Source organism: Chaetodon auriga, chromosome 13 (genome assembly GCF_051107435.1).
Source record: "Chaetodon auriga isolate fChaAug3 chromosome 13, fChaAug3.hap1, whole genome shotgun sequence".
Classification (NCBI taxonomy): domain Eukaryota; kingdom Metazoa; phylum Chordata; class Actinopteri; order Chaetodontiformes; family Chaetodontidae; genus Chaetodon; species Chaetodon auriga.
Genome location: NC_135086.1, coordinates 22,959,149 through 23,021,858, shown reverse-complemented (window position 1 = coordinate 23,021,858; position 62,710 = coordinate 22,959,149). Strand labels below are relative to the sequence as shown.

The window sequence follows — 62,710 nt, the reverse complement described above, 5'->3', positions numbered from 1 at the left end:
CCCTTACGGTTTGACCCGGGAGCTGTAGAATGTGGGGTGGACCCTCATGGAGCGGGGGGCTTTAAGCCTTATCGCTGTGGGACAACCACACCCCCTGGCCCTCGTGGTATGCTGGTGCCTGAGTGCGATGACGATTGGCGGAGGTAGTGTATTGGTCCACAGCGCAGAGGAGGGAGGCTCTGGCTCCGGACCAGGTACGACAGCAGTGGCGGATGAATGTCTGGACAGAGGGGCAGGAGACTTCCCTTTCCAGTGCTGGGAAGAGTGGGGGCTAGAACCCGTAGGCGCACTGGAAAGGTGACAGGCCCGTTGCAGAACTGGTCAGTGTGTTGTGGGCAAACTCTACCCATAGGATTTGATGGCACCGGGAGGAGGGGTTATGTGAGACCAAACAACAAAGATTTCCTGATTCATTCACTCAATTTGGCCATTGGACTAGGAATGAAACCCAGAGGATGAACTGGCCCTGGCTCCCGCCAGGCTGCAGAACTCCCTCCGGAAGATTCATGAAAACTGGGGCCCTCTGTCAGAAACAACATCAACCGGGAGGCCATGGAGGTGGAAGACGTGACGTAGCATCAGTTGGGTGGTCTCCTTGGCCGATGGGAGCTTGGGGAGAGGCACAAAGTCAGCCATCTGGATGAAGATGGTGGAAGTCCAGTAGCAATGTCAAAGGAGATGTGGGACCTGGACGATGCAGAACAGGGAGAGGTTGGAGGAGACCTGCTGAAGCGTGGTGAGAGGGTTTGCATTGGTTGCATACAGGACAGGCATTGACAAGCTCTGTGATGTCATCATCCAAGTAGGGCCACCAGAACCTTTGTTGGAGGAAGTCTTGGGTCCGCTGGATTCCTGGGTGACAGGGGAGAGGCATCGCGAGAAGAAGGCACAGGGATGGACTTTCTGGTTGGTGGCTGACCACTAGGACAGCACTGTCCCTACATCTGAAGCGTCCACCTCCACAACAAAATGGTGCTCAGGGTTGGGCAGTTGGAGAATGGGTGCTGATGTGAACCAGTCTTTGAGAGTCTGGAAGGCCTTCTCAGCCATTGAAGTCCACTGGAAAGTCACCTTTGAGGACACGAGGGTCAAGAGGGAGGCAGCGATGGATCTGTAGCTATGTATGAACTGTCCATAGCAATTAGCGAACCCCAGGAATCACTGTAGCTGCTTGCGGGTGTTGAGAACTGGCCAGGAGGTGATGGCAGAGACCTTGACTGGGCCCATCTGGATACTCTGTCTAGCCAGGATGTCCCCCAGGGAGCGTGGAACTTGCATTTCTCTTGCTGAAAACCTCTCGGTAGTCGTGACACTCGGGTGGCACAGAGGACAGATTGGGAATGGAGCTTGGGGTACGAAGTGCTCTATCCCAGGATGGCACCTGTAGTCCAGTTAATGTGTGAGTTATGCCGTTGTAGCCAAGGGTAGCCCAGGATGAGGGGGATGTGGAATGACCTCAGGATATGAAACTGAATGGTTTCGTGATGGTTACTGGATAGCAGGATTTGGACAGGAGTGGTCTGGTCAGTGACCGTCCCCAGGAGATGACAATCAAGGGCATTGGCGGACATGGGTCGGGAAAGGGGGACACGTTGAATGTCCAGCTGAATGGCCAATTCGTTATCACTTATGCTGGCGTCTGCACCCGGGGTCAGTAGATGTTCCCAGCGTGTGAGAGCCTTCTGGGTGGGGAAGCTTGGAATGGAAGTGGGGGCATTGAGGAAGAGACAAGGACGAAGCGGAGGTGGTGCTCACCAGACCACCTTTAACCTCCTAGGACCTGGCGTCCACATATGTGGACATCACATTTTAGGTTGTCTAGACCACAATACTAAATTACTCAACAAAGTCCGGTGTCCACACAAGAGGACATTATAATGCTAATAATAATAATAATAATAATAATAATAATAATAGGGCTGGGCAAGTAAATGCCTTATTATTGCGCTAACTCATTAATTAAATAAGGCCGACAATTATTTTATCGCACATTAACGCAGTTTTCAGTTGTCTGTTGCTCACTGGCTTTTATTTTGAAAAAGTCTGTTGCGGACAGTTGCGGACATGCATAGGTTGCAGACTGCTGCAGCGCTCACAGGAACCAAAAAAGGAAATAATTCGTGGCTAACAAATATGGAGAAAAGTGCACAACTTTTAGATGGACATTTTTATTTTAAAGTTCTTCCAGATGGCAGAGTCGACAGAACCAAAGTTATTTGTAACCACTGCAAAGCTGAATTTTCGTATCACCGGAGTACTTCCATTCTGAAATATCATCTAAATGCGGTACACACAGTTGATGCTAGCAAATCACTCAATGAAACAAACAGCGGAGCGAGGCTTCGGCAGACTACGTTAGATGCAACTTGTTGGAGAAGTATAGATAAACCAAAGCAAGACAAGCTAACAAATGCCATAGCGAAGTGGATAGCTACAGACTGCAGGCCGATTCGGGTTGTGGAAGACATCGGTCTGAGAGGTGTTCTCAGAATAGCAACAAATGACGGCAGGTATAAGACTCCCTCAAGATGCACCATCACAAGAAGAATACACGAGTTGTATGAAAAAAAGAGGTCTGCAAAAGTGACAGCCTTACAACCTGCACCCTATGTTGCTCTCACTGGGAGTGAGTGGTTATGCTGGTCACTGATAACAGAAAAATGTTTCTGCAGTTACAGAAATTGCCTGTTTAAATGTTATGATTGTGACTCAGGATTTTGTGGGCAGTTTTTTTTTTGTTTGTTTTTTGTTTATTTGTAACAAACAGGATAACATTCATGCCCTGGTGATGGAAATCTCCATCTCCAGGATGATACAATATGCATCTTGATATGTAGGCTACGGTACGATACACTAACGATTCACATGAAGCATCTACCGATTCATTCAGCATGACACGATTTATCTTCCTACTGCGATGCAATCACGATTCAGTACAATCTAATAACAATGCAAATCTGTGCAAATTCAACTCAACTTTCTTGTTCCTTCAAGAACATATGCAGTACCATACTTCGCATCATTAAGAGGTTTATAACAAATGAAGACAGATCACTTAAAGTAGGCTACTTTAGAGGTGTGTTTGTCAACATAAAAAAGTAGGCCTATTTCACAAACAGGCACATAGGCCTCACAGTAGTGGAGCTCAGCCTACAAGGCTGTCAGGAGTCAGGACTTGTCATTAACAATTTAGACTAAAGAGATAAACAGTCAGGACACAGGAGCACTTTCAATAGGCTGCCCCAGCAATGGAGCCAGTGGATTATTTGTTTAACATAAAACAGCCTTTCCTGTCACAAACAGGTCTGTCATAAGATCTACATAAACAACACCAGCCTCGCCATTATCATAACAGCAAACTTAAGACAAATGTCTTTTTTAAGGTTTTTCTTCACGAATACCAACTGATCCACATGTTCAGAGGCAAGTAAAATGCGCTTGGCTGTGACTATGTCACCTGCTGCGCTAAATACTCGCTCAGATGCTACACGTGTTGCTGGACAGGTAGTGCTTTGCCAAAGCTGCAAGTAGTGGAAGATCTGCTTGATATCTCCACCACTGTAACACATCGCCACTCAGGTCTAGAGAAGCCCTCTCCCGATATTTTAAAATTTCCTCCTTAGCTCTCTCCCTTGTTGTCTTTAGTGGTGCTCTCGGAGTAAGAAAGTCCCCAAACATCTGGTCCAAGGCTGTTTTCTTCGCTGGAGGCTCAGGGATGTCATCTAAGGAGTGAATCAGAAGAGAAGGAATTACAAGTTGTGCAGTTATGTCTGTCATTCATTTAACTAAAACAGATAGCTGTTAATGTTATGGCTGTGTTCTGGCTGCTCTGATTTTGCCTCTGTGTCTCTCCAGGGCTGGAACGTGGCGGGGGCGGGGCTGGTCTCCTCTGAGGTGAACGGCGGCTGGACACACCTGTCACCAATCTGGGCTCATCAGAACTCCTTTTTAAGCTGGCTTCCCCCACACTCCTGTGCCAGATGATTCTAGCACTTGTTGCCTGTGTCTCGCCACGGACAAGATCTCCTCGTCCCTGCCACGTTCCTCCAGATTGCTAGCTTTCTCGCTGCCTTCTGTGTGTTTTTGTGTAAGTCTTTTTGGTGCTGGCCTGAGAGCCCTTTTTTCCCCTAGACGGTGATCTTTTGTTCTTGTACCAGCGGTAGCTGAGTTCCCCTCCGGTGGAGGCGTTTTTTGTTCTGTCTGCCTGAGTGCATTATCCCCCCTGTGGAGTTTTTTGTTCCCTTACTGTTTGGCTGTTGAGTTTCCTCCCTCCAGCATTGGTTTTTGGTTATCTTCTGCCTGAGCTGCATTTTCCCATTTTCGTTCAATAAACTGTGTGCGTGATTCCTCTCTGCATCTTGGGTCCTCGCCTTCCTTGCCGGCCCTAGCAGTCAAGTTGTTAACATACAGTAAATGTCATACATACACAATGACCAGGCCTAATAATTAATGACTCCACATTCACATGATCCACAAAATACAGCTCCTAAATATCCTGACTAAACAATCCTGTCTCACTCTCTTCCTTTCTGTGAGTGCTCCTGTCACCTTGTGAGCTGCCTTCAGCCTGGTCTGGCTGTCATTCAGCGTGCCTGTGTCACTGTCACCTGCCTGACCATAATCAGTCTAATACATAATCAGTATTACATAATCAGTATTCATTAATTACTATTACAGAATTGGTATAATACAGATTTTCTTAAACTAAACAAATGAACATCACCATGGATGAATGAATGAATGAATGAATGAATGAACGAAACAAACTTTGTCGTTATACAGTACAGGTATATGTATAACAAGATTTGGTTGGTAGGCCTACTCTCCAAAGTACACTCACCTTTCTCACTTTCACCAGTAGCTCCAACACCTTTTCCACTTTCAGGGCTTTCTGTGAGGCCAAGTTGAGTGGGTGCACGATGCATCTCACGTGCAGACCCACTTTTGCCAAAGCTGCAGCCAGTAGCATGTTCAAGGCGTCATCTGTAACCAAGGCTGTTTTCTTTTCTTGTAATTTCCACCCACGGAAAAGTTCCTTCAGCAAGGCTGCTAGATTCTTCCTTGTGTGGCCCTCGGTAAACTTGCGCGTCTGTAGCACATGGCTTTGCAAAGCCCACTCTTCAACAATATAATGTGCTGTGACAGTGACATACGAGTCTGTAGCACAAGACGTTCAGCCATCAATTGTCATGACGACTGTATGGGCATTGTGCAGTGATTCAGCTTGTCTTGTTTTACTTCCTGGTACAGCTCGGGTATTTCTTTCTCAGCAAAAACCTTCCTGTCTGGCTTATTATACCTCAGCTCCTGGATGCTCATAAGGTATTCGAAGCCCTCGCCCTCTGTAGCACTGTACGGCTGGATATCTTTGCATATTTAGAAGGCGATGGCTTTAGTTATTACCTGGCCGTGGGCAGAGTTTGTGCCCAGCAGACACAAACTCTGCCCAAGGTAACACAAAAAGTACTGATGCTTGCGTGTTGACCAGTGTTGCTAGCACCGTCGGAGCTACTCATAGCATTATGAGGTGAACCTGAGGCATGATTCAAGGGCGAGTTGGCTAATACCGAGGGGGATTTTTCAGCCACTGCCACAGCATGTGGTCGCTTCAGGTGAGTATTCAGGTTGGTCGTGCTGCCTGTGTACTTTATAGCAAGATGGCATATCTTACAAATTGCTTGGGACTTGTCAAAGTTTCCGTCTTTTTTGAAAAATCCAAAGTGACGCCAAACATCAGACTTGTATGTATGGCTAGGTAAACTAAGAATTTGTTCGTTGTGTGCCATGTTTACCGGTAGCCTACTTCAACAGCCTTTGTTTCTTGTTGACTGGAGTAGCCTGCTGTTGCCGGATGTTGATATTCAGTGAGTAGTGACGTGACGCCTATGAATAGGTGAATCAGACTGTGTTTGTCGCTTCGCAACAAATAGTCCGCTCGTGAGAAATGGCTGAGATAATTATGGAAGTGAATTGATTGAAAATAATCATTTAAAAAATATATATAATAGTGTTACGACCCCTTAGCTTGTGATGGTAAAGGGAACGAACATAAACCAGATGTAATTGGTAAAATAAAGTTATTTATTAAACAAAGGACGATTAATTGTCAAACGATACAAAAGAGAATAAAACTTACTAGAGGAGACCGGGCCGAAGGGTGCTGCTCAACACAAAGAAATAAATATAACAAAAAGTGGACTCACTAAAATTGAGTCAACCACTATAAGTGTATAACAAACAAGAGGAGATAAAACCAAACTCTATACTTTACAGGTGTAAAACATAAATACAAAAGAGTCAGCACCCCTGTGCCTAGTGTAACCTAATACAGCGTGTTTTTCCTACCAGGCGTGCGAAAGAGTTACACACACGGGGAGGGAACGGCGGTGGCCGTAACAATAGTAAGAAATCTGATTGTACCGATGCAAAGCTTTTACAAGGCGATGCGTCGTGATTTCAGCCCAGTTTCTATGCGATTCACACCACTGCAACCAATGCAATGCATCGTAGACTCTTGCATCGATGCACTGATTGCGTATAGGATCAAATGCCCATCACTATCATGCCCTGGCAGTGGCAATAAGCTTTAGTTTCATATTTGCCTTTAGTTTTGTATTTGCTTTGATTACATTGTTTAAGTTGAGATTTACACTAAATATTTTATTTAACTGCTACTGTATAAACAAAATGATTATGTTAAAAGTGTTTGCTCAATAAGTCTTATAGCACTTCAGTTCATATGGCAATGCATTTAAAATAAAAGTGCGCTATATACTACTTTTGAATTCATTATTTGGATTTTGCATATATATATATATATATATATATATATATATATATATATATCTTCTATACCGCCTATCCCTTTCCCGGTTGCGGCGGGGCTGGAGCCTATCCCAGCTGTCAACGGGCGAGAGGCGGGGTACACCCTGAACCAGTCGCCAGTCGATTGCAGGGCAACATATAGAGACAACCATTCACACTCACACTCACACCTAAGGACAGTTTAGAGTCACCAATGAACTTAATGAGCATGTTTTTGGTCTGTGGGAGGAAGCCGGAGTGCCCGGAGAGAACCCATGCGTGCATGGAAGGAACATGCAAGCTTCATACAGAAAGGCCCTGCCCCCTGGGGATCGAACCGGCGACCTTCTTGCTGTGAGGCACGCGCACCTGGGGGCATGTGATCTGCAGGCATTATACAAGTTTCCATTATTACCAAGATGAAGTATTTAACAAGACACCTAGGGAAATCAGGTTGATGTCGATTTTTATTTATTTATTTATTTTCAGAATTGTATCCCCAATAGTTAAATTGCTGATATATATATATATATATATATATATATTTATATTTATATTTATATTTTTTTTATATTTATATATATATTTATATATATATATATATATATATATTAATTTTTTTTTCAATTTTGTGACATCTTTCTGTCTCTGCCTTCAGCTTGTGTTGGTTTGGCTTCCTGGTTCAGGAGCCAGTAGGCAGTGGGAAACTACTTCCATCTGGTTAGTTTATGCCTCCGCCTACTTAGGTGGCTTTCTTGTGAACATCTTTGTCCTCTCCTCCCAGGCTTCTACCATCTAAACAGTATAGGATTTCTTGTTTTGTTTGCAGGCACAACATGTACTTCTTTCATCCACACATTGCATTCATTACTGACCTTGCTGACTAAGATTGTTATTATATTTTAAAAGTTCACAAAGTGTCATTTTAGAAACTTGATTACAACGAAGAACCATTGAACCACAAGAACCAACCATGAAGAAATATTTTCTCTGCATTGAAAATGTCTTGTTAGTTACCTAAGAACATTATTGGCCACAAAAGCATAGACGGAATTTCTTCACACCACATTCTTTCTTTACAGAATGTTGGAATCACAGGAGTCAGCCTCCAGTATCTTAAGTGTGACAATGAGTTTGATAGATTTTCTGAACCAGGGGTAAAAAAAGGCATAGATCACAGGATTTAGACAGGAGTTAAAATAGAACAGACATATTACAAAGGCAGCAGATGAAGCATTGAGCATGGTGTCCTGGCCTGTAAGTGCAACACAAAAATATGGACAGACACATATCAGAAACACAACTACAACAACACCAAGAGTAGTAGCTGCTTTCAGCTCAGATTTCTTAGCAGTTACTTTCACTGAACATTGGACAGTGACAGTTGCAATGTGGGACCGCATGGCACGAGCCTGAGACACAGCCACCACAAATACTCTCATGTACAGAACTACAATAACAGTGACAGGACCAATAAAAGACAAAAACAGATCAACAAGTCCTGCAACATAATCAATAACAATCACACACTCTCCAACGCAGGAGTTATACTTGCCTGGTTGTTCCAGGTTATCCTTCAGCAGCAGTATGTGACAAAGAGCAGAACACATCCAACACAGAGAAACACAGATTTGAACTCTTTCTTGATTGACTTTGGTGGGGTAATGTAGAGGATCACAAATAGCCACATAGCGGTCAACTGATATGAGCACCATAGTTCCTATTGAGGCAGAGGTAATAATATAGTCGAAAACATAATACCCAGCACACATGAGGTCACCCAAAAACCAGCAGCCATCAATAAGGACAATTTGAAACAACATGAGGAGGCCCACAAAAAAATCGGAGACAGCCAGAGAGAGGAGGAGGAGGTTGGTGGGCGTTTGGAGCTGCCTGGAGAGATAAGAGGGCAATATATTTATCATTATTTGTTGTATTATTTATTACAGCAGACAAAAGCCATCACTAAAACACAAATACATTATTTAGAAACATGACATTTTTTCTTCACAGTCTGATAGTCACATCTTTCTCTCATGGTACCAGTGGCATGAAAATAATATGGTAAAATGTTTACTTACTTGAAGTGTGAGATGGAGATGATGACCAGCAGGTTGAGAGTCACAGTGAGGAGAGAGATGGAGGACAGTATGATATAAGTGAGCATGGATAAAGAGTGAGGATGCATAGTCTTCCTGCAGGAGGAGTTGAGGAGTTGTGGAAAGCAGAGTTCAGCTTCTTCAAGGGTTTTCATCATCAGGAGGTGGAGACGAGAAGCTGCTGAGCTCTTTCAGTTTTCTGCCTGAAGGGACTGAACATTTCTCTTTTATAACTCTGTCTTTCCTTTTCCATCTATTTCATCTCCCCCTCCCTTACGTAGCTTTCTTTCCGTCTCCAGTGACAATTTCCATGGTGCTCTGTGTTGGGGAACAGCAAAGGTCAGCATGTTATGGAGCCAGCTTTAGATTTCAAGTATACAGATCCTAGTTATTCTGCCTGCTTGCATTCACTTTTGAAAGTAAGGCATATCCTATTCTTGAGTTTGCACTCAAAAATTGAATACAATCTGAAGATAAAAACCTAATTCACATTCCTACTTGCGATGAGTACCAACAGTACAGAAATCATAATTCATGTGTGCAGCCTTGCTGTTGGGCTGAAGGGACAGCACAGGCACTTTTCTCTCATTCTGTTTGCAGGTTGGGAGGCCACACAGTAAGAACTCATTGCAGAATCCCAGACATTTGTGACCATCTGAGATGTTTATTTATTTATCAAATGAATTTTCATTTTTATATTTTTGAGGCATGTCAAAAAATACTGGACATCTAGTGTGCACAAGCACAGCCATTATAAAAAGTATCATATCATAGTATATACAGAAAAACTGAAACAAATTAAGTAAATGAAAAAACACACAACAAGAAATGAAAACAAAAATAAAAATAAATGAAATGAAAAGACAGACAAAAACTCTTAAGACTGAGACGGATCACTTCCCAAGTAAGTGGGGAATGTCTCTGCTCTGTCTGTCTAATCTGTGTCTGTGTTGCTGCACAGTGTGGCCGGCAGGTTTGGACCGACACCCTGAACACACCTGCATGCAATCTGACAATATGTATGGATGTATGGTATGAAACCATACAGTACTGAATATTTTTATTTAATGGAACTATGTAAATATTAAAAAATAGGCCAGAGAGTTGATCCTTGCAGAACTCCAGAAGCTGTTGGGGAGACACTCTGATGCACTCTGTGCAGCTACCAAGTGATGCAAAATAGTCTCTATCTTGAAGGAAGAACTTGAACAAGGACCACATTTTTGAAGAGGCCAAACCAAGCTGAAGTCTGTCTATTAATATATTGTGATCAACTGTATCAAATGCAGCAGCGAAGTCCAATAACATGAGGAAAGAGACTTCATCAGATTCCTGATGAGATTAATGCCATTCAGTGTTCTGCCCCTGTCAGAGTCCCCTTCCTTAACTAGACAGACAGATAACTTCTTCAATACACTCTAGACAATAAATGATGGATTTATTGCATACCACCACTTTTTATTGTCAGTATGAGAACTAATACTGAAATGAAGGAAAAAGAAACAGTGAGTGTGATAAGCCTCATTAAAATGCTTTTGATAGACATACTTACAGACAGGTTGTAGATGCCTGACTACACAGTTCCACAGCACTACTCAGTAAACTCAGAAGGAAGCATTTCAAGGCAGCATTGGAGGAGTTGAGTTGCGCCACGCGAGGACTGGGCTGCCTGTGAGTGCTTTGGGGCTGGGGAGGGGCCCACGGAAGCACACGCTGCTCACTGAGAAGAGTAAGAACGATACACGCTTACATGTCAGATTCTCCAAAAGTCTCCAATAACACAAGAAAAAGTCACTAGATTTGTCACCAGTCATTTTTTTTTTTTTTTTTTTTTTGCAAAAGAGTCACTAGAGGGTTCTGAATACTCACTAAATAAAGCGACAAACTCGTATAGTTAGCAACACTGGTTGGTGAGTATATCCACAACAGCAACCAGTGTATGTACATTATTGTTCTATGAATTAATGATCTGAGACAGGAATGATTGTCTTGCATTTTTCAGGTCTAAATATTATTTATGGTGAGTCTATCAAAAAGTTTGCTCAGCTTTTCGACACATTGTTTTTTATTTTTACTTTGCGCTGTGGGGTATACATCGTTACTAGAATGCCTGCCAGGGATCTTACATTCAGCAAAGCCAAATGTATTTTGTTATGGGATGGTTAAGAGATTGGCGTCTGTTTGCAAGAAAGAACAGGTTTAATCATTTTACAAACTGAGTTGGATACACCCTATTACCAGTATCTCTAACAAGGACAGGAATCTTCGCTATCATATGATCTGGACTCACTCACACAGAGTAGTTCTTTGTAAGGGACTTTCAAACAGGAACCTGAGGAACCTAAGCATTCAGAGATTTTACTTGATTGTACAGCAAGATCAACGTTCATAGATAGCAGAGAACGCCCCTGTAAGTTGGATGAAAGTGATCAGATTTGAAAAGGTCTGTTCTATTAAAATTGTCCATGTAAATAACATTTTTGGTAATGCAGTAGGCTTTTAGACAGATTTGGAGATGACATATTGTCAATCTCTTTGCCCATTTTTGGATTACCTGGGAGTTTGGCTCATCCTGGTGTGTTTAATGGCACCAAGCAAAGTAACACTAAAGTACAACCAAGTAGCAGACCAAGGCCCTCCTCGGTCTACTACTTCATCCATTCTTTCGCATTAGTTACGAATCCATTTTCAGAAACATGAGGAGACACTCAGCAGTGACCCCCTGCTTTCCTGCTACCAAAGTTTTGGATATTGTAGAGCAGATCCCCAGAGTTTTTGATAAATTTGCTAAACAGGTTTGTGCCCGCTGTAATGATGTTCCAAACAGGATGTCTGAAATACTAAAATACAACTTCAGCCGTCTTCTTGATACATTTAACACCAGTGGCCAAACTCTGGCCCAATTCTTCTCCTCAGAGGAGGTTGCAAACAATTTAACAGGATCTTCACACTTGTCCATTATATAATGTCCTATAATACTGTAATATAATTAATACCACCGGCAAGTGACTGTGACCAGAGCCTTAAGTATCCACAATTAAAACCCAACTGGGACTGACTCCTTGCAATACCTTAATGTTAAGGCTGCCTTGTTTAATATAAGGTCACTGACCAAGCAAATGACTTTTAGTATAAGAATTAAAAAAATAAATTAAAACAACCATTTAAGATAGAAGTTTAAATAATGATTTAATAATGATTATGATTAATAATGAAGTTCGTGACTATAGTCAGCTGAATGAACTGTGCCTCCCCTATCTGGATTTTGCAAGCAACATAATACGGAACCAGTTTTTTTAAGGGTGGTTACTTTGGCAGCAGATTCTAGACACTGCTATGTACGTTTGCTCTTTGACCATAGCACAGTTTTTGAAACCACTAATCATACTTGGCTAATAACTAGACTTAAGAATTGGGTGGGCATTTCTACAAAGGCCCTTGCATGGTTCCCTTCCTATTTGTCAAATTGGACATTTTATGTCTTGGTGCATTTATCTATTCAGCTGCACGGACATGTAGCATACCTCAAGGATCCATTAATGCAGCATTGCTATTCTCTCTGTATACGCTACCATTAGATCACATCATTCACCACCATAACATCTAATTTTACTGCTGAGCAGATGGTACACAGTCATATCTCTCCATTAAACCCTCTGAATGCAACAAGCTACACACATTGCAGAGCGGTATAGCTGAGGTGAGACACGGGATGTCACAAAGCTTTTTGCGGTTAAACTCTGACAAAACAGAGGTGCTTATCATGTGCCCTGTGCACCCGACTTCAGACAGAAACCAAACACTCTTCTCATGTCACCTCATTTTAGCCTCCTTGCACTGGTCATCAGTTTCTTTTAGAATCCATTTTAATATCTTATTCATGACTTACAAGGCTGTACATGGTCACGCAGAAAAGTACATCAATACATGTACATGAGTACATCAGCTATGGACAGCCAAGACCCACAGTGAGATTACGTCCACAAGACGGCTGTGAAATGCCTGGTTTGATGTAATCAAGACCTGTGGTGAATCAGTACCAGTGACAACCACAGAAAGCAGAGAGAGAAAGACACCAGACAAAGAGTTATATTAGAGCTTCGTCTTGATAGACTTCTTGTCTTTATTCTACTCTGTTTTTACCTAGATAATATTTTATTTTTGTGGTTTTATGCATTGTCTTTATTTTTATTTTCATCCTTATTTCAATCTCATTTAACATTCATTTTTATCCGTTTTTATGTTGATTCTGTCTCTTTTATCTAAAGCACAAATGCACTTGGTGCATGTGATTTAATTCTTGTAAAGCACTTTGAGCTGCAATTCCTGTATGAAAGGTGCTATACAAAAATAAAGTTTATTATCAGTGATGTCTTGTGTGATCTGTTAGATCTGCTGGGTTAGGCCTGGGTTCAATCTGTGGACAATTTTTCTGCTTTTAAATCTTGTTTTTTAAGTCCTGCCATTTTTTTTCTTCAGATGATACAGATATGTTGTGCAATCACTTGATTTTAAGTTTACCTCAAGTTCACCTTAAACATTTAACTTTGGTTCTACTGTTTGGATGATTTATTTATGAATTTCTTGTACATTGTCTGTTAATTGCATGCTTGCATTTTGTGTTATGTTTTTGTTTTTATTTTCATGGTTTATATGCTGTCTATGAAAAGCACTTCATGCTCTGTTCCTTGAACAGTGCTATACAAATAAAAAAAAAGTCTTCTTCGTCTTACTATTATTACTATGTGTTGTATTCCATTTTTTGTGGAATGAAGGTTTGCATCATAAGTTGATGTGTGGATATTACATCACATGTTTACTTTGGAACATGGATGTTTTTGTAACACCTCTGATTGGAATGATCCCTCTGAGATGAGAGTTTGTAATCATCTGACATTAATACAAGAAGGTGTGAATCGTTGACGAGAGAGATTTGTAAGGGACCATTAACTACATGTGGATGTTTGTTTTGTTAAGCGCTTGACGCAAACCAAGTCTCGTGGGCTTGGATCAGTCAGGTAGAGATGAGTGTATGTGTGTGTGTGTGTGTGTGTGTGTGTGTGTGTGTGTGTGTGTGTGTGTGCGTGTGTGTGTGTGTGTGTGTGAAAGAAAAATAGATGGGGAGAAGACAATAATGTAGCACAACACAACACAGAGTATAGTGAATTCTTCTTCTTGTACCTCCAGACCCGGCTCAGGACAGGTTAGGTGGTCAGAGGCTTTCCCATGAAAAGTCAAGTTTCAAGTTCTTTATTGTCATATGCACAACAATGACAGTAAATCAGACATCGGCAATGCAATTCTTAAGTCTCCAACAACGGAAAGCTTGGAGGGGACATTGGCAAAGAATTGCTGAATTATAGTCAGTGAACTGCGTTTTCAAATATGAGCTCCAGGTGGGAGAGGGCAGAGTGAAGGAAGCATGACCAACAGCCTACAAGCTGTAAATATATGTCCTACCTAAGTGTATTACAGAAAGACTGATGGAGTATGGTATTTTGTGTTACAATTACAATTACAATTAGTCATTTGGTAGACGCTTTTATCCAAAGCGACGTACATACACTCTCCGATGGCACAGCATCGGGGGCAGTTCTGGGGTTCAGTAGCTTGCCCAAGGATACTTTGGCATGTGGACTTCTCATGTTTATGTACATAATCACTGTGAGGTATGTTGTCAGGATTGTAAAAGTCGTGAAGTATGCACCAGGGATGTTACTGGCTACTAACAGGTTTAAGATGTTATCATTTTGATAATCTTGGATATGATCACAGCGATGGCCCATCGACCTCCACACACTTCAAACTGAGCATGAAGCACAGCTTGACTTCAGCCCCTGTTCTGTTCAGTATTTATGGTTCACTTTCAGATGAGTATTATATGTCATGGCTGTGGTCTCGAGTCATTGCGTCTCCCTGATACTGTGCTTTTTCCCCCCATCTCACTCTGCAGGTTGGAGCAGGAGAGAGAGGCGGGCCGAGTTACTCCAGGAGCGAGCTTCACGAGACGCACCTGCACCTCATCAGTTAATCAGCTCGGCTTCTTAAGGCACCTCATGCTCATCTCCTGTGCCAGACTGTTCCCTTTGTTCCCCGTCGCATGCAGCTTGCTGCCGTAGACTCTCTCGGCTCTAGTCCCGCTCCTCCCGTCTCCAGTGCTCTCTTCATACTGTTAATTCTGATCATTGTTGTTTTGATACTTTTCCCATTGTGGTGGTTTTCTGTTCTTACTCGCTTGTATGTGCTTTCCCTGGTTCAGGTGATTTTTGTTTTGTACTTTCGCCAAATAAATCCTGATTTTCTTTGTCTCCGCAACTGGGTCCTGGCCTTCCTTAGCACAAACCGTAACATTATAAACAATATTCTAGCTATCTGTCTGCATTTACGTGTCACATAGATTCTCATCCAAACACCAAGCCAAGGAAGCAGACTCACAGGTGTCAAAGGATGTTTCAAAAGATGCTTATGTGGATGAACATTTTTTACAATGTATTTTGAAAGAACCGTCATCCGCTGGGGAACAGCGAAGAACACACTGTCACAGCATCAGAAATGACGTGCCTGGAGGACAATTCATTTTGATATTTTAATTTCATCATCTCTGCCCCATAATTGCTAGTTCGTCTATCTCCTCTCTGGCTACATTTGTCACAGTCTGCCAGCTCTTTACCTGCTGCCACTCTCTCCCTCATCTGCACACATTTCCACACTGAGCTGGTATAGACCATAGTCTTTATTCACAACAGTTCCCTCATGAGCAAACACTTGGTGATGGTGGTGAGGAAAAACCTCCAATAGACAAAAGAAACATGGCAATTCTCCTTCACAGTCTGAAACTACATCACTTCTGTCTGTCAAGCCACCAGTGTTTGGTGATAAAATGATAAAATGTTTGCCTACTTGAAGTGTGAGATGGAGGTGATGACTAGGAGGTTGAGAGTCACAGTGAGACAAGTGATGGAAGACAGTATGATGTAAGTGAGCATGGACAAAGAGCGAGGATACACGGTCTTCCTGCAAAAAATAAAGGCACTGTTCTGTTTTCAGGACAGCCATGATCAGGACAAGGAAGTGGGGGGAGAGCAGATTCTGGTTATTGTAATGGCAAGAACCTGGTTATACACATGACTTATGGATATGTTCAAAGTTCTTGAAATAAACAGCCGTGTTCTGCCATGTGCCATTGAGGTCAGTGGTTTTGCCCTGGGAATACTGTAACAATCAATTTATATTTTTCAGGTAATTTTGTGAATGAGGGCTACCGTTATCCATGTTTACCTTCATTTTTTTGCTTTCACAGGACTTATCAGATCATGCAGGTGTGTGTGCTAATTAGTCTTCACTCTAAAATGTGTGCTTGTGCAGGTGAGTTTGTGTGGTGGAGATGTTGTGATTAGCACTGTTGTCTCACAACTGGAGAGACTGGGGTTTGACCTCCACTGTGGCCATATTTCCTCTTGCTTGATAAAGGTGCTCCTGCCATCACCCCTCACCAAAACGCTACTTTTTTGTCTCCATATTACAAGTAACCGTGAATCCCTACCATTGCCCTTTATCTAAAAATGGTAATTAGGGATTTAAATACACTGAAGCACTGCTTTTTAGCAAAAGTGAACACACAAACTGTCTTTATAATGTGTCTGCCTTTTGTACTTATTTCTACTTCTATTTCCTTTTCCCTTGGTATGAAATTTTTTTTTTTATTAGGGGTCATCCACGAACAATACAGTCATTAATTAATTAAGTCTCTTGTTTATAAAACTCCTCATTTTTTAGTGCATTATTGTGTGTGCCAGCTTATTCTTGGTGCCATGTAGTAACATCCTTTATACGATCATGTGTTTCACAAAATGTTTAACTTCACCCCATCCTTCCTTGTGAAAGACTGAGCCAGGAACAGGTCCGTTTGGAGCTTTCCCAGTCTTTTGTTGCTCCTGTCTCAACTTCTCTGAAACATGCTACTGAAATCAAATTAAGAATAAGCAAATATTTACAAAAGTCAATGAAGCTGATGAGATAAAACATAACATAACATAACATAACATAACATAACGTAACGTAACGTAACATAACACAAAAATATATTCAATCCATTAGCATTATATTAACATTAAATATATTACCTTTTTGTTTGCACTGTTTTTAATTGAGTATACCTCAAAAAAGGATTAGAAAATGATCCCATTCTGTTTTGCACAGTGTCCCAGTGTTTTTGGAATTGGGATTGTATGGGGTCATTGTTTCATATAGCAGTTTGCCTATCTTATCTTTTTGCCTATAATATTTCAGATATTATGTGTTGGATGATTCAGAACTTAAATAATAACTCTCCACAGTTTGACATATCATTACTATGCTGACCTCCTAATCCCCTAAATGCTCTGGCATAGTCTGCCTACGTATCTTAGATCAGTGTGTAGACTACTGTCATTGTACTCCTGCTCTGCCTTTTATTGTTTCTTCTTTATTCTTTGTAATGTGGCATATGTATAATATATTTTGTATTCATTTAAACTATTATTGAATGTCTGTACTGTAACATATATAGTTCCACATACAGAAAAACATAAAAATAGAATTGGAAAAAAGGAGATGTGCTTTTATTTTATTGTCCGTTTTCTCCTCCATGTTAATTTCCACACCAAGATTATGAGTGGGTGTATGTGTGTTATAATATTTATAACCAGCACCATTAGTAAAAAGAAAGACTAACTGATAAGGCATTTGGTTTTGAAAGAATACTTATCTAAACTTGAATTCACACTGTATGTGAAGCAGGGTTTATGACTAAAACCATTCAGGGTGCTGATATGTATCACTGAAATTCACATAGTATTAAATTATATTTCACCGCTGTAACAGAAAAAGTGACAGAAATGATGAAAAGGTGACAGTGAGGCTTATGGAGACTGACTCATTCAAAGATATTCCAGTCACAAACCATGAAAGGTACACCTTTTTCAGTTTTCTCACATATTTAGATTTTGTAATTTACTGTTTCAACAATGTGAAGAAATATGTTCTCTGCATTAAAAATGTCATATGAATTACACACAACATTGCTTCATAGGATGTGGGTCTAAAATATGCCGTAAGAATGTCTTCACACATCACATCATATTCTTTCTCTACAGCATGTTGGTCTTACTGGAGTCAGCCTCCAGTATCTTAAGTGTGACAATGAGTTTGATAGATTTTCTGAACCAGGGGTAAAAAAAGGCATAGATCACAGGGTTTAGACAGGAGTTAAAATAGAACAGACATATTATGAACGCAGAAGATGAAGCATTGAGCATTGTGTCCTGACCAGTAAGTGCAACACAAAAGTATGGGCAGACACATATCAGAAACACAACTACAACAACACCAAGAGTCCTGGCTGCTTTCAGCTCAGATTTCTTAGCAGTTACTTTCACTGAACACTGAACAGTGACAGTTACGATGTGAGACCGCATGGCACGAGCCTGAGACACAGCCACCACAAATACTCTCATGTACAGAACTACAATAACAGTGACAGGACCAATAAAGGACAAAAACAGATCGACAAATCCTGCGACATAATCAATAACAAGCACACACTCTCCAACGCAGGAGTTATACCTGCCTAGTTGCTTCAGATTATCCTTAAACCGCACACAGTGAAAAATTACTGAAAATACCCAACACACAAAAACACAAATTTGAACTCTTTCTTGATTGATTTTGGTGGAGTAATGTAGAGGATCACAAATAGCCACATAGCGGTCAACTGATATGAGCACCATAGTTCCTACTGAGGCTGAGGTCAGAGTGTAGTCCGAAACATAATACACAGCACACATGATGTCACCCAAAAACCAGCAGCCATCAATAAGGACAGTTTGAAACAACATGAGGAGGCCCACGAAGAAATCAGAGACAGCCAGAGAGAGGAGGAGGAGGTTGGTGGGCGTTTGGAGCTGCCTGGAGAGATAAGAGGAACATATACTGGTCATTATTTGTAGTATGAATTATCATCCCAGCAAAAAAAAACACAAAAACATTACTTACTTGTAGTGTGAGATGGAAATGATGACTAGCAGGTTGAGACTTGCAGTAACCAGAGAGATGAAGGACAGCACAATATATATAAGTATGGCTAGAGAGGGAGGATGCTGGGTCTTCCTGCATGAAGTATTGAGGAGTTGTGGAAAGCAGAGTTCAGTTCCTTCTGTCATCTCCATCATCAGTGAGAGGAGGAGATGAGAAGATCCTGAGCACTGGCAGCTCTCTGATGGCAGGTTTCTTTCAAATACTGAATATGTTTTCATCATGCTCCTCCTTCTATTTTTTATTCCTGCGGGCACCGGGGGTGTGTCCTCCACCATGCCTTCGGTGCCTGCTGCTTGAGGAAAAAGGCCTTTCTGTGTGGAGTTTGCATGTTCTCCCCGTGTTCACCTGGGGTATCCTCCACCACCTCGTGTGCAGTGTCCTGCATGTACATGTGTGTGACGAATAAAGGGGAATGTCTCCCCCCGATTCTCTCTTCTCTTCTCTTCTCTTCTCTTCTCTTCTCTTCTCTTCTCTTCAAAAAATATCTGGCATAACAAATTAAGCATTGTTGGATATGTAAGGTTGTATGCAAATGAAGAGGGCAGTGTGCCATGTCTACAGGGTCTGCATCTTTTTTACTGTACATCCAGTCACAGTGCCATGTATGCAGAAAATAAATAGGATTACCTGTGAGGAAACATGATTGCTTTGTTGCACTTTTTCTAGCACACTTTAGGCATTCTTTTTTATATGACTTATAAAAGTATGGTAAGTCAGTAGCACATTCTCAGCCTACTGACTAAATGCATAGTTCAAAATCCATTACAGTATAATGAAACTGTCTGTGACTAAAACATTTGACTAAAATTGAACAAAAACTGGATTCCATGGACTAAATCTTGACGAAAACAAAATAAAGATAGATAGATAGATAGATAGATAGATAGATAGATACTTTATTCATCCCCAAGGGAAATTCACAAATTCAAGCATATTCCACAAATTTAAAGTAAAAGGCATGCAATAAATAATCCAAAAGCACAGCAAGCAAAGAATTAAAAGTTAAAAGTAAAAATGTGCAGTGCAAACAGAATGCAAATTAAGATGCATGTTGAACAGAGTGTTGTACAGATTCCATTAAGAACATTGAGGACATTAATGTTTAATGTCCCTGGCCTCTCTTCTCCACAGGGGTGTAGGTTTTCTTTTGATTGTTTTGGTTAAAAGTGGAGCTACTGAGTTGAGAGTGGACTTCAGTTTACTGTTGAAATTATCAACGATAACATCACAGGGTTTGCAAATTTGCAGCTACTTCAGAAGTTAGGTAGCGCCTCCTCACTGTTCTCACCGGGGCCTCTCGCTGGTTAAAACTGGTGATGTTAAAAAACACACAGTAGTGGTCAGACACTGCCAGATCGACAACAGAGGGCACACCAATGGACAGGCCACGGGTTATGACCAGGTCCAGGGTGTGTCCTCTGTTGTGAGTTGGCTGTGTGACGTGCTGCTTAAAATCTAGATAATTTAAAAGATTTAAAAATTCTCTGGATATTGGATCCGAGGTGTCATCAACATGTAGATTAAAATCACCAGTTATTAAAATCTTCTTGTAAGAGGTGTGAATGATTGATAAAAGATCTGAAAAGTCACTAATAAAAGAGCTAGAGTGATGGGGCGGTCTATATACAGTGATGCAGAGACTTGGAGGGCTGCTAAAAACAAAGGCGTGATGCTCAAATGATGTGTACTGTTAAAAGACACTTCAATAGAATTCAGTGTGTTATTTGAGATTGAAGCAGGTCTGCCTCCTTTCCTACGCCGTCTAGTAGAAAACAAAAAAATTTAAATTTGGTGGGGAAGCCTTGGTGAGAACAACAGGTGTGCCAGTGCCAAGTCATGTCTCGGTTATAAGAAGACAGTCTAACTTATAATCTAGAATCACATCATTCATTAGAAAAGTCTTGTTTAAAAGAGAGTGCACGTTCAGCACTGCCACGTTAATGTTCGTGCTGAACGTGGGCTCATTTGGGGTGGGGGGGCTGACTGTACCGCGGACAGTTTACAAAATACATGTATTGGTGTAGTGTAAGCAAATCATGCAGCTTAACATGGTGAGCAAAAATTAAAGCTTCCTGAAGAGAAAAAATAGAAAAGTACGTTTTCTGAAGAACGACATCAAGCTACTCAGCATGACTATGAGCAGCAATAAAAGACTGAGAAAACGACAGAACGGAAATACAACTGAACACGACTAAAGACAAAAGAGAAGACTAGAAGGAAACTCAGAGGACAACAACTGTAAGAGGCAAAAGAAAAACTCAAACTAAGCGTCTGCTGCGCGCTACAGACAATATAATCGCCTCAGGGTGTGTCTAATCAATAGGCCGTCACGCATGTGGGATGGTTCTCAGGCGCGCGATGTGGTTTCACCTTCCTTCCATTAATTAATGGTTCATACAAGGGGCTCATCTGCTTCTCACTATGGTCAATCAGATATATTTTAAATGATCAGTTTTCAAAGACATTTCAACATCGTTCACAACATGCGTCAGACACCTTGGATGAACAATGACAACATTCAACAATAATCATGATAACATTTTCTAATACTCATCCTAATATACATGATGACTAAGGGTATAACTTAATTTAGCTTAATATGACAAAGAAATAAAGAAAGGCAGATTATATTTGCCGAAATGATTAGCACTATTATCGTTACTACTAATAACTGTCTCATGTCAAGCATATACAACCTAACTGCTACGAACCTCTAGATGGCAGTATGGTTCCATGGTAGAAACTCAGACAAACTTTTTAGGAGAATTAAAATCACAGTTTTGTCATTTTATAAGCTAGAAACACCGGAAAAACATTGATAGCATACAGATTATGGGTTTAATACTGTAAGAAGATCCATAGTTAACTCAAACACATAGATTTCATTATCCTGGTGTGATGGGAAAAGAGGCACACAGTCATACAAAAACAGTTTGCTTCAGGCTCGGGAGAGAAGGAGCCCCGCCATGGGTCCCACTCCGAGACCTCTTCCGCCTGCTGACGACCACTTCGGTCCAGGGGGTCGCCTTGCTTGGAGTGGAGCAGACAGTTTGATGACAGGAGGAGGATGGATCCCACACAACTGTGTGCCTGAGTGCAGAGGTGGTGTTCTGTGATGCGGACTCACCAGTCTGTGAGGACTCCAGCCAGCTGGTCAACGTCGGGAGACAGGACCTGAAGGTGGCCAGCAGGGAATCCTTCCTCTGCAGCTCCCTCTGACATTCATTTATTGTCCTCGAGAAGGTCAGTGATCTTTTTGTATGCTTTTTTTAGCAGTTGTTCCACCTCTCTTGATGAGAGAGGTGACACTAACACTCAGCAAGGAGCGTGCACAGTCCCTTCCTCCTCACCGACCCCATGACTGTTCCACCAACCTGGTGACGCCCTTTGGGCTCACCAACTTTCCTGCAGTGTTTCAGGCACTGATTAATAATGTCCCTACGGACTTTCTAAATCAGTTTGTCTTTGTCAAAGTGGAGAAATGTGAGTTTCATACTAACACCATCTCTTTTCTGGGGTTTGTTATTCAGGAGGGCAGCCTGAAGGCTGATCCGTAAAAGATCAGAGTGGTGGAGGAGTAGCCAGTCCCAGAAACCCGAAAGGGTTTTGGGGACTGGCTGTTAAGCTAGCACTGGAGGAATGGATACACTGGCTTGAGGGGACTGAGCAGCCATTAGTGGTGTGGACTGATGACAAAAACAGCCTAAATCAAACTGGCCAAGGCCCAGTGGGTGTTGTTCTTCAGCAGGTTTAACTTTTCACTCACCTACAGACCCGGTTCCAGGAATAACAAGCCTGATGCACTGCACCGCCAGTTTGCTCTCCCAGGCTCTGAGGCCAAACCTGGAATCATCACTCCCGAGGATCGAGTCACCGCAGCTCTCTCTTGAGAGATTGAGGGGGTGATTAGAGAGGCCCAGCAGCACCATCCGGATCAAGGTAATGGACCCAAAGACAGACTGTTCATACCACACACTGTTTGTTCACAGGTGCTGAACTGGAGCCACGCTAACCTCCTGGCCTGCCATTGTGGAGCCAACCATACCATCTCGCTGCTTAGGTGGCACTTCTGGTGGCCATCACTTGAGGCTGATGCTCATGAGTATGTTGCTGCCTGTACCACCTGCTGCGAGACCTGCCTCACATAAAGCACCGGCCGGTCTCCTCCACTCGCTGCCCACACCAGGGAGACCCTGGTCTCATATTGTGGTCGACTTTGTCACTGGATTACCACCATGGGAAGCATTTGCCAAAGCTTTGGGGGCCAGAGTCAGTTTTACTTCTGGTTTCTATCCACAGTCTAACGGGCAGGCAGAGAGGGCAAACCAAGATTTGGAAACGGCGCTATGGTGCCTATGTACTGACAACTCATTGGAGTGGAGCTCCGAGGTCATCGGTGGCAATCCTGCCTTTACTTCTGGTGGACGTCAGACGACAGGGCACAGGACTGAGGAGCACTCTTGGGTGCTGCATACATTCATTCTCAACTCCACCCTTATCAATCCATCGGGGGGGGGGGTCTCTACACCTGGCCTGCTCTGCCTCCACAGGTGCACACCTGATGCACATGACACGGATTAAGGCACAGGGTAAAAGGGGAGAGCTCTCTCTTACCTGTTGCTGGATTGTCCTGAATTCTAGGTGTTGTTGTGATTCCTACAAGTGTGAGTACTTGCTACACCATCGCCTCTTCTCATGAGTTTGCTAATGTCTTTTCATGAACTGCCACTTATAGTGTGCTTTTGTGTTTTAGTTGCCTGCCTGCCGTGTCAGCGTGTGCCTTGCCTCTGACTCGTTTCAATGGAGTTTCCTTAGTTTTTCCCTCCTTCTTTCCCTCCACTCATTTTAAGTGCACTTTTGTTTGCCACATTACTTATTGAAATAAATATTGTTTATTATCTTCAATTCCTCTGGTCTGCATCCCTGGGTCCAAACAAATTAGGGCGTTTGGCCTAACAATAATATCATCAATGAAAAGTTTTTTGAGTTTTTTTTCATTGGTGCAGCCTTGGCAGCATGGTGAATTTCGATGTTTCACTATGAAACAAAAAGTTAATAAGATAAGATGAGATAAGACTAAATGGATCCTGCACTGGGGAAATGTACTTTTGTTATTATTGAATTCAGTGTTGTTGTTACTCAAATACACACAGTGCAATCTTACCTAAACTTCACATTTGAGAAAAGCCCCAGCCTGAGGGCATCTACATGCCAATTAAGAGTCATAAGCATTTGTCTTGTCTGACAATCATCATTTGATTCACCTGAAATGTTCATGGTGTGGTGTACACTTGACACACTGTATAATGTATAATTAGTGGGTGTTTTCTGTTGCCATTGGAAGTGATATTGAAATCCTCTGTGCAGCGTCCAAAACACATGAAGATTCAGAGCTGTCCCCTCCACTTGGTGTCCAGTATTGAGGACGCAGTTGCTGCAAAGCCTGACTTGTGAGGGAAGGTGTGAAGATCCTTTCATCACTGCTTGCAGCTTTAAATGGCTTTGTTTTCACAGGTATCAGCTGCTGGGGTTCTTTCACTGCTGTCTATGCTAAGAGCTTCATCTCTGGACTTCAGATATCTGATATTCAGCCCTCAGCCCCTGCTAAATTTTGTTAAGATTCTGTAGAGGTCTTGAGCTGCAGTAAGTGTGAACACATCACCACTTGGTCGTGGCACTGCAGAACACTGTTGTGATGGTGCACCTACTTTTGCGCTGTTTGCGGGCCTAAACCTTCCAGCAGTGACAGGTTCCAGTCACTCGGTTAACAGGTGCTGTACCACTGATGGTTCAGCGGTGTAGTCTTATCGGTCAACAGCCATGGCCTTAAGTTGAGAGCACTAATGTGTTGGTGTATATACAGTTTCTGATCAGAGACTTGTAATTAAGTACTATTATTATGCAATTATTTTGGAGGCCACTGTAACTCTTTGTGAAGTGCGTGGGTATGTGTTGGGTTGAGGACATAAGCAATGTATCAGACTGCACAGCAGAGATCTGCAGCTCATGGGCTGAAACTAGGGCATTTCAGCCTTTGCAAGCCTCATTTCACGGAACAGGGCTCTTCCCAAAGCTATGGAAATTTGAGGCAGGGTTTTCAAATTTTTGTCAATTTGAGGCAGTTTTTCAGACACAGGGCTCATCACACACTCTAAAACAATGTCAAGACCAGACCAATTCCTCAGCAAATCTTGGTGCCTGATGAAAGTGTACATTTTGCCCATGGTGATAGAGATACTGTGAAGGAGGAGGGACTTCAGAAGATAAAAATAGCAGTTGTAGGGTAAAAAAGGACTTGGGGATGAAGTGGATGAAATGGAGAGAAGAGATAAATCAGCTGTATAAGAGCTTTGGTCACAAAGCTACCAGAGCTCAGCAGCCTCTCCTCTCATCCTTTTTCTCTGAATCAGAATCAGAATCAGAAAAAGCTTTATTGCCAAGTAAGATTTTACACATACGAGGAATTTGTTTTGGTGAAGTTGGTGCATGACACCAACTGATGATGGAGACCCCAAAAGAAAATGAACTTTGCTTTCCACAGCTCCTCAACACCTCATGCAGGAAGCCAGAGCGCCCATACTCTGGGGTTGTGCTTATTTACATTCTGCTGTCCTTCATCTCTCTGCTCACTGTGACTCTCAACCTGCTGGTCATCATCTCTATCTCCCACTTCAAGTAGCAAAATATTTAATCAATTTATGAATGTGATACATAGAAATTATATTTTCTATTACAGATCTGTCTATATATTGATTTATGTTTTTAAACACTTATATTTTACTTATGGATCATGTCTGCTAAATATTATAATGGAATTGTGATTGATACTACAAACAGTCATACATATGATGACCCTCTTTCAATCCAGGCAGCTCCATACCCCTACCAACCTCCTGCTCCTGTCCCTGGCTGTCTCAGATTTCTCCGTGGGCCTCCTGATGCCTGTACAGATTCTCTTCATAGATGGCTGTTGGTTTTTCGGTGACCTAATGTGTACTCTGTATTATATTTTAGACTTCATTATTACTTCTACCTCAGTAGGAACAATGGTGCTCATATCAGTTGACCGCTATGTAGCCATTTGTTACCCTCTGCATTACTCCACCAAAATCACTGTGAGAGGAGTTACAATCTGTTCTTGCCTTTGTTGGATCTGCTCCGTTCCATTCAATAGTCTTATAATGAAGGATAACTTGAAACAACCAGGAAGGTATAATTCCTGTTCTGGAGAGTGTGTGATTGTCATTAACAACATTGCAGGAGTTGCTGACCTCATTTTGACCTTTATTGGTCCTGTCACTGTCATCATAGTTCTGTATATGAGAGTATTTGTGGTGGCTGTGTCTCAGGCTCATGCCATGAGGTCCCACATTGCAGCTGTCACACTTCAGCGTTCAGAGAATGTGCTCGTTAAGAAATCAGAGTTGAAAGCAGCCAGGACTCTTGGTGTTATTGTAGTTGTGTTTCTGACATGCCTTTGCCCATATTACTGTTCATCACTTGTAGGCCAGAACACCTTGTTTGGCATTACATCTGTGCCCTTAGAGACTTGGTTGTTCTATTTTAATTCTTGTTTAAACCCAGTGATCTATGCTTTTTGCTACCCCTGGTTTCAAAAATCTGTCAAGCTCATTGTAACCTTCAAGATACTCCAGCCTGACTCCTGTGAGGCCAAGATACTGTAGAGACTGTGCAGGCATCGTTTACAAATCCAAACATCTGGACAAAAAATATTTTCATTTGCACTTTAAAGTGCATGTTACAGAAATCTGCAGAAAGTTTGTCATTCTCTTAATTTGCTATTATATACAATAATCACAATAATCAATATGTGAGTAAATGCAAGGCTGATACCCAATAAAAAAGCACTGAAAAATTATATTTGCCTACATTTGCTACTTAGACAAAGCAGAGTGTGTTGCTCTCTGACAGAGCCAGGCACACACATACATATACAAACACAACTCTTTTGTACAGAGTTTGCTGAAAGTTGGAGCTACAGAGATGGCCCACATTTCCCATTAGGCTGCGCTGTACAAAGTAGTTTAAATTTTATGTTTTATGTTCCAAAATGCAAAAGATACTTTTTGTCAGTGTTTGTAATGTGTCTGTTCAGAACATGGTGGTTTATGTTGGTAATGTAATTTTTGTGCTGTTTTATAGTTTTAACCATGAGTGAGGTAACTGTTAAATGTGTTGAAAGCTGTATTTACTAAATTTTGAGTTTTTGTTCCCTTTGTTGAATATCATTAAATGGATAACATTGCTGATAGCTCCACAACTTTTAATTGGAGCAGCTGTGTTTTACTTGACATAGTAAATTTAAAATATTAAAACTTTCCTGGTAACGCATTTACAAAAAAAGTTGGGATGCTCAATTGAAAACATTACAAAGACAGTATACGTAATGTTTTGCCTCATCAACTTCACTAATATTTGCAAATATCTGCTTAATCTGAATTTGATGCAGCAACACATTTCAAACAAGTTGGGACAGTAGCAACTAAAGACTGAGAAAGATGTGGAATGCTCAGTGCTGTTGTGATCATATGTTTGTATGAAGGATATAAATACATTGGCTCTGGAACACTGTGTAAACTGTTGTCCGTAAACACAGCTTGTTTGTATATGACTGCAGTTTTTCACAGCATCGAAATTTTTTGGAATTGGAGTTGTATTGTATCGCTTTTGTAAAACGTTGCACTGGTGTCCACAGAAGGACAGTTGCTAAATTAACACTTAAATCTTCTTACAACCATATTATTGTGTGTTATATACAATTTATTCAACATTTATATAGTGCGTATTAATGCTAAATAGAGTGACTTAAATCAGTGGTTCTCAACCTTTTTTGGATAAACGCCCCTGTACTCAAAGCTTACACCTCTTGCTGCCCCCCATCAACGAGTAAGCAGCTGGAACCCCTGTACATTGATATTTTACTGGCCTATTTGAGATGTATCTGCATTCATAGCCACTGTATCCCTGTCATTAAACACAGTTTGATAGTTATTATAATTCAATCAAATAATACTGTAAATGTATTGTTAAATGTAAAATTAATGAAGGTTACGCTTTTTTAATGGTTGAACATATATTTATTATCAAATTCCAACATTAATTAGGCTCCTTCGCTGATCTAACTTGAGGAACCAATCACAGTTGAAGATAATATGTGTGTGGGAAAAAAGAGACCAGAAAGTGAAAACGCACGCGGCTCTGAGTGAGAAGCAGCTGAGGTGGTGAATGACTGTCACTGATATAGAAACGCCCCCTATTTGCAGCAAAACAGCCCCTCAGCTATCTTGCTTGTAGCGCCCCCCGACGTTCTCTGAACGCCGGCCCCATTGAGAAACCCTGCCATAAAGGAATGGTGCGACGTTCTGAGGAATAAATATATTCACTTTGTCCCTGAGAGTCAGGTGATGAGATCAATACCCAGCAGCCAGTTAGCTGAGCTTGCACTCATAAAAAGTGGAAAAAAGGGACACAGTCAGACAGGCCAAGAAATAGAACTGCAAACAACTCCCTGCAACAAGCACAACCTGTTGTTTTGACATCTGGAGCAACTGGAGCCAGGAGAGAGAGCTCATGCGGTGGGAGATCAGCAGCCTGAAAGTCCAGCTGCACGAGGCCATGCTTCCACGTGACCACGCTGCACAGCAGGAAATGGAGAGCCAGAGAGGTACCGGAATGAAAAATCAAGACAATATGGATCGGCTGACTGGTGACGCCTTTCATTCAAACTGCAGAACATGATGGAAGCCAACGCCAGTCTTGAAAAGGAGATCGAGGCATTGAAGTTGGAGCTCTTTGCCGAAAAGCAGTCCGGTGCAGCGGCTGAGGACAAACTTGAGACGAGCACTCGGAGTCTGAAGGCGCAGCTCTCAGACAAAGACAATGCACAGCTTGAGGCTGATGGTCTTGATCAGCTGACCAAGGCCATTTCAATCAAACTGGAGCAAATGAGGGAAGTGAAGGACAGCCTTGAAAATGAACGTAAGGTAGCAAAGGTGGAGCTCCTTGCAGAAAAGCACACGAAGGAAGCAAACGCCAGCCTTGAAAAGCAGATTGAGGTGTTGAAGGTGGAGCTCCTTACTGAAAAGCAGTTCCGTGCAGCAGCTGAAGACAAACTTCAGATGAACACTCGGAGTCTGAAGGCACAGCTTTTAGACAAAGACGCTGCACAGTATGAGGCTCTCATAAGAGTAGAACAGCTGCAGAAAGAGCTGATATTTGAGAGTGCTGAAGCTCAGAGGCTCCAGAGGAACGTGATCAACTTGGAGAGAGCTCTACAAAAAGAGACCGAAAAGGCAATGGAGAGCATGGTAAGATGTCAGGCTTCCCATCAAGCAGAGCTGGACAAACACAGGACAGAGGCCCAAAAGATCAGAGCAGCTCTGGAAGACACAAAGAGTCTGCTGAAGGCTGAACGCCACCGCTTAGAGCAGGAGAACGCTTCCTGTCTGGCTCAGAAACGTGAGAATAATAAGCTCATGGCTGCTCTACAGACTCTGCAACAGGGGTGGCAGAAGGAGAAGGAATTCCTCTTTCAGACCATCACTGGCCTCCAGCAGATGATGCAAGAGAAAGGACAGCAGTGGGAGTCAATGGAGAGATCCATGAGGTCGCGAGTTGAAGAGCTCGAGAGTCATGTCGCCAAGTAGAAGAAGAACAACAACAACAACAAGTGGTGGAGAATCTTCAAACGGCTGGCTCCGGACGTTCAGAAGGAGTGAGACTGAAATGTCTTCACTTTCTGCAGCAACACAATCAGCTGCACTAATAATTACTAAAATGAATCAGGCCAAAAAAGATAAAAAATAACCAAAAAATACAAAAAAAAAAAAATTGGATTAAAGAAAATAAAAATAAAAAAAACAAAAACCAAATAAAAATAAGCAGAAATAATGGTTGTTTGTTTGTTTGTTTGTAGGTCAGTTGAAGAATTTTTAATTGTAAAATGTTCGTGTAATGTTCAAAGCTTTGTGTGATCGAGATAAAAAGGTGGTTTAAGAGTTTAAGGCCAAGTGGCTTCATTGATGTCACAGCAGAGAGAAAAGAGCACAAAGCTGGTTGAAGGATTCAGCTTCCTTCACACACACTGTCAGTCTCTACAAACACAACACGCTGGCGGCTGTGCTCCGTTCTTGTTTTCTAATTCACATGCAGGGTTGGATTCAGTTCCCTCAGTGCTTTAACATTGGAAGCATCATCAGTCAGCTCTGAATGCAAAATACACATGTAGAGCACCATTTTACAAAGTTAAAGAGAAATCTTCAAATTCTGAGTGTGACTTACAGAATATTAACAAAATCCAACTTTAGAACTCACATACAGGAAATGAAATCTGTGCAAAACAGTTCAGTTTCAGTTTTACCCTGCTTTTTTCTGGATCGATCCAGCCACTTTATCGTGAAAATTCCCTGTAAACAGAAAGGTGGGCTTTATGGAGACACTTACCACATATTTTTCAAGCAAACAAAATACTAATACTACTAATACAGATGAAGACGTCTAAAAAAATCACTGGTTTAAACTAAGGTGTTGCCTTTTGACTTTGCCAGCTTAACTGTTGATCCAAACAACTTGTTAACAGGCAGAATTTTCATGCCTTAGTGTCGGCTACAGCCCAGCCCTGAGGTTGTCCGTCTGTCCCATTCTTGTGAACATGATATGTGAGGAATGCTGTGGGGGAATTTCTTCAAATTCGGTAAAAAAAAATTTCTTGGACTCAATTTGAAGTGATTAGATTTTATTGGTAAAAGGTCAAAGGTCAAGATCACCTCCATGCTTTTCTCCTTAACGCAATATCTCAGGAGGAAGAATGCGTTGAGGGAATTTCCTGAAATTTGGCACAAACATTCACTTGTACTCAAGGATGAATTGATTAGACTTTGGTGTTCAAAGGTCAAGGTCACTGTGACCTCCGTCCAATTCTAGGCAACATGATATCCCAGGACCGCCTTGTAGGAATTTCTTGAAATATGGCATAAATGACAATTTCACCAGGTGCCTAATAACTTACAGATAAAGATGAGAATGAGCTTTATATGGATTTGTATCAAATTTATTGAAATTTAAAAACTGGAATATCAAATTTTCATACGCATTCTGAACATTTGCTATGGCAACTTGAGCTCATGTGCATCCTGTATTCATTGTTGATCCTTTAAAAATCTGTTCAGCTGTGACAGATTCCATTTATTGGACGTGATTTAGAAAGGCTCACATCAGCAGAGAGAGTAATAAAGATACTGTACAGAGCGAGGGAGGAGGGACCCAAGTTAGACAAAATCTTAGAGAAGGGACAAAAGAGCTGGATAAATTATAAAAGGTCAGCATTTGTCAGGACAATTACAGAGGTCGGCAGCCTCTCCTCTCTCTGGCAATGGAGACTTTAGAGGGAACTGAAGCATGCTTTCCACAACTCCTCAACGCCTCCTGCACGAAGCCGATGCGTCTTCACTTTGAGGCCATGCTGATTTACATACTGCTGTCCTTCATCTCGCTGCTCACTGCAGCTCTTAACCTGCTGATCATCATCTCCATCTCGCACTTCAAGTAGGCAAATATTTCATGAATTTACAAAACTGGTAGTGAGCAATGCAATAATCACCTGATCCGAAACTGTGATGAAAACAGTCCTTTTTCCAAAAAATGTTTGTGTTTCAGTCTTTGCTCAATCTGCTGTTATCTGAATGACAATTCATACTATAAATAAATTAACTGCTGTAAATATATTAATAAATATATTGCTGGTCTTCCTCCACAGGCAGCTCCATACCCCCACCAACCTCCTCCTCCTCTCTCTGGCTGTCTCAGATTTCTTCGTGGGCCTCCTCATGTTGTTTCAAATTGTCCTTATTGATGGCTGCTGGTTCTTCGGTGACCTAATGTGTACTCTGTATTATATTTTAGACTTTATTATTACTTCTACCTCAGTAGGAACAATGGTGCTCATATCAGTTGACCGCTATGTAGCCATTTGTTACCCTCTGCATTACTCCACCAAAATCACTGTGAGAGGAGTTACAATCTGTACTTGCCTTTGTTGGACCTGTTCTGTTCTATACAATGGTCTCATAATGAAGGATAACCTGGAACAACCAGGCAGGTATGTTACTTGCTTGGGAGAGTGTGTGATTGTTATTGATTATGTAGCAGGATTTGTTGATTTGTTTTTGTCCTTTATTGGTCCTGTCACTGTTATTGTAGTTCTGTACATGAGAGTATTTGTGGTGGCTGTGTCTCAGGCTCGTGCCATGCGGTCCCACATTGCAACCGTCACTGTACAGTATTCAGTGAAAGCAACTGCTAAGAAATCTGAGCTGAAAGCAGCCAGGACTCTTGGTGTTGTTATTGTCATTTTTCTACTATGCCTCTGCCCATATTTTTGTGTCACACTTACAGGCCAGGACACCATGCTCAATGCTTCATCTGCTGCCTTTGTAATATGTCTGTTCTATTTTAACTCCTGCCTAAACCCACTGATCTATGCCTTTTTTTATCCATGGTTTAGAAAATCCATTAAACTTATTGTTACACTTCAAATACTGAAGCCTGACTCCTCTGAAATGAACATACTGTAAAAAGACACTATAAGGTGACTGAAATTAGACGTTTACTGTGTTGAGGGAGCTGTTTTTGTGTTGAGTCAACCGTTTAATGGACCTTAAAGTCAAACCAAATAAATTCAATATACTACAGATATGCGGTGCAGTAAGTAAAGACTTTCTCCACAAGAGAACAATTATTTCTTTACCTTGAGTCAGTGACTTATAAAGTCTTAATATTTTTTAAAAGTGAGAAAAGGCTTATTCCTAAGTATTAAGAAGTAATAGTACATGCAGAAGAAGTAATAGTACATACAGATTGTGTCATGCATTCACTATTCCTACATATTTCTGTATAACACAATCTGCATTACCCTCTGCTACTAGATTGGTCAGTTTTGTGTCAGTTTTACATATTCTGAATAATTCAGGCAAATATTAATAAAATCAAATTATGTTGTAGCTATGATCGAATGTCTGTTTGTCTTTCATAATCTAATCATGCATGAGTCACGTGGTCAGGTGTGTTGGAGACTTTTCCCCCTGACAGCACTTTCAAAGGCCGTGTTAAACATCACACACTAGGTATATTATTATGATTGACATCTGTGAATAAATTAGCATCATTATTTAAATTGTGTTTTTAATGGGATTTTCCATACTGCAGTACAAAAAAAAACAAACAAACAAAACAAACAAACAAAGGTAGAAAAATGGAAAATTGCAGAAGAAAATAATGAATACATTGCTGCATCACTAGTACAGCACACCTTAACACAAGAATTCAATGAGAGAGGTGGATGGCACAGTATGGATTTTGTTGCTGGTCAGTTTCAGCTTCAGTGATCCAGAAATGGTTGCAAAATATCTGAACTTTCTCCATATGCAAAACACCAGTGAGCTCAGTTAACAAGGTCTTAAACTGAGGCACAGTATCTGACTTCTAGAGCCTTAAAATCACTTTCTTTGCGATTACTATTGTGTACATCATAGTGCAAGACACCGCATTTAGGGACAGACAGTGCAGTCTCTGAATCAGGTTCAAACAAACACTGGTACATGTCTCAGCAATAATACATACATACAGTTGTGGGCATGTCCAGAAAAGGTGGGTCAGAGAACCTTCTGCAAATTTACATTGATCACATAGAAAAGAAAAGGCAGGAAAGATTCTGTGTAGTTTAGTTTTTGAATAATGACGCCCGTGCATCACCTTGACTTTGATTCATTGATGCCTGGCATCCATAAAACAGGATCGGATTCTGCTGAGGTCTTACTCTCAGACATCATCCCAAACCTGTATACCCACCTCTTCCTTCCAGGCATTTTTCAGCGAGTGTGCGGCATAATTCACTTGTTCAGAAAATATATTTACAAAGCCTGAAACCAGTTTTTGGATTCATGTGGGCCTAACGCAAGCTTATCATATCATTCTTTCTTCAGGAAGGGACTCAAAGTTGGGCACACACTGATGAACATAATTCCTAATTTTCAAGTATCGGAAGAAATGTGCTGTGGGAAGAAAGAACTTGTTTTTAACTGAGTAAATGAGGAAAATTGTTGGTTAATACACAAATCTTTCAAAGTAACAATAGCTTTTAGCCTCCAACTGTCAACAGACACATCTAAGAGGGATGGGGGAATGCATGATTGCAATATACTGGGGTATGAATAGAAGTATCTGGTAATCTACAGCCTCTGTTAATTTGCTGCATATTTCCAAGCAATTCAAAACGATAAATTTATCCACCTTAATACTTATTGGTAACCTGGGTGCTGAGAAATCAAGTGCTGTAAGAGAGCTGTTTTTGACATTACTCTTTCAATGGTAACCCAAGGGGGAATCAAGGGAGATGACAAAGGTCCATACATTGGCTGCCCAATAATAATGCAGAAAGTAGGATAGTCCATCTGTCCCACTTGGTTTATGTAAATGACTTTTTCATATTCTGTGAGCTTTAAAGCCCCAGATAAAAGGCATAATTATTGAGTCTAATGATTTAAAAAAAGATTTTGAAAAAGAGACCATTTTGAAGGCATTCTACAGCCCATCATAACAAGAGGAAGGATTTTCCATTTTTCAATGTCTCGCCTCAGTTTTTCCACTTTCTCAAGGAAGTTCATCTGGAAAATTAGTTTAAGGTCTTTTGGAAGAACTGCTCCAAGGTAAATCACTTAATCTAAGGGAGGTTATTCAGAAATCAGTACCCAGTGACATAAATTCACCCTTCTGCCAATTACTTGTATATTCTGAAACTTCACCAAATGACCTTATAAGATCTAGCAAAATAGGAACACACTGCTCAGGTCTCTTTCGTGTGTTGGGAAATGTAATGATTCACATTCCTCAACTGAATGGATTCAAGAAAAGGATGATTCCTAATCCTAATGGCAAGGGTCTTAATGGCGACTGCAGAGAGCAACGGGCTGAGAGGGCAGCCCTGGCACACCCCACGATGCAATGAGAATGACACTGATAAATTAGGATAATTTTTGACAGACTTCTTTTTAGACATTGTTATCCAGTTATTCCGGTAAATGGTAGATTAACACAAACTACAACAAACTAGCTAACACAGCGATAGCACAAGCAGCTTCAGGGTTCTGTGGCGAATGTATGTAACAGTTTGTGGTCTTTGCATTTTTTCTGCTCTCTCAGCTTCTCGGTTGGATTTCATGAATTTTCCAAATCAAATCTTACTAAGAGGGTTTTTGTGTTACTGTGGGGTTTATCTGAATAAAGTTTTATCATACTCCAAGTGTGTTTTTAGGAAATGCATTCCATGCTGTGATGTTCGTAATAAGGCTAAGACCTTGATTGAAATCATCAGGACGTCTGAGTTTTTGTCTTAAGACATCAGACTTCCAATCATATTGAATTAATATTTTCAATGTATGTTTTCAGTATGGATACTGTAGTGGACTCAAATGTAGAGAACACCGTGCATTAGCCGATCTGCATAAGTATTTCAATCAGGAGAGAGAAGTGAGACAATTGTTTATTACACAGATGATCTATGAAAAATAGTCAAGTCAGAAGTCATTGGCGCTGAGACTCATCAGCCAGATCCTGCTGATGAGGCTGATTAATTGATGAATGAAGGTGTGTGCAATTGGATGTGATGATTTGATGAAAACAGCTATCTGAATAGACAGCTCCAGACAATGACAACAAGGAAATGATGAGTGTGAATGCAGGATGGTATGAGAAATAAACTACAGGCCTAAGCATGCCAAAGAATACTCTGACTAACTGAACGTTCCCTAGAGCTTCATTTGTTTCACTGTACATAACCTCAGAGGATGTTGTGGCCATAAGCAGCTCCACAAAACACATACACATACATATACACACAAAAACTCACACAGACACATGCATGCACACATACACATACACAGGCGTGCGCACACACACACACACACACACACACACACGTTAATATGACCCACTGGGCTCTGAACAACTCTGTGTGTGACTCCTCCTAATGGATGTGTACTTCTCTGGCTAAGAAAGTTTTCACACCTGCTTTAATTGGTGTCACATGATGACATCACTGCAACCAGAGATGTTACTGTACAACAAAACAAGCTCTCAGATTTTTTTTTTTTTTCTTTTTTTTAACTTTGATCTTAAGGGCTTCCTCACAATTTGGACCATTGCAGAGAACATCCCAATTATAATGCTGTCTCCTGTTACTTCTGACTCAAGGGTGTGATCCATTCTGGACAATGTCACAAATCAGGTACATTCAGCATTGGAGCTTTTCTGTAGTTTTCACATTGAAGCATAATGAAGATCTGTTGACTCTGCCTGTGCTGAGTTAATAATGTGACTGACAGAGCAGAACTTGTCATATTGGAGCAGAACTCTGCAAAGCATTCTATGTCCATATATATTATACACACGCACACACATTTTGCAACCTGATCCTTCTTATCCTTGATGAGTGCCTGTATTAGTTCATTGACTCATTTGCTCTCGAACACTTTCAAAATGTGTTCACGAGACACAGTATTGAAGACCTTTGTAAAGTTAATGAACACCACAGTTTGTGGCTTCTTTTCTTGCATGCTCAGCGTTATGACACCTGTCATGAACATGAATACTAATTCATTCACTGTAGTTAGGATCACTGAGAGGCAGTGTGCAAGACCAAAATCTTCTCGCAGTCCACATAATAACAACTTTCTTCTTTTGCTAATAAGTCTTTTATCTCCCGGAATTTCATCATGACCAACAAAATTGCCTTTTTTCCTGGAATTATTCTGTTGAATGTGCCTCTCTCACTGAACATTTTTACTTTCCAATACCCAAGTTTAACAATTCCAAGGAGCGGCCTTGCATTGATACAAGAAATGATTTTAGATGTTCTCCAGTCTTGCTTCATCTTTCAGAATCTTGGTGTTATCTTAAATAATGAATTACCCATTTAATGTGTATTAATCTACAGACCCCCTCTATCTACATTGGGTTTTATTCAGGAATTTTCAGAACTTCTATCTGCTATTATTTTACAGTGTGACAGAGCTCTGGTGATTCCTGGTGATTTTAATATTCATGTTTGTTGGCATAATTCCTCCTCATGTATGTCTGATTTTATCAATCCCAGCCATTACAAAGGAAATACCTAACCTTGTGTTTTTCCATCGTGTCTATGTGAGTTTGATTTTGCATATTGTCTCTGATAATATGCAATATGTCACCCGTTGCAGGGCCCTCCGAGTGGAAGGCCCTGCAACGGGTAGTGAAAACCACCCACATCACTGGTTCCCAGCTAAATGCCATCGAGGACTTCCAATGCAAGCGGTGTCTAAGAAGGGCTCACAGCATCAGCAGAGACAGTTCCCACCCCAACCATTGGCTGTTTGCCCCCCTACCATCTGGTAGGAGGTTCAGGAGCCTCCGTTCCTGTACGAGCAGACACAGGAACAGCTGTTACCCCGCTGAACTCTGTCCCCCATACATAAATATATCATATTCACCCAGAGCCTGTGTTTTGGCTTTTAAACAGGACGCCTAGGCACAGTCTCATACGCGTTCTAATGCGCTTTCAAACATGTTCTTGGGTTACTTACATGGGATGAATTGTTGGTTGAAGGTCCGGGTTGGTTTGCAGCAGGTAGAGTGAATGAATGAATGTACGAGTGAATGTGTGCGAGTGTGCGTTCATATAAACAATGAGACGAATAAACTTCACATGCATGTATCAAAAAATGGCACCGCTCAAAATGCAAAGTAACTCATTCAAGAATGTCAAACAAAGAATAAGGATTAAACGCATTAAACCCATGCGAGTGTCGAGCGAGCGGTCGAAAACTATTTCTGCTCGGCATCCTTCAGCACCCCGCACCTGTGCCTACTTTCCTTAATGAGACGTGCGTCAATGACGTCAGCTTAACTCAAAATGCAACGCTTTGTAGTTCTTTACAACAAAACACAAAAATGGCTCCTACAGCCTGGTTCTGCTTGAGGTTTCTGCCTGCTAAAAGGAAGTTATTCCTTGCCACTGTCGCTAAGTACTCACTCATGAGGGTATTGTTGGGTCTCTGTAGCTAGAGATTATGGTCTGTACCAACTCTATATGGAAAGCATCCTGACACAACTTCTGATTTGGTGCTATATAGATAAAATTGAATTGAACTGAACTGAATTTAATTATAAACTGCATTTTGGAAATATATCAAGTTAATTACTGTATTTTCATAGCCTTGTGGGCTGGGAGAGCGAGCCCAGAGCCCAATCCCTACCCTGGGTTCAAGGTCAGACTGCACGATATCGAGTCACCCATAAATTCCATGCCACAGTCAATAACTGTCCACTAACTTCAATTTTTTTGAGAGGTCCTGCCTTCACTGTCAGTCTCACCCTTCTGTCCAGCCTCCTGGTCGCCCTCCTCCATGACCTCCCAGGTGGTTCCAGACATTTTTTGTTATGTATTCTAGTAGCCATTATTTGTTTCGCTAAAAACAGGTATGCCAACACTGCAACTTTGTTCACTTTCTGCTTTGTCAGGACAAGTCACAGCACAGCATGGCTCAAGTTTAGGCTCTCTTCCACTTTGTCAGTGAACAGCCCATTGCAGCACTTGCATTCCATCGTGGTCCTTGCATTCAGACTGATGTTCTATCTTAATTATCTACCGGTAAATGGCAGTGTGTCATAACAAAATGAACATGCATGGACTGACTGTTTCTGAATCTTAGACACTGCCATTACAAAATTTTATGTTGCAATTGGTAGTGATATATACTCTTATTATCCAAAAATTATTTTGTGAGTGAGAGATGAGTAGATCACAATTGACTGGACACCACTGTCTTAAAAAGTGTCTGTCAAAAAATATACAATATTAAAATAATAATCTAATCACAGATGTCAAGGCCATAATAATTAAAAAAGAAAAAATCTGACACTGCTTAATTTTCAGGTTCAGTTGACAGATGGCAAAGTTCTACCATAAGGCCTTCGACATTATCAGCTTAACTGATAGAACTCGTGTAATCAGCTGACTGTTCATTTCTTGATGTTTCCTAATGGCGCATTTGGACCAGATTTTGTTCCCCATTAATTTCCATGAGCATGAACATACCTGCCTCTTTCGCTTTGCTTTGATTATTTCAGACTTTGCTGTAAACCAGAAAGAATATGGAGGAGTGGTGGATTGGAGCAGAGTGGATACCAATTATGAATCAGTTAGCGTTTTTAAAATTTTGATCAGAGAGGAGACATAATATAGTATATGAAGATATATGTAACATGTGGTACACGACACAGGTTGCTGGATGAAACGTAAGATGTGTGCTAAAGAACTCTCATGTCTACGTTCCTTTCTTATCATCCTAACATAACATGGTTTCAGTGTTCTTTGTTCACAACAGAGAAAAAGTCAGCTGAGAGGTTGTTTCATGGAGATCCCATAATATTCATTTATTTTGCAGCATTGCTGATTACAAGGCTAAGTTAAGCTAATGGACAGTGCACAGCAAGTGAGCAAAAAAAGAAGTGAGCAGCCATGAATCGGTTTGAAGTGCTTCTACCACCCAGCTTCAATTTCACAAAGCCAGAGGAGGGGTCCAAGTGGATCAGAAGATTTTCTGTTAAGGGTTTTCAGTGTCAGCACATGTACATTGAATGAAATTACTGCGGTAATGTTTCTAAGAAAAACAGATTGTTTTGGTCTAAACTGGTCATCAGGTTGTGTCCTTAAATTATATATTTTATGGACGTGTCTGATGAGCACTTTTCCCCAAAGGAAATCAATATTTGATGCATTCACATTTATAATGACACACAAATATGCAAAATTAACACATTTGGAGGCAAAAAGAATCTTCAAATATGAATCAGATCTTTTTAAGAATGACTTTCTATTACAACTAATGTGCGATATGATGTATTCTCTGGCTCAGTAAAAGAAGATGATCTTATAACCTATGTTATCGTCAGTACTGATGAAAAAGCTGTCAGGCTCTGGTTTGGGTATTGACACTCATTGACATGCATTGGTATACATATACACACACACAACATAAAGACAACAGCATTTTCACTTACCCACAGTGTCTCTTTACAGTAATTTGGCCTTATGGGAGTCAGGCTGTATTATCTGAAATGTAACAATAAGTCGAGTAGCTTTTTTAAACCAGGGGTAGAAAAGGGCATAGATGACTGGGTTTAGACAGGAGTTAAAATATATCAAGTAAATGACAAAAGTCTCAGTTGAAGAGCCGATCAAGATGTCATGGCCTGTGAGAGAGACACAGTAATATGGAGAGTAACACATCAAAAAAACAAGAACAAGAATACCAAGCGTTCTGGCTGCTTTTATTTCAGACCTCTTAGCTTTGATAGTCCTTGAACGCTTGAGTGAGTCATTTGATATGTGTGACTTAATGGCACGAGCCTGAGACACGGCCACCACAAAAACTCTCATATAGAGAATTATGATGAGAGTAATGGGAATAATGAAGCTGACAACAAGATCAACAGCTCCTGTAATGTTGACCACACATTGTCCTTTGCATGAATTATACCTCCCTGGTTGCTTCAGGTTATCATGTAAAAGGATAATGCTATAGAAAACGGAAAATATCCAACACAGGAAAACACATATTGTAACAATTTTTTGAGTGACTTTGGTGGGGTAATGCAGAGGGTCACAAATGGCCACATAGCGATCAATGGATATGAGTACCATGTTTCCAACAGAGGCAATGATTATAGTGACAGGTAACAGATAATACAGTGCACACATGAAGTCACCCAGGGTCCAGCAGGTCTCTGTCAGGAGTATTTCAACTGGCATCAGCAGAAAGCCCACAAGAAAATCTGAGAGAGCCAGAGAGAGGAGGAGGAAGTTGGTAGGAGTGTGGAGTTGCCTGCAGAGAGAGAATAACATCATTGTGAACACTACCACCAATATTATTAACAGTAGCTGTGCAAAAAGCACTAATGATTAAAAATCACAATAATTTAAGATAGCAGCCCAGCAACCAGTATACACTGATCTCAGAACTAGCACATGTGCAAGGCTGAAATAATTTCTTCCTGTAAATCTAAAAACAGTGTAACAACAAGGCTATGTGCCTGAAGTGGGAGATGGAGATGATGACCAGCAGGTTGAGAGCTGCTGTGAGAAGAGAGATGAAGGACAAGAATATGTAAATAAGCACAGTGTCAGAATGAAGAGGCTCTGGTTTCCAGCAGGAGGTGTTGAGGAGTTGTGGAAAGCAGAGTTCAACTCCTTCCAGTGCCATCACCAGATAGAGCAGGAGGAGACAAGCTGTTGAGCTCAGATGGCTTTCTGAGAAAAGCTCTCTGACATACTGACTTATTTCTATCCTCTTTTCCTTTCCTAAAATCCCGCCCACATCTGTTTCTCTTTCTACAGCACTAACTTTTTTTTTCAGCAAAATGACACTGTCTTGCTCTGAAATGGCTTAGTGAATTGGAAGCACGGCTCTGCCCAATCATTAGGTGTGGTCATCCTGACCCTCTTAGCTAGTGCTGACCGACTAAGTGTAGCACTGGTCAGCCATCCCTCGACAGCTCCTGAGTAGCCGGGAAACCAGGGAGGCTGGGCGACTGTTGGAAGGAAGCACATCCCAAGCTCAAGCCTACGGTTCATCACCAACCACGTCATGTTACTCAGAGGTTCTCCCCACTCACCGACAGACCCGCTGAGAAACCAACACTGAGTATCGGCTGCTCCATTTTGAGTTAGTGTTAGTAAGTTGGTGACACCAGGGACCATAGCCAAATGCATTCCAGGGGCCAAAGTGGGCGATATTGAATCTAATTTGAAACAACTGCTGGCTAGCGATCAGCGTAAATACAGTATGATTGCTATTCACATCAACGGCAATGACACTAAAATTGATGTGGAATCGGTGTGTACATATGCATAGACAGTGTCCGACTCTTCTCTGGGCCCCAGCCAAATCTGACAAGTGATGATATGTTCAGCTGCATGTCATCATTCAGTCACTGGCTGTCGAGGTACTGTCCAACAAATGATGTGGACTTCATAGATAATTGGAAGACTTTCTGGGGAAGACCAGGTGTGTTTAGGAGAGAGGTCATCCATCCCATTTGAAATCCGATTGAATTTATTAGTTAACCAAACCAGTGACAACTCAGAGTTGAGACCAGGAGGCACAGCTGCAGTCCTACACGCTTCTCTGTGCTTCCTTTATTTATAGTGTACTTAAATTTATAATGAACATTACTCAATGTGTCTTAGTTTATGTAACTTTAAAAGCCATCTCCCCTGGGCCTGACCATGAGGCATAATCCCCCTTTCCAAGAAATGTTGTAGTCTCGATTTTGTGCACTCTTTTGTCTCTTGTCCTGCCTGGATTTGTCCTCCTCCCTCTGTTTTCTCCCTTCTCCTCTCGCTGTCCTTCTCTGCAGTGCTGGAGTGTGGAAGGAGGCGGGGTCGATCTCCTGGCCACTTTGGAGACACACCTGAGCAGCATCAGCTCATCAGCTGCTGGCTACTTCAGCCAACTCTTCCACCTGCTCAGTGCTGGAAGATTTCCTTGGTCTGCTCACATGTGTCTCACCACGCTGTCTGTCTTGCCTCCTTCCTTGCTTCCAGCTCCAGTGTCTCTTGAGTTCTTTAGTTATTATTTTATTGAACTGTTTTTCCCTGCTAAGGTGAATTTTTGTTCCTAGTGAAACTCTAGTTTTTTTTCCCATTAGTGGTGATTTTGTGTTTTTCAATAGTTATTCCCTTAGGCTGCAGTATTGTATTTTTAGTTAAGTCCTTTTGTAGCCTACTTTGTCTTTTTCCCACATTGTGGAGATTTTCGTTGCTCTGTTGTTTGAACTTTGAGTTTTGATAATAAACTTCATCACTCAGTCTCTGCATCCTGGGTCCTTGCTGTGCTTTTGCCACACAAACCGTAACAAGAAAGTCAGTAAATACATCCAGGTTTTCTGTTATTTAAACAATGCCGCCAAATCACTTATTTCAGTTTGAAAGTCCACTTGCTGTCACGATCATGGATGACAGATGCGACTCATTTAGAATCAGCTTTGCAGGTTTGTTGCATCTAGCATTACAAAGATAACTTCTACTGTTTGCCCTTTTGAACCCAAATCCTAATGGCCTGCACCGTTGCCCAATCCACCATGCCTCTTTGAACATTACATTTGGCCAGACTTTTAAGTTTTTTTTAAGGATCAAAGATGATTTTGATCCCGCAAATAAAAAGGGTCTCAATATCCCTTGGATCTCCACAGCCCCCAAGAGCCTGTGCCCCTCGCAGTGCTCCCCCAAGAGCACTACGCTTTCACCCAAACCCAAATTTAACCTTACCCTAATCTTAACCCAAGTCCCTAAAATTTAATAGGTTACATTATGGCAGTGTTTCTCAATTCCGGTCCTCGGGCCCCCCTGCCCTGCATGTTTTAGATGTTTCCCTCCTCCACCACAGCTGATTCAAATGATGGGCTCGTCATCAAGCTCTGCAGTGGCTTGATAATGAGCCCATTTGAATTGGAGCAGGAAATATCTAAAACATGCAGGGCAGGGGGGCCCAAGGACCGGAATTGAGAAACACTGCATTATGGGAACCTGCATTTTGTACCCACAAGTAAGGCAAGTTCCTACAATGCGACTGTGTAAACAGATTTACAACTTGAGTAATACATGGGCACACACAGACACACGCACACACAGACACACACACGCACACACACATGCACACACAGACACACGCACACGCACACACACACACACACACACACACACACACTCAGTCATTAAGACTTCTCACATTTAATTTGTCTCTGGACAATGAACAACTCTCAGTGTGTAGCCCATTACTTGCTCCTAATGGATGTGGATGGCTAAGAAAGTTTGCACACCTGCATTCATTAGTGTCACATGATGACATCAGTGCAAAAGAGAAAAATAAACTCCAACATGACACAGCGTCCTCACACCAAAACATGATGCAATCATTGCTGAAGAAACAAATGATTCATCAATGTAAACAGATACTTTGTTTAAAGATTATAACCCTTAAATCTTTGTGATGCAACCTCAACACATCAACTCATCATACATCGATCATTGCACACATCATTGCTTAGTGGGGCAATTCATCCAAATCACACAGAAGATTTTTCATTTAGGCCGAGTAGTTTCAAGCCATTACGACAGTTTTGGTGTGATTTGTATAGGTGGTCAGATAATACAGTAGATCAATACAACAGAGGTGAATGCTATTTTGTGACATTTCAAAAACCTAACAGCACTGTGTCTTCCTGCATAATCCACACTTCACTGTCTCACTTAGAAATGATGACCGTCTGTCCACAATCCTGAGTAAACAAGAGCAGCACAAAGACGATCCTTATCTCATAATTTTGAGATGCTTATCTCAATTCAGAGAGAAATATGTTGTGATTATGAGTTACAATATGTTGCAAAATCTTTTTTTATTTGGCAGGCAGAGTTTTAGTTAAACGTTACTGACATGATATTTTTGTGTGGAGAGTGTGGAGAGCAGTTCCAAACCTGTGCTTGAGATTTGTCTTTTATCAAAGGCAGCTTACATTTGACAAACCACTTAATTATATTACCAGTCTAAACACTACTGGTGACTTTTTCATCAGCATCGCATCACGATGGAAACCTCTTGGATCAGAGTTTTCCTGCCGTTATTATTGGCTCTGTCGTAGTCACGGTAAAGTGTATTTTGCGTATAGATGAGAACTTTGAGGCCATAATCCTGCAGCCCGTTTTTAACATACTCTGTCTATGGAACAAGCCAAATTACTTTATTATTTTACTACTGTATTTATCTCCAGAGCCCATAACAGATATTCTAGTCAAAAGTGTCAACGTATCAATCAAAATAGACTGAAAGCAACCTGTGTTAATCTCTTATGGCCAGTAAATGTGAAGGTATTGTGGTTGACTGCAGCAAACAACGTGGACTTCATAGATAACTGGCAGACTTTCTGGGAAAGACTTGCTCTGATTAGGAGAGCAGGCATCCATCCCACTTTGGACAGAACAGCTCTTGAAATCTGATTGAATTTATTAGTTAACCAAACCAGTGACAACTCAGAGTTGAGACCAGGAGGCAGAACTGCAGTCCTAAATGCTTCACTGCGCTCCCTTTACCCACCATGAAAACTCCATGAAGACTGTGTTTATATTAATTACATCAAAAGTAAAGTTATACATAAAACAATATAATAGAAATTAACACCACCACTGCAATAGTTGTAACATTCTGGATTGTGTCATGTTGTTTCCTGTTTTATTTTGTAATATTAACCTCTTGTGTCGTTTCAGTTTCCCGTGTTTTCCCGCCTTTCATCAACCACACCTGCAGCCACTCACTCACCTGCCCCTGATTATGACCTTCCCTGTGTATATATACCCACCAGCTCCTCATGGTTTTGCCAGATTGTCTTTGTTCCCTATGACCTAACTTCTAGCATTAGCTGTGCACTTCCTAGTGATTTCGAACCTTGCCTGTTCTTTTTCTTATTTCAAGGATTGGCTTTTTCCCTGTCTGTTTTTGTTAGCCTTCTTGGATTCCTTGTTTTTATTTTGGCTTTTTGGATACTTATAAAGACAGTGATTTTTGTTTGAACCTCACTCTGTCTCCTGAGTTTTTCTCTGCACCTGAGTCCCAGTTTCTCCAGAGTTGTTACAATAGTACAAGATATGAGAATTAGATTTGGACTCCTTAACATCAGATGTCTATCTTCTAAAGCTGTACTAGTAAATGTGTTTATATTAGACCATAATATTGATTTATTTTGTCTGACTGAAACCTGGCTGTGTCATGAAGAGTATGTTAGCCCAAAAGAAGCTACTCCCCACTGCAAATTAATGCTCACATTCCTCGAGGCAGCGGCTGAGGAGGTGGAGTTGCAGCCATTTTTGACTCAAGCCTTTTAATCAATCCAAACCTCAACTCAGTTGTAACTCAGACAAAGCCTTGTTCCCAGTCTTTCACACCAAACCTGGAAAACACTGCAGGCAGTTTTATTTGTTATAGTGTATCGCTCTTTGAGTTCTCTGAGTTTCTATCGAGTTTCATCCTTAAAACAGATTCTTATTATTAGGGACAAAATTCATCACCTCCTGCCGTCAGGAGGTACTAATTTATTTTCAAACACTGAAACCATAGAAATTGTTATTAAACCTGTTGTATTTTCAGACCGTTTTTCTCCTGTCGCCCTTCACCAACTAATGTAAATAATTTCTTCATCAAAATCATCAACCTATATTTTAGACCCCATCCCAACTAAGCTGCTTAAAGAAGTTTTACCTTTAATTGGCTTTTCTTTATTAGGTATGATCAACCTGTTTTTATCAACAGGCTACGTACCACAGTCCTTTAGAGTAGCTGTAATAAAACCTCTACTTAAAATGCCTACTCTTGATCCAGGGGTTTAAGCCAACTATAGACTGATATCCAACCACCCCTTTCTCTCAAAAATGCATGAGAAAGCTCAACAGTAATGTGACTTTCTACATGACAATAGTTTATTTGAGGATTTCCAGTCAGGATTTAGAGTGCATCATAGCACAGAGACAACACTGGTTAAAGTTACAAATGCCCCTCTAATTGCATCAGACAAAGGACTGGTCTCTGTACTAGTCTTGTTAGATCTTATTGTTGCATTTGACACCACTGACCATGGTATCCTATTACAGAGACTGGAACACTTCATTGGTATTAAGGGAACTGAACTAAGCTGGTTTAAATCCTACTTTTCAGATAGATTTCAGTTTGTACACGTTAATGATGACTTAGCAATTTTAGCAAATTCATCGTGAACATTACTCAATGTGTCTTAGTTAATCTAGCTTTAAAAGCCATCTCCCCTGGGCCTGACCATGATGCATAATCCCCCTTTAGAAGAAAGTCAGTAAATACATCCAGGTTTTCTGTTATTTAAACAATGCCGCCAAATCACTTATTTCAGTTTGAAAGTCCACTTGCTGTCATGATCATGGATGACAGATGCGACTTGTTTAGAATCAGCTTTGGAGTTTTGTTGCATCTAGCATTATAAAGATAACTTCTACTGTTTGCCCTTTTGAACCCAAATCCGAACCTTAACCTTACCCTAACCTTAACCCAAGTCCCTAAAATTTAATAGGTTACATTATGGGAACCTGCATTTTGTCCCCACAAGTACGGCAAGTCCCCACAATGCGACTGTGTAAACAGATTTACAAATTGAGTAATACATGGGCACACACAGACACACGCACACACACAGACACAGACACACAGACACACAGACACACACACACACACACACACACACACACTCAGTCATTAAGACTTCTCACATTTAATTTGTCTCTGGACAATGAACAACTCTCAGTGTGTAGCCCATTATTTGCTCCTAATGGATGTGGATGGCTAAGAAAGTTTGCACACCTGCATTCATTAGTGTCACATGATGACATCAGTGCAAAAGAAGAAAATAAACTCCAACATGACACAGCGTCTTCACACCTAAACATGATGCAATCATTGCTGAAGAAACAAATGATTCATCAATGTAAACAGATACTTTGTTTAAAGATTATAACCCTTAAACCTTTGTGATGCAACCTCAACACATCAACTCATCATACATTGATCATTGCACACATCATTGCTTAGTGGGGCAATTCATCCAAATCACACAAAAGATTTTTCATTTAGGCCGAGTAGTTTCAAGCCATTAAGACAGTTTTGGTGTGATTTGTATAGGTGGTCAGATAATACAGTAGATCAATACAACAGAGGTGAATGCTATTTTGTGACATTTCAAAAACCTAACAGCACTGTGTCTTCCTGCATAATCCACACTTCACTGTCTCACTTAGAAATGATGACCGTCTGTCCTCAATCCTGAGTAAACAAGAGCAGCACAAAGACGATCCTTATCTCATAATTTTGAGATGCTTATCTCAATTCAGAGAGAAATATGTTGTGATTATGAGTTACAATATGTTGCAAAATCTTTTTTTATTTGGCAGGCAGAGTTTTAGTTAAATGTTAATGACATGATATTTTTGTGTGGAGAGCAGTTCCAAACCTGTACTTGAGATTTGTCTTTTATCAAAGGCAGCTTACATTTGACAAACCACTTGGATTCTGCATCAGTATTAAATTACCAGTCTAAACACTACTGGTGACTTTTTCATCAGCATCGCATCATGATGGAAACCTCTTGGATCAGAGTTTTCCTGCTGTTATTATTGCCACGAACTCCCCATTAATCTAACCCACTTCAGTCTCTGAAGTAGTCACAGTAAAGTGTATTTTGCGTATAGATGAGAACTTTGAGACCATAATCCTCATATGCTCTATGGAACAAGGCAAATTACTTTATTATTTTACTACTGTATTTATCTCCAGAGCCCATAACAGATAGTCAAAAGTGTCAATGTATCATTCAAAATAGACTGAAAGCAACCTGTGTTAACCTCTTATGGCCAGTAAATGTGAAGGTATTGTGGTTGACTGCAGCTTTTGACAAAAAAAAAAATAAAAACAAAAATGCATAGACCAACATAGCTGGTGACCAGCTGATCACCAACTCATCAAAAGCAGTTAAAGGATATTTTAGTGCATAGTTTTGATAATGTTTCCTTCAATTACCTGAGTTTGTCTGGCAAACAGGGTGGTTCCCTGCAAATCTTGGTTCACCTTCACCTGCTCCCAGCGCCAGTCAGCCACCACAGCTGTAACCGATCCACACTCATCATCCACAGGATAAAAACCCAGATCTCCTCACTAATCATGCAAGTATGTTACTTCATAATCAGTTTATCTCCCAGGTCCAGTTTTTGATCACCCGAATCATGGTGGAGATTTAGCAAAACCGTTGCAGGGATTACAGAGTGCAGTCAATAACTCCATTGAGTCCTGCAGTCTGGCTGCCACCACAAGATGGAATGATAATGCTCTCCAGGGGAATTTCTGGGATACATGAACAATTGAAGGATGAAATTGCCATTCGGGGTGAACCTGCTAATTTCGGTGCTCTTGTTTCCCTAGCTTTTTGAGTGGATGCTCGGCTGCGTGAACACTGCAATGAACAGTTGATAGAGTATTTGTGATGGCTGTGTCTCAGGCTCATGTGATTCCACGCTGCAGCTGAATGTAGACGTAATTAGTGCTGATATGATCATAATAAATACATTTTAACCAAATTTTGAGAAGTTCAGTAAAAGAAACGAACAAATGACAACGAACGAGTTAGAACGAATTACATTTACATAAACATTTCCATTTATTACTGCTATGTGAGTATTAGAAGTTGATTCAATCAAGATGAGGAGTAGGTGGTGGCAATTCCCCAGTCAGGTGTGATTATACCATTGCAGAGGAAGTGGGTGAAACAAGATGATGGAATGAAATGAGCATCAGTCAAACCCAAAATGGTGAAAAACAACATAGAAACATGTTAGCAATATGACATTTATGTTTATTTAGTGTATTAATGTGAGGAGCGTTACACTCTCATCACTCCACACAGATACAACATTTTCATCAGCAACATTCAAGTTTTTGTTTGTCAGCCAAGTGTGAAAACTTGTTTTTTCCTCAGGTTTTTATACGTTCAATTTGAAAACACACATAAAAACTGGTGGATGGAAACACACCTATTGGGAGACGAGATCAGCCCTGTGTCATCACAGATAAATGCCTGCACCTCACCAGGTGCTCTGTCCATGTGGCAGGGTGAATTCTGAGTGTCATAAGAAAAAGCAAGATGGCATCACCTCTCAGATCTGTCAGGCAAAGAGAAGTGTGACATTCTGGATGATCAATCCCAAAGGCCTCTTTGGATCTGCCATGGCCATAATGCATAAATAGTGAAAAGGAAAGTAGGAGAAGCAGAAGACCGCCATCAGTGACCCATATACCTCAAACACACCTTTGCCCATGTAGTGGTGCAGCCTGTCACAGGTGCAATCAAGTTACCCAGCCTACCAGCTCCAGCCATACCCAGTCTAACATGGCTCCATGGTTGAGGAAGCCATTCATCCCAGCAGCAACGCAAGGAGACCTGCAAGCGCATTCATACTCACATGCAGGCGAGAAAAAGAAGTGGGACACTTTGCCGCCAGCTGTCAAAGTGGGGGGCTGCCCCCCCCCCCCCCCAAAAAAATACATAAATAAATGTGCTTTTTTTTGACTGCTGAAACTGTTGCAACATTTCATAACATTGTCAGAATATTATTATTATTATAAAAAAAAGTGGTTTAGGATGCAAAGAGACAGAGAGACAAAGAAAACTCAAAAAGAGATTGAGTATACAATAAAAGTATGACGTAAAGACAGAGGGAGGAGGGACCTCAGTAGATGAGATGTGAGAAAACATGAGCTGTAGTGTGGAGGGAGCAAAGAGTGTGGAGAGTGATAAAAGAGCCATGTGACAGAGAGTTCTTGCCAGAAAACTGCCAGAGCTCTGCAGCTTCTCCTCTCTGATGATGGAGACCATGGAAGGAGTTGAGCTCTGCTTTCCACAGCTGAATGCCTCCTGCAAGAAACCTACAAAGCCTTACACTGAAGCCATGCTGATTTATGTCCTGCTTTCCACTATCTCTCTGTTCACTGTGGCTCTTAATCTGCTGGTCATCATCTCCATCTCCCACTTCAGGCAGTTATAATAATCTCAAATGTTGTTTATATGACTGATGACATTGTTTTGTTCTATTATATAAGTTTGTACACTTAACGATTTACAGTGTAAACAATTTTTCATTGCCATTTCCCTCTTGAATTTAGACACACTGCTGCATTACTTGATGTAAAGAAACTAATGAAGTTATTTGTTATGGCCATATGATTTCAATATGTATAGTGATGGCATTCTCCTTCTCCAGGCAGCTCCATACCCCCACTAACCTCCTACTCCTCTCTCTGGCTGTCTCAGACCTCCTCGTGGGCCTCCTGCTGATGCCAGTTGAAATCATCTACATAGAGGCTTGCTGGTTTCTTGGTGACATTCTGTGCACTCTGTATTATGTTGTAGACTACATTATTACCTCTGCCTCAGTAGCCAACATGGTGCTCATATCAGTTGACCGCTATATAGCTGTTTGTGACCCTCTGCATTACTCCACCAAAGTCACGAAGAGAAGAGCACAAATCTGTGTTTGTTTGTGTTGGGTTTGTTCTGTTTTCTTTAGGATTCTTCTTTTAAATGATCACCTGGAACAACCAGGTAGGTCTAACTCCTGTTTTGGAGAGTGTGTGGTTGTAATCAGTTACATTGCAGGAGTCATTGACCTTGTTTTCAACTTTATCATACCCATTTCCATCATCATAATTCTGTATATGAGAGTATTTGTGGTGGCTGTGTCTCAGGCTCGTGCCATGCGGTCTCATATCGCAGCTGTAACAGGCCAACGTTCAGGGGCAGTAACTGTGAAGAGAATGGAGATGAAAGCAGCCAGGACACTTGGTATTGTTGTAGTTGTGTTTTTGTTTTGTTTCTGTCCATACTATTACCCGACACTGGCAGGTGAAGACACGTCCATTGATGCTTCATCTGCAGCTTTTGAGATCTGGCTGGCTCATTTTAATTCCTGTTTGAACCCTGTCATCTATGTCTTTTTCTACCCCTGGTTCAGAGAATCTATAAGACTCATCCTGACACTTCGGATATTGAAGTCTGGATCCTGTGATGCTAAAATGCTATACTGACATGCAGGGGTATTTACACTTTGTCTATAAGCTGAGATGTTCTTTATGAAAGGAGAAATACTTTATGACATCTTGCTCTTTCATTGCATGATGTATACTCCATGTGTATACACATTAAAACCTTGATTAATCTTGGTCTGTATTAAACATTCTGCTCAACTTTCATCATGGACATCCAGATATACACACTGAAGTTTATTGAGGAGACTCAACAGGTCATGTACAGTATCTTAATATACTTTGATAATAATCGCTGAGACATGTAATCATATGTAAACTGAATCTTCAATCTGAGATCAAAAAGGATTATTTTATTTGTATGTCATTTGTAATAATGATGTTATAGTAGCCAGAAACATACAGTAATATTAAACCTATTGTTGGTATTAGTTTCACACATTCAGTCCAAAGAAATGAAATGTTCATGAGTATTTTCTGCTTAAAAACAGAAGCCTGGGGTGCCAGGGTAGCTCACCTGGTAGAGCGTGTGCCCCATGTATTAAGGCTATGTCCTTACTGCAGCATCCTGGCTTTGGTTCTGACCTCTGGCCCTTTGCTGCATGTTGTCCTGTCTTTCCTCTCTGTCACTCTCCTTTCTATAAATAAAGCCAAAAATACAATCTTAATAAAACCAAAAAAAAAAAAAAAAAGGCCTAGTTTATCTTTGTCGAAATGACAGTTCTTCAAAAAAAAAAAAACAGTACCATATTTTTCAAATCATAAAGATATAAATAAAATAATATATGCTTATAATACAATAATGACATTTTGGCTATAAACTGTTTTGGTTAAATATAATCTCTGTTGTCTGGCAACTTCAAGAACATAGTCCAATTGGTAGTTACCAGAGAACCAAGTCCATTACTGATCAGTGACAGGAAGCACTGAGGGAAGCTGAAATGCTGAATGTCTGTTGTTTGGAATCAATAATATTATATGAAAAATATGATGGCTGCAGGAGCCAAAACAGGAATCAACTGGAGTAGAAATTGGGAAAAATAGCACGAGTAAAGGAGCACAAAAGGCGCGAATAGCAAACATGAAAGAATTATCCAATATGTAGGATCACTTTTACAGCGTCATTTGGTGGACAAACTAATTGTATAACCAAATCTGACTCTTTGAAAGGGTGCTCAAGAAGTATATAAGGTGTCTGATGAGAGATGTAAACCCCCAGCATAATAGACACATGGATACTTGTGCACAGCTGATATATGAATGAGCTACTGATGGTGAAGAATGAATGAAACGGCTGAACTTAGTCAGTGGATGGAGGCACAACTTCATTATTCACCCTATTAAATGACAATGTCCGAAATCACTCCCTTGTTCGTGACACTGAATTACGATTCGTCCCCTTGCATCATGACTGAAAAACTGGAAAACAGGTTTTTTGCCACTGACCTTGTGTCAGTGTGGAGAGGACGCAGAAGCAAGAAATACACAGCATCCTAATCTTTAGTACACAAAGGCAAAGCAGCAAATCATGATTTCTAAATCAGAAAAGGAGAGAAATCAAGTTCCCCATTCAAACCTGGGTATTGCAAAGCTTTCAGTGTGCATATCCAAAACAACTCTCTTTGTAAGAGCCTTTTTAATCTGTCCATTGAGTTTTGAGTTTTCTATACAGTAAAACGCCATGGTCAGCCTCTTAATAATTTGGAGCCATGGGGTGTTGGGGGTTGCCATTTCCTATAGCATGTTTATGGTCAGTCCTGATTCAGTTTGCGATTCATCCAATATAACAACAACTACATCAGGGTTCTAAATTAACACCCGCCAACCCGCCAAATGCGGGTTAAAATTCATATTGGCGGGTGTAAATAAAAACTTACTAGCCAATTTGGCCGGTAATGCATTAGGCAATCATGTCAGTCAGAGCCGCTCTACACTTCTCGGTCATTTGTCCCCCTGACAGTCCGTCCTACATTTCCCATGAACACTGTCGTAATGCTACGTGATGACGTACAAGACGCCCATTGGCTGTGCGCAGGCACACTACAGTCTGTAGTGCAACCGGCGCGAGAAACCACGGAAACGCAAACACAAAGAAGAAGAAGAAGAATGAACGGCGGCATATGAACTGTAAAAAAGGAGACTGAGCTAGCTAAAAGTAAAAAGTAAAGTTAAACTAAATGCGTGGTTGGGACAGATGTCTGGGGGCGAGAAGAGGAAGGAGGCAGGGGATGAGAATGTCGATAAAGCGTGCGAAACGAAGAAAAGAAAGTTTAACGCTAAATGGCTGACAGGTCGTGAATGGCTTGTGTTTGATCACGAAAATGCCGTCATGTTTTGTAAGGACTGCCGCATGTACATGAAAGAAAAAAACAAGACGAATAATTTTGTGGTGGGGACTAATACTTTTAAAGTCGAGGCAGTAAAGGACCATGAGAGTGCCCGAAGTCATCAGGAGAGCCTAAGGAGTCTGCAGTACTGACTGCTGCACTATTTGTGTTTTCTAGTTGTACATACATAATTCAATTTATTACCAATGCAATTTTTTGCAAGTGTTTAAGTCATGGCTGTTACTTATATATATTTCTTATTAAAGAAGGAAAGCAGAAACACTTTAAGTTGAAAGGAAAAATACATTTTATTAGGAATGTAATGATACTAAATACTTACTGGAAAAATGTCTTCTATAAAATAATTAATCTGACAGCATTTTTTGTTTGTATAAATTAAATGTTTGCACTTTCTGTGTATATTTTGTTTCATGTGTTGTACTTTCTGTGCATTTTTCATGCCAACAATGTAAATAAAATGATCAAATGTATTCAGTGGCACTCATAATCTCTTATTTTCACCGGGAAAAAATTTGGCTAGTGGAAATTCTGATTGGCTGGTAACTTTAGAAGGTCACCAGCCACATTGGCTGGTGATCAAAAAAGTTAATTTAGAACCCTGAACTACATGGACATTCAAGTCTGTAGACCACATACAAGGTATTGCAGTTGACAAATGACTTTGTTATATTGGCCTCACATGGGTCAAATAGTGGCAGTGGCAGCTAGCCGTGGCACTTCCCTCTGTAACTTGCAGCTTCCATCACAGCAGAGGACATGCCAACAGCCTACCACAGTTACTGTCACTGTTTGTGGCATCTGCTAGTGACACGAGGAAGTTTTCATGAGCGTTATCATTCATCAATGTTGTATTAGACCCACTACAAGTGGCATTTCCATGATGTGATTTTTGCTAGCTGCCTCTGTCGGTATTTGACCCACATAAGGGCAGTTTCCATGGGGACACAATCGTGGAGGCAGTCATCATATAGAAGTTGCCATTGTTTCATCTAAACTGGATGAAAGTAGAAGGTGACTTGAATTCAAAAAGTTAACTTAAATTCAACCATTTATAGTTTTTCTTCTTTTTATCTGACCCAAAGCTAATTCCTTCCCCAAAGCTAATTTATGCTTTGTAAAACCTGTTGATTGATCACCAAAGGACACAAGGTTTACTGGCATTAGTGGGCTGACTATGAAATTATATTGCTGGATAGATAATGAACTTGGCTCTGCTTAGTAATTCTAAGTAAAGTGTAGTGACATGTCAAGTTGTACTGTGATGCATTCATGTGCTGCGGGAAAGTCAATTGATGTGGCTGCTAGTTAAAAAGTAGCCTTTATTTTGAAGGTCCATCCATCCATCCATTTCCACCCGCTTATCCAGGGCCGGGTCGCGGGGGCAGCAGTCTGAGCAGGGACGCCCAAACTTCCCTCTCCCCGGACACTTCCTCCAGCTCATCCGGGGGGACCCCGAGGCGTTCCCAGGCCAGCCGAGCGACATAGTCACTCCAGCGTGTCCTGGGTCTTCCCCGGGGCCTCCTCCCGGTGGGGCATGCCTGGAACACCTCCCTAGGGAGGCGTCCAGGGAGCATCCGGTACAGATGCCCGAGCCACCTCAGCTGACTCCTCTCGATGTGGAGGAGCAGCGACTCTACTCTGAGCTCCTCCCGGGTGACAGAGCTCCTCATCCTATCTCTAAGGGAGTGCCCCGCCACCCTGCGGAGGAAACTCATTTCAGCCGCTTGTATCCGGGACCTCGTTCTTTCGGTCATAACCCAAAGTTCATGACCATAGGTGAGGGTAGGAACGTAGATTGACCGGTAAATCGAGAGCTTCGCCTTTCGGCTCAGCTCCTTCTTCACCACGACGGACCGAAACAGCGAACGCATTACTGCTGCCGCTGCACCGATCCGCCTGTCAATCTCACACTCCATTCTTCCCTCACTCGTGAACAAGATCCCAAGATACTTAAACTCCTCCACTTGAGGCAGGATCTCTCCCCCAACCCGGAGGGAGCAAGCCACCTTTTTCCGGTCGAGAACCATGGCCTCGGACTTGGAGGTGCTGACTCTCATCCCAGCTGCTTCACACTCGGCTGCGAACCGTCCTAGTGCACACTGAAGGTCCTGGCTCGATGGAGCCAACAAGACAACATCATCCGCAAAAAGCAGAGACGAAATCTGCCGGCTCCCGAACCGAACCCCCTCCGGTCCCTGGCTGCGCCTAGAAATTCTGTCCATAAAAATAATGAACAGAACCGGTGACAAAGGGCAGCCCTGGCGGAGTCCAACATGCACCGGGAACAGGTCCGACTTACTGCCGGCAATGCGGACCAAGCTCCTGCTCCGGTTGTACAGGGACTGCACAGCCCTCAGCAGAGGGCCTCCAACCCCATACTCCCGGAGCACCTCCCACAGAATGACGCGAGGGACACGGTCGAATGCCTTCTCCAAGTCCACAAAACACATGTGGACTGGTTGGGCAAACTCCCATGAACCCTCAAGCACCCTGTGGAGGGTATAGAGCTGGTCCAGTGTTCCACGGCCGGGACGAAAACCGCATTGTTCCTCCTGAATCCGAGGTTCGACTATCGGCCGGATTCTCCTCTCCAGTACCCTGGAATAGACTTTCCCAGGGAGGCTGAGGAGTGTGATCCCCCGATAGTTGGAACACACCCTCTGGTCCCCCTTTTTAAACAGAGGGACCACCACCCCAGTCTGCCAGTCCAAAGGCACCATCCCCGACTGCCACGCGATGTTGCAGAGGCGTGTCAACCAGGACAGCCCTGCAACATCCAGTGATGCTTTGCCACCGAGGAGCTTGCAGACTACCTCAGTGACTTCAGCCCGGGTGATGGACGAATCGACCTCCAAGTCCCCAGACATGACAGTGGGATTGAGGAGATCCTCGAAGTATTCCTTCCAATATCAATATCCCCAGTCGAGGTCAGCAGCAATCTTCAGCTTGACGGTATCCCTTACTTCCGGTGTCCACCACCGGGTTCGGGGATTGCCGCCACGACAGGCACCGGCGACTTTACGGCCACCGCTATGGACGGCTGCATCAACAATGGAAGTGGAGAACATGGTCCATTCAGACTCGATGTCTCCAACCTCCCTCGGAATCTGGTCGAAGCTCTCCCGGAGGTGGGAGTTGAAGACCTCCCTGACAGCGGGTTCCGCCAGACGTTCCCAACAGACCCTCACAGTACGTTTGGGTCTGCCAAGTCTGTCCCGCTTCCTCCCCTGCCAGCGGATCCAACTCACCACCAGGTGGTGATCAGTTGACAGCCCAGCCCCTCTCTTCACCTGAGTGTCCAAGACATACCGCCGAAGGTCAGATGATACGACTACAAAGTCGATCATTGACCTCCGACCTAGGGTGTCCTGGTGCCACGTGCACTGATGGACACCCTTATGCTTGAACATGGTGTTCGTTATTGACAAACTATGACTAGCACAGAAGTCCAACAACAGAACACCACTCGGGTTCAGATCGGGGAGGCCGTTCCTCCCAATCACGCCCCTCCAGGTATCACTGTCGCTACCCACGTGGGCATTGAAGTCCCCCAGCAGAACGATGGAGTCCCCGGTTGGAGCACTTTCCAGTACCCCTCCCAGGGACTCCAAGAAGGCCGGGTACTCTGCACTGCCGTTTGGCCCATAGGCGAAACAACAGTGAGAGACCTGTCCCCGACCCAAAGGCGCAGAGAAGCGACCCTCTCGCTCAGCGGGGAGAACTCCAACACATGACGGCTGAGCTGGGGGGCTATAAGCAAGCCCACACCAGCTCGCCGCCTCTCACCGCGGGCAACTCCAGAGTAGAAGAGAGTCCAGCCTCTCTCAATGAGTTGGGTTCCAGAGCCCGAACTGTGCGTGGAGGTGAGTCCGACTATCTCTAGTCGGTACCGCTCAACCTCCCGCACTAGCTCCGGCTCCTTCCCCCCCAGCGAGGTGACATTCCATGTCCCCATAGCCAGAGTCATTGTCCAGGGTTTGGGTTGTCGGGGCCCCCGCCCACGACTGCCACCCAAAACGCAAAGCACCGGCCCCTTCTGGTCCTTCCTGCAGGTGGTGGGCCTACGGGAAGGCGGGCCCACGTCGCTCCTTCGGGCTGAGCCCGGCTGGGTCCCGTGGGCAAAGACCCGGCCACCAGGCGCTCGCCTGCGAGCCCCAACCCCAGGCCTGGCTCCAGGGTGGGGCCCCGGTGACGCCAATCCGGGCGACGTGAACATCCTCGTTTTTTTACTATCCATGAGGGCTTGTGAACCGCTCTTAGTCTGACCCGTCACCTAGAACCTGTTTGCCTTGGGAGACCCTACCAGGGGCATTAAGCCCCGGACAACATAGCCTATAGGATCATTCGGGTACTCAAACTCCTCCACCACGATAAGGTGGCGGTTCAAGGAGGTGAACATACTTAATGTTTAGTCTTTTTTGTTCAATTTATTTTGTGTCAACATAGTCTGGAGTGCAATCGTGTGTTTCCAACACACCATCACATGACTGTACCAAGGGCCCACAAAGGAGCATGTGGTCACTTTGTTTCTTTGTCTGCTTTTTAAGGATTTATATTTTACTGTGCCTGACTGCATTCAGAAATACCGAGAGTATGATGTACTTGTCGTTGGCCTTCTGAATAGGTAGAATTTGCATATGGGAGAGGGGGGTGGGGGGGGGGCGATACAGATAAATCAGATGTAAGACAGAGTACTGATCAGGAAGCTGCCAAAACTCAGCAGCCTCTCTTCGTTCTCTCTGATTATGAAAGCCCTTGAAGAAGCTGAACTCTGCTTTCCCCACATCAATGCCTCCTGCAAGAAGATTTTCCGCCCTCACTTGGAGGCCATGCTCATTTACAGTCTTCTGGCCTGCATCACTGTGCTCACTGTGGTTCTTAACCTGCTGGTTATCATCTCTCTCTCCCACTTCAGGCAGAGATAAACTCTTCTTCATGGTCTACAGAATGTCTTTTTTAGTTACAGTTGGATGCATCAAGAAATGGCTTTGAGCTAGGCAACATAATGTTGTATAAGTCTCTGATGAAAACATTTATACATTTTGACAGCAGTTTCAGCTTTTTTTATCTTCTAGATGGCATATGATTCATACTTCTGCATGTATCAAGGTTACTTTAACAGCTAATGGTAACTATGATGCTGCTTTTGAGCTAGGCAAAGGTGTTGTTGAAATCATTATTAGTAATGCTTTAAATCTGCAATACTGTGCTTTACATATATATTTCTAGACTTACTGCATATAACAATGTGCTCGTTGTTAATATTTTTCCATTTCAGGCAGCTCCAGACCACCACCAACCTACTCCTCCTTTCTCTGGCTGTTGCAGACTTCCTTGTGGGTTTCCTACAGATGCCAGTTGAAATTCTTCTCTTCCGAGGTTGTTGGGTCCTGGGTGACTTTATATGTGCTGTAAATTACTTTTTGGGTATCATTGTTGTCAATGTTTCAGTAGGAAACATGCTGCTTATATCAGTTGACCGCTATGTAGCTATTTGTGATCCCATGTTATATTCCACCAAAGTCACTCTGAAAAGAGTTAAACTCTGTATTTGTCTGTGTTGGATATTTTCTGCTTTTCACAGTAGCTGGTTACTGAGAGATTTCTTAAAACAACCAGACAGATATAATTCATGTTATGGAGAGTGTGTAGTTGTAATCAATTATATTGATGGAGTTTTTGACTTTGTTGTGACATTTTCTGGCCCCATTATTGTCATCATAGTTCTGTATATGAAGGTATTTGTGGTGGCTGTGTCTCAGGCTCGTGCCATGTGTTCCCAAAACGCACCTGTCACACTCCAGCATTCAAAGAGACCACGTGCTAAGAAATCTGAGTTAAAAGCAGCTAGGAATCTTGGTGTTGTTGTAGTTGTGTTTCTTCTATGCTCATGTCCATATTATTGTTTCACTGTTGCAGCTGAGAGCAACAGGGTAGGGCTTTCATCTGCAATCAGTGAAATTTGGTTGTTGTATTTAAACTCCTGTCTAAACCCTGTGATCTATGCCTTTTTCTACCCCTGGTTCAGAAATCAATTAAATACATTTTTTCACTTTGGACACTGAAGCCTGGCTCACATAAAGCCAACTGCTGTAGAGAAAGAGGGATCAAAACCATTCGTTCTCTGTGAAGAAACACTTTTTTTTTTCTGCTGTTGTCAGTATGCTTTTTTATTCTCTCCATCATCATCTGCTCATAATACTTTGACATGTTACATGTGATAATACCACATGCATTGTAGCTGACACTGGCACCTTTTGTTAATTTGAAACTGGCACAGTTATATAATGACTCGCTCTTGCTGTATTTTGAATTTTTAAAATGCACATTAATGTAAATTATTTTCTTATTTTGTTCTTTTCACAGTAATCAAATAAAAAATCAATACAAGATTATCAAGAAGGACTGGGTTGATAAGTATTATCATTAACAGTGATAGTATAAAATCTTCCCTGCCAATGCCTAATCTTAACATATTACAGAATTTTAGTACTGCATTTCTTAGTTACACCAGTTGTGCCACAACAGATTTGAAATATCAATGTTAAAAGATTCTGAGAATCTGAATAAATCTCTGTACACAAGGGACAAGGCCAAAAACAAATACTAGATGACTGTGATCTTTGGCACTGCACCGAAAACAGACACGGTTCTGTAGTGGACATCACTGCATGGGCTCAAGAACACTTCCAGAAACCATTGTCTGTGAACACAGTTCATCACTGCAGCCACAAATGCAAGTTGAAACTCTACCATGCAAAGAGGAAAATGTATATAAACCAGATCCATGAGCGCCTGTTCTGGCAATTTTGTACTAAAAAGCACAAAGTCGTTTGTTGTCTTTCTGAGAGTTTATTCTGACCCTGCAGACGGACTCAGGATGACCTTGTTCTACCATCAGAACAATGTCAGCACAATAGGCACGTCATTAATGTGTTGTACAATCAGGACAAAATGTTCTTTTAATCAGTAGATAATAACATAGGTGGTGTCACGGTCAGCAGATTATGACACACGCACGCACCTATTCATATGACATGGTTATTCATTTGGCTTTAAGACAGTGAATGCTTATGATTGAGTAAAAGAGAAGACGAATAATAAGAATTCCCATTACCATGCCCCTGCCTTCTCCAGTCCTGAGCTCATTTAAGATGGACTGAGGCAAAGTTGAAAACTGTCCTGTGATCAGACGAGCCTGATCAGCATCTGTGATGGCATGGGGGTGAATTAGTGCACATAGAAGAAGAATCGGGGGGAGACATTCCCCTTTATTTGTCACACACATGCGAACACTGCACACGAGGTGAAATTTGACTTCCGCCTTCCGCAGTGGGCAGCCAGACCGGCGCCCGGGGACCCATCTTCGCCGTCATCATTGGTCAGGTGGTGATCTTCTTGCATGTTTTTAGTGGGGTATATTTTTACGGAGGATACCCCAGGTGAACACGGGGAGAACATGCAAACTCCACACAGCAGCAGGCACCGAAGGCATGGTGGAGGACACACCCGGTGCCCGCAGCAAGAATCGAACCCGGGACCTTCTTGCTGTGAGGCGACAGTGTTGCCACCGTGCCACCGTGCCACTGGCTGGGTAACCTAAACATCTGTGAGGCTGGGTAACCTAAACATCTGTGAGGCTGGGTAACCTAAACATCTGTGAAGGCACCATTAATGCGGAACAATTTTTGCTGCCAAAACAGTGCTGACCCGTCGAGGCATTGGCTCAACTAGACCCCTGAAGGTGTGCTGTGGTATCTGGAACCAAGATATTAGCAGCAGATCCTTAAAGTCCTGGACTTGTTTGCACTGTGTATTCTGACACCTTTCTACCAGAACCAGCATTAAGGTTTTTGGCAGTTTGAGCAACAGTAACTTGTCTGTTGAATCAGACCACACAGGCCAGTCTTTGCTCCCCACTTGCATCAATGAGCCAAGACCCTGTCTCTGTTTCACTGTGGTTCCTTCCTTGGACCACTTTGATAGATACCGACCACTGCAGACTGGGAACACCCCACAAGAGCTGCAGTTTTGGACATGCTTTGACCCAGTCATCTAGCTATCACAATGTGGCCCTTGTCAAACCTCCTTACACTTGCCCATTTTCCTGCTTCTAACACATCAACTTTGAGGAAAAAATGTTCACTTGCTGCTTAATGTACCCCACCCACTAACAGTGGCCGTGATGAAGAGATAATCAGCGTAATTCACTTCACCTGTCAGTGGTCATAATGTTATGTCTGATCGGTGTATACAGGTTTTAGAGCAACATATGCTGCCAAGTAGACAATGTCTTTTTTAGGGAAGGCCTTGCTTATTTCAGTAAGACAATGAGAAACCACATTCTGTACGTATTATAGCAGTATGGCTCCATAGTAAAGAGGTGCAGATGCTAAACTGGCCTCCCTACAGTTCTAATTTGTCACACAATGAAAATGTTTGGTGCATTATGAAATGTAAAATACACCTAGGAGACCCTAAACCGTTGAGCAGCTACCGTTAAAAAATTTGGGGTCACCCCGACAATTTCATGCTTTCCATGAAAACTCACACTTTTATTCATCAAACGAGTTGCAAAATGAATAGAAAATATAGTCAAGACATTGATGAGGTTAGAAATAATGATTTTTATTTGAAATAATTTCGTCCTTCAAACTTTCTCCATTTGCAGCAG

The 62,710-nt window shown here is 41.9% G+C and overlaps 6 protein-coding genes and 1 pseudogene across 6 annotated transcripts; 4 read left to right on the top strand and 3 right to left on the bottom strand.

The window, feature by feature from the left end:
• Nucleotides 1-7,880: 7,880 nt before the first annotated feature.
• On the bottom strand, nucleotides 7,881-9,058 carry LOC143330743 (trace amine-associated receptor 13c-like). Its single transcript, XM_076747500.1, has 2 exons — nucleotides 8,886-9,058; nucleotides 7,881-8,697 (listed from the first exon to the last, which is right to left on the bottom strand). Exons 1-2 carry the CDS (start codon nucleotides 9,056-9,058, stop codon nucleotides 7,881-7,883), a joined length of 990 nt encoding a protein of 329 aa, XP_076603615.1.
• An 8,973-nt stretch (nucleotides 9,059-18,031) lies between these two features.
• On the bottom strand, nucleotides 18,032-19,108 carry LOC143330754 (trace amine-associated receptor 13c-like). The gene is made up of 2 exons (XM_076747512.1): nucleotides 18,936-19,108; nucleotides 18,032-18,848 (listed from the first exon to the last, which is right to left on the bottom strand). The coding sequence occupies exons 1-2, from the start codon at nucleotides 19,106-19,108 to the stop codon at nucleotides 18,032-18,034; spliced, it is 990 nt and encodes a 329-aa protein (XP_076603627.1).
• Nucleotides 19,109-25,479: 6,371 nt separating this feature from the next.
• LOC143330604 (trace amine-associated receptor 13c-like) lies at nucleotides 25,480-26,662 on the top strand. Its single transcript, XM_076747294.1, has 2 exons — nucleotides 25,480-25,652; nucleotides 25,846-26,662. Exons 1-2 carry the CDS (start codon nucleotides 25,480-25,482, stop codon nucleotides 26,660-26,662), a joined length of 990 nt encoding a protein of 329 aa, XP_076603409.1.
• Nucleotides 26,663-31,368: 4,706 nt separating this feature from the next.
• LOC143330634 (trace amine-associated receptor 13c-like) lies at nucleotides 31,369-32,569 on the top strand. Its single transcript, XM_076747339.1, has 2 exons — nucleotides 31,369-31,541; nucleotides 31,753-32,569. Exons 1-2 carry the CDS (start codon nucleotides 31,369-31,371, stop codon nucleotides 32,567-32,569), a joined length of 990 nt encoding a protein of 329 aa, XP_076603454.1.
• A 7,532-nt stretch (nucleotides 32,570-40,101) lies between these two features.
• LOC143330596 (trace amine-associated receptor 6-like) lies at nucleotides 40,102-41,290 on the bottom strand. Its single transcript, XM_076747284.1, has 2 exons — nucleotides 41,121-41,290; nucleotides 40,102-40,912 (listed from the first exon to the last, which is right to left on the bottom strand). The coding sequence occupies exons 1-2, from the start codon at nucleotides 41,288-41,290 to the stop codon at nucleotides 40,102-40,104; spliced, it is 981 nt and encodes a 326-aa protein (XP_076603399.1).
• A 9,221-nt stretch (nucleotides 41,291-50,511) lies between these two features.
• On the top strand, nucleotides 50,512-51,730 carry LOC143330843 (trace amine-associated receptor 13c-like). The gene is made up of 2 exons (XM_076747602.1): nucleotides 50,512-50,681; nucleotides 50,908-51,730. Exons 1-2 carry the CDS (start codon nucleotides 50,512-50,514, stop codon nucleotides 51,728-51,730), a joined length of 993 nt encoding a protein of 330 aa, XP_076603717.1.
• A 7,051-nt stretch (nucleotides 51,731-58,781) lies between these two features.
• LOC143330842 (trace amine-associated receptor 13c-like) lies at nucleotides 58,782-60,166 on the top strand (annotated as a pseudogene).
• Nucleotides 60,167-62,710: the final 2,544 nt, after the last annotated feature.

Bases quoted from the DNA above. Each gene is read 5' to 3' on its own strand.
- LOC143330743 (XM_076747500.1), bottom strand. From the start codon at position 9,058: ATGAAAACCCTTGAAGAAGCTGAACTCTGCTTTCCACAACTCCTCAAC. The intron at 8,698-8,885 runs GTAAGTAAACAT...TTATCTCTCCAG, and splicing joins ATCTCCATCTCACACTTCAA to GCAGCTCCAAACGCCCACCA.
- LOC143330754 (XM_076747512.1), bottom strand. From the start codon at position 19,108: ATGGAGATGACAGAAGGAACTGAACTCTGCTTTCCACAACTCCTCAAT. The intron at 18,849-18,935 runs GTAAGTAATGTT...TTATCTCTCCAG, and splicing joins ATTTCCATCTCACACTACAA to GCAGCTCCAAACGCCCACCA.
- LOC143330604 (XM_076747294.1), top strand. From the start codon at position 25,480: ATGGAGACCCCAAAAGAAAATGAACTTTGCTTTCCACAGCTCCTCAAC. The intron at 25,653-25,845 runs GTAGCAAAATAT...CTTTCAATCCAG, and splicing joins ATCTCTATCTCCCACTTCAA to GCAGCTCCATACCCCTACCA.
- LOC143330634 (XM_076747339.1), top strand. From the start codon at position 31,369: ATGGAGACTTTAGAGGGAACTGAAGCATGCTTTCCACAACTCCTCAAC. The intron at 31,542-31,752 runs GTAGGCAAATAT...CTTCCTCCACAG, and splicing joins ATCTCCATCTCGCACTTCAA to GCAGCTCCATACCCCCACCA.
- LOC143330596 (XM_076747284.1), bottom strand. From the start codon at position 41,290: ATGGCACTGGAAGGAGTTGAACTCTGCTTTCCACAACTCCTCAACACC. The intron at 40,913-41,120 runs GCACATAGCCTT...CTCTCTCTGCAG, and splicing joins ATCTCCATCTCCCACTTCAG to GCAACTCCACACTCCTACCA.
- LOC143330843 (XM_076747602.1), top strand. From the start codon at position 50,512: ATGGAGACCATGGAAGGAGTTGAGCTCTGCTTTCCACAGCTGAATGCC. The intron at 50,682-50,907 runs GCAGTTATAATA...CTCCTTCTCCAG, and splicing joins ATCTCCATCTCCCACTTCAG to GCAGCTCCATACCCCCACTA.